The sequence below is a fragment of the Pseudorasbora parva genome, chromosome 11, assembly GCF_024679245.1.
Source record: "Pseudorasbora parva isolate DD20220531a chromosome 11, ASM2467924v1, whole genome shotgun sequence".
NCBI classification, from domain to species: domain Eukaryota; kingdom Metazoa; phylum Chordata; class Actinopteri; order Cypriniformes; family Gobionidae; genus Pseudorasbora; species Pseudorasbora parva.
In genome coordinates, this window is record NC_090182.1 from 10,343,848 (window position 1) to 10,415,936 (window position 72,089).

The 72,089-nt window shown below is 38.0% G+C and overlaps 1 protein-coding gene across 1 annotated transcript; it reads left to right on the plus strand.

Annotated features, from left to right (window-relative positions):
• Positions 1-11,946: 11,946 nt before the first annotated feature.
• Positions 11,947-52,190, plus strand: LOC137092073 (uncharacterized). The gene is made up of 9 exons (XM_067456345.1): positions 11,947-12,055; positions 24,090-24,251; positions 27,438-27,523; positions 28,908-29,186; positions 46,492-46,515; positions 46,733-46,807; positions 46,942-47,052; positions 51,798-51,904; positions 52,168-52,190. Exons 1-8 carry the CDS (start codon positions 11,947-11,949, stop codon positions 51,828-51,830), a joined length of 879 nt encoding a protein of 292 aa, XP_067312446.1. The 3' UTR covers positions 51,831-51,904; positions 52,168-52,190.
• The last annotated feature ends 19,899 nt before the right edge of the window (positions 52,191-72,089 follow it).

Below are 72,089 nucleotides of genomic sequence, written 5' to 3' on the forward strand. Positions count from 1 at the left end.
AGAGGACAGAGGGCGTCTCTCCTGTCAACAGGCCCAGCCGCATCCCCCCCCCCCCCCCCCTCATCTCATTCAGAGACACACACAGCTGAGACACTTCATTAAAAATGGATAAATACAAAGTGCAATAGGGATTTTTTATTACTGCAGACAGTTGCAGAGAAGCCCGGTGGGTATCTCAAACACTCACACACACACACAAATGTCTGGATAACAGCTTTTATTCCCCTGTTACTGCAGCCCATTTTCAATGCAGCAGGAGGATTTTCATAATTAAGTTAGTTCCACCATTTATACTGAGAGTCTCGTATGATTTTAGCCAGAACAATGGAGAAGGAAAGATGGTTTTTATTACAACCGAGCCTTGAACTCGCTCCCCTCTGATTTCTCTTCTAGACATTTATGGATTAATGGATGGTTTTGCACTCATGTAATGTGTTTAATCTGTTCTGTGTGTGTTTTTTCGAGACTTAAGACCACATACTGATCATCTAGTGGCATTTGAACAGTGTTTAAATTATTAGAGAGTTTCATTCTTTCTATATTTCTTTTAACTCAATCGGCAAGGTTTGGTCCTTCTTTACACTCTCAGCTTCTCGAGACATACAGTGGCCCCCAAAATCATGTGGACACCTTTACTGTGACATATGCTTAAAAAGTATATATTTCAAGGCATTAAAGAACAATATATCAATTTGTAATTTAGAAGCACAGTACAAGCAACAGTCCCCCTGTAGTACATTTTAAAATACATAATTAAACGTTTTTTTGTTCGTTTTTTTCTGTGAATAAATGTATATTCATGCCTTAAAATAGAGTGTGACTCTTGCCTAATTTAGTGTATGCGGAGCCATGAATATGCAAATTAGCGTTTGAGGTCAACTTATGAGGTTTGCATGGTTTTTACATTATAAAAATAAATAATGAATAAGTAATAGGCTATTTTCTACCCTGGTTTTGAGCCTGCAGCTACTGGAACACTGGGTTTTTATGGGTGTGCCGCATTGAAGTAAACACCCACTTCTATGATTGGATAACAGGTTTCCATATTATAATGAGCCTTTCATTTCACTATTAAAGCTACACTGTGTGATATTTTCCCCCATCTAGTGATGAAAAGGTATATGACCATCAGTGAATATTAGTTTCTATTCCTCTCAATTCTGATTTCGTTTTAACTCCTACAGTGGCCGATTTAGTCCAAGATTAACATGGCAACCCCCCTCTTCACATTCGACACAGCTAACGAGTGTTAAAACGTGAAAGGCGAAGCTTGAAATTACGGGTATGTCCCTCTTTGGCTAATGTACTTTCAAGATGGAGGGGGCAACATGTCGACCGGCATTCAAACCCCTCATCCGTATGTGTTTTCAATGGCATATTATAAACTCACGAGAATACTTTATTACTTGAAAGAAGTAAATATACATTAATGAGCACATATATTTTTAAAAGAACTAAGTGTTTTTAGCTAAGAATGAACTAAAAAAATGTACACAGTGTAGCTTTAAAGATAGCCTGTCGGGTAGGCCGGTGAGACATTTTGGTAGCCTGACTGGAAAACACATTAGCCCCAGGACGTTGGGCTAGCGATTTTGCAAGCCCTGGCCCATGCATGTTCAACCCAGAGTCTAATTCCGGATTGCAGGACAAAGAACCAACAACACCTCAAATACAAAGGATACTCCAGCATGTGACATCGTGGTAAGTTATTGTTGATTATGTTTAGTTAGACACGTACACATACTTAGAAATGATCTGTAACAATGCAATACTATCACATTTAAAAAACAAAAAAATTTACTCACATAAGTGTGCTGCACCATTCCTGTTGGATGCAAACAAGGCACAGCCTCGTTTTTTAATCTCATTCTCTCTGCAAATCCAGTCTCTTGTTTTCAAAAGAATCCACAGTGAAATGAAGCAAACAAACGTGCATGTGAGCTGAAACTTAGTTAAAAATAAAATTCAACCTCATTCCTAAATTGGAACGGAAGGAAGCTTATGCAGAGACTGTGCTCTTCCACAACCAGGCACTGCACAATATTTTGTCATCTTCAACAGCATGTTTACTGCTTGAGCGCTCGATCCAGTTTAGCTCCACGAAAGCCTATGTCATTTACCTATTACATATCATGTGCGCATCGGCATTGGTCTTCTTCTGTCACAAGGAAGAAAATTCGCAGATCTGTCGTTTGATGAGCCAGCTGCCAATAAAAGCTTTTCTTTGACTAACAAGGACGTTTTCAGCTCCAGAACTTACAGGATGTTCTTTTCACGAGTTCACACTTACATATAATGTATAGCCAGTAAATTTAAATGTGTATTTGGCGCGGTGTCCAAGCTGAGATTTGAGCTCGGAATTTGGCCCGAACCCAGAGTGTATGTAAGCGGTTAGAACTAAAAGTGTGGAGAAGGGGTGGTGGAGGGATGCTGATAAACTGTCAACATATGGAGGTTAGACTGCTGTGTATATTTACCTCTCATTGTTGATTCGCTGAGTGCTGTCCACTTGTGTCGATCATCTGAATGTGCTCCTCCCGAACCTTGTTAATAAAACATCATATTGCGATGATTACTTTTATTTATCAAAAGCTCAAGGAAAAGTTGATTTCTCAATTCGCGACCACTTTAATGATATACTAATAAATGGTAAATGGACTGCAGTGCTTTCAACAGAACCTATGGCCATCCAAAGCTCTTTACATTTTGCCTCACATTCCCCCATCCGTACACCGATGGTGGTGTCAGCCATGTAAGGCCCCATCCAGCTCGGCTTGAGTAGCTGGGGTTAGGTGTCTTGCTCATGAACACCTCGACACTTGGTCATTGGAACCAAGGATTGAACCGCCCAACCCGATCACATGTAAATGCGTATAAATAGTAAGAGTCTGAAAACTCGTGGAATGTATACGCCAAAACTCATTTTGCCGTGCATATCCTACGCACTTTATGGTGTATTATACGTACGAACCCTCACCCTCCCCCCAATCCTACCCAAGAGCGTGTCATATACTCGCTCATTTTCATGAGATCCGGCTGGAACCACCAAACAACCTTTTGGTTTATAGACAACATACATGAACCACTGAGCCACTGCCGCCCACAGCCATCAACACGTTGACGTGATTGGTTGCAAGGTATTTTGTGTTGTCAGAAATACAGGCAATTTCAAACTTTGGTTCACTGCAGTTTTAAGGAGAATATACTCAGCAATGGTATTAACTTATGAATATGCACATGGTTTGTCTAAAAGAATATTAAAACACCACATAGACATAAAACAACATTAAAAACTTGATTTTCACCACAGAGGGTCTTTATAAGAATTTGAGGATTTGGATTTATTTTATTAATTGGTTGTTGATTAGATGAAGATGGATCTGAATAGAAACTTCCAGTCGATAGAATGAAATGGGTTTAAACGGACTAAATGATTGGAGAAGTCTGTCATTTCACTGGAAGCTATTTTGATAAAAAATATGAGGTACACAAATAATAATTAAAAATTAAAGATGCATGGATGAATCATTCACAATAAGATGAATAACATATTTAGAAAATAGATTTCATACCAACTTTCAAAAAAAAACTTAAAAAAAATAACAGATATACTTTTCAAAAACTAAATAAAACAAGTTGTTTCATACACAGACACACACACACACACACACACACACATTGTGGGGATCGCTGGCTGGTCCCCACAATGTAGGTGATCTCAGGTTTATTTTACATTGTGGGGACATGTAATATGTAATATGGTCATGGGGACATGTAATACATTGGTCCCCACAATGTAATATAAACAAGTACACACACACACACACACACACAAATCACATTGACACCAGTTGGTTGCAGTAATAGCAAAAATGGCTAAAATTAAATTTGTTCTGAGAATGCTCTAGAATCATGTTGCTTTTGGAGCCTTTGTAACTAGCAAAATAGCCAAACAGATAAGACGATATCTATCACAGCAGGGTGAAGACAGGACCCTCAACCCATAGTAGAGTAAAAAGGAAGTGAGGTGACTCTATTCACAAGGAACACTTTGGAAAACATGAGGTGTATTTCATTCAAAACCCGCCTTGATGGGACCTCCTAACCTGGTGAAAGTGCAAACGGTTGTACATGGTAATCAGGGGTGCGACCTCCGTGCTAACCGGGTCTGTCTGCATGGTATCCGGCCCTGCTTAAGCGTTCCAGGCTCTCTTAGACTTGGCTGCGTGCCAGCCAGATGCACTCTGCCCCCGTACTGCACTGCTCTCTCCTGTGAAACGGAAACTTCCAGGGCTTTTTAACAGAATGGAAACATATGTCGGGATCACATGATCGCGCATGCTTCTGAGGCCTACAGTGGCTGCGTATATGTAGACGAATGTTTTGGATCAGGTTCGAGATCTCGCTCAAAGAATTTGTTGGGTGGGTGAGCTTGGTTTTAAAGCTCAGTCCGAGCCAGTTTCTAGGGCACAAGGGTTAACTAGACTTCCTCTGCATTTGTCTGAGATGAAAGAGCATAGCTGTCATAACCTATTCCATCAGCCACTGAGCTGACATGTTTTGCTATATACGGTATAACACAATAACAGGAATTCTTCTTCAGGAGGAAAGGTCTCTGCGGTCTTTAAGTCAGAATGCTTTAACTCGAGCGCTTAAGTAACTAAAATGAGTTTTCCTCTCAATGGCCACCAAATGATTTCCCATGAGTCTAAGTTTCACTCTGCGGTCGAAAAATACACAACAAATGAGCTGACCCATGATCCGTGGAGCCAAAGCAGAGTATTTATTCTTTCAAAATCGTTCTATGTTGTGTTGAAGTTTTCCTAAAAAAGTTTTCATGAAAGGCCAAAACACATAAAAAGTTCTCGCTGAAAACGGTGAGGTGTAAACAGCCCCTTAATATGTAGTGATTTCCATTCACTGTGTCTTGTGTTGCACGCTCATCCTCTCGCAGAGATCCGGAGATCACGTGACCTCATCAACAGTCAGTCTTGGGGCCTGCTGGCTGATGGGGCGAAGAAGAAAACACACCACTCTTGATTTAATATGGAGGATCTGAGTTAAAGTACATGCAAAAATGTATGGATGCCTGTTTTCAACCATAAAAAAGTAACTACATAATTGTAGTTTATTCGGTTTTTTAGAAATGAGTAAAAAAAGGTTTAACCCTCATCATTCCCTCTCACTTTGTAACAAAAATGACCTGAAGCAAAAATTATACTTTTTGTTTTTGTTTTTGTCCAGAAAGCTTTTCTTTTTTATGCTTTTTTAAAGCAGCACTAGGTAACTTTTCAACCTTCATAATATATTTTTTAAGACTCTTGTGATGATAAATCGACTTACAATAGGTTGAATGACACGTCTGCCATAGCCTGATGGGGTCTGTATCGTTTTTAATCGTACTTTTAAACTTCGGGTTTCGGGTAGTAACCCGAGAACAAAAAGAACTACAAAATTCGACTGCTTTACGGCATATACGTCACTTCCACCAACACACACACTTCCTTAAATTCGGACGTGCGAGCCCAACTTTGTTCGTCGGATAATATAGTCATGTCCGAAGCAGCACAGACACATAAGAAAGAAAAGGTTTTGTTGGAGGAAAGCAATAAGAGGAAACGAAAAAGTGATGGGATTAAAGGCAGGATGAGGATCAACATGTGACCAGCGTTTGCTCGTCGGCGTGAGCTGAAGGAGGCGTGCCCGACCGATGCTGTCCTGCTTGTTACGGTGAGCTACCACTCAAACATTGAACTGAAGTATCATATAGATTCTGCAAAACGGTAACCAATAGACTACTATAATGACGCTGGCTTGTAAACGTGAGCATCGTGATTATTTGGCGTTTGAAAAAAATAAAACCCATGAAATTATATTCATATGACATGCTGAAACATGCCACTGACTGTAACGTTACCTGGGATGAAGACATTTCACACGCAACGCCAGAAGAACTCTGAACTCCTCTTGCAGTGTTCAACGACCCGCGGCGCCACTTTTATGAAATTATTTGGCCCGCACCGCACCACTGTATATATTTTTACAACCCGCCGTGCACCCGCGACCATTAAATAGACATACGGGGTCTGCGGGTTATGAGACGACCCGCGCATCACTAGTTCAGGGCTATCAGGGTTGTCATGTCAACAAATGCACGCGCGATGGCATCCCCTGTTGTAGGATGACAGCTCTTACGACAGTAGTTGAGGACATTATTTTTTCCAAACTGTAGGGGGACCCCGAGAGCAAAAGTAGCCAAGTGCGGCTTTAAAAAGCTTTTTTTATTACTAGATTTTTTCAATAAATAGAAAATTATTTACTGCACCGAGTACTCTCAGAAATGCTATTCCGCCATACATTATAGTTCTCCTTTTTCGTTCTCCTTACTTGAGTTTTCGTTCTCCTTCCTTGATCGATCAACTATTCGTGTAACTGTATTTAAATAGGGTAAATATGGAGGTAAACGTCTGGTCGCTTCTAACTTGATCTCTGTTTGGTAACATGAATGAATGAACTGAGCTTAGTGGGCTAAGGCAAATCCTATCAGATCGTCACCGCGCGTCAGAGCGATTAAGTGCGCGCACTGAGACGACAGAGGTATGTATCAACTCGTTTTAGTTAAAGGGGCGGTGAAACACTCAGTTTCAGTCAATCTCATGTCAATCTTGAGTACCTATAGAGTAGTATTGCATCCTTCATATCTCCGAAAAGTCTTTAGTTTTATTATATTTATAAAAGAAATATAGGCTGTACCGAGTCTTTCCGGAAAAAACCGAGCACCTGGGGGCGTATCGTGTGGGCGGAGCTAAAGAATGACGAGTGCAGACAAAGCGGTGACGTCCTCAAGCGTGGAGAAGAAAACGCTACCCAGATTCAACTAATACATATATGATCCAGAATCAGATCCGGAGGCTGAAATAAATTGAACAGGAGAAACAGCAACAGCAGGACGTCCGTCTCTGTGGCATGTACTGTATTTAGTGGCCTGTCAACATTTGTGTGTCTTTACTCGCAGTTTATGAGGACATGATTCGGTTTATGGACTATTGTATGTGATTAAACCTTAGCAGTAGCAAGCAAAACGGTTTTGCACGTCAGACTAGTGTAACGTTATACAGAGAACAACAATGGAGTAACCGTTAGCGCATTTGAATGACGAAACACGCTTTGTAAGAATGCTAGGTTTATGTTTGGGTGGTTTTACAATAAACAAACTGACACCTATAGTGGTCAGCTAAACAAATGTATTTAAACACACACCATAGATCGCATGCTCCATTGATAAATTAACTAACGTTATACACGATCGTGTCATTTACTGATGTTTACTCACGCGACGATAGCCGACAGCACAGACATTTGAAGCAGTTTTACTCTCCGCCTGTTTCCAAAGCAGGACCGAACCTTTATCGCTGGGACCGCTCCGTCAAAAACACACTTCTTTGGTATGATTTGGTGAAGTCCTGTGACAGCAGTGACCGTGGAGATCCGCGATGTTGTGAAGCTTCCCGTCATTTCTGCGTTCAAATCGGTTCAAATGCAGCGCTGCCTCCCGGAATGCTGTGCTGAAGCGTTGAAGTCGCTTAATGGCACCCATAGGAATAAAATGGAGTGCGGCGCGGACTATAACAACATAAGTGTTCACGGACGACTGGATCTAGACCTTGAGAGCAGTGTTATGGGCGTGCATTTCCTCTCTCTCGCTCTAGTCACGCGCGCGCGCGCGCACCCTACCGGGAGAAGGCCCATACAAGGACCTTCCGCTCTATTAACGTCAAGTCGACCCATACTCGAAAAAAACTCGAAACTTGTGAGAAACCGGAAGGAGTATTTTTGACACAGAAATACTCCATCAAACGTCCAACATTAGTTTTTGAAACTTTGTCTATGTTTAGGATGGGAATCCAAGTCTTTAACAGTGTAAAAAGCTCAGTATGCACGAAACAGCATTTCACCCCCACTTTAAGGGAATAACATAGCTTAATATGAAAAAGCGGTGAAGTATCCCTTTAAGACGATTATTCATATTTTTTTCAAATTAAATTCAATATAACTTACAATTTCATTCATTACTATTTGTATTCAGCTCAAAATATATTACATTGTGTGTGTTTGCCGATCTCTTGTGGAAAAAAGAATAATATAGCATGATATTCCCTCTAGATGGCATATCTCTATTTGGAGCAAATGAGCTCTTCTGCTGGGTCCTAAAGTAAGTTCTTCATATGCATTCAGATGTAGATTCTAGTAAAGTTTTAGCATTTTTTTATGTGTATTGAAGCATTCCTCGCATTCCGTTCACTGCTCATTTGTTCATTCAAGAGATCGCATTGAGCCCGCGATTTTGTTAAAACATTTTTATTTCATTTTCAACCACAAAACTCCTCAAATCCAGTACACTTTTCGTGTGTATTTGTGGTTAACTGAAACAAAATCCCCAGGGTCTTGGAGCACTCCGATGAACACTCATGATTAACTGTTTTTTATTTTTTATTAATTTATTAATTTATAAATAAAAATTTTTTTTATGAATTTCGGGTCATTTTGACCCGAGAGAAGGATGAGGAAAGCGTAGACTCGTTTCGAGATATGAAGTCACAATTGTAGGAATATAGACCGCTTAGCAGACAGGAATATGAAGACTTCAGATGCAAAAAGTCCATCCGACATTTTATCAGGCTCCAATGTTTAGGTTCAATCATTTCACTTTAATGGCAATGAAAATGTCACTAGCTAGTTATTGAAATGCCTTATTTTCAAAAAATGCTCTAAGTAAAATTAAAAACATAAAACATTAATCTCAGATAGACTTTTTTTTTTTTTTTTTGTGCATCTGAAGTCTTCATATACATGAACATTTATGACATGTTCAAACATAATTTAACATTCAGGATCCAAAACATTTTTGACATAAAAGTCTCACTTACAAATATTAATGCAATTGCAATAAAAAATGATTTGAACAAGCCAAATGGTATCAGCACAAGTCTTTTAAAGATTTGCGAGAAAATGATCTTTCATGTCAGTACAAACATTGTTTATTAAGATATTTGTTCTGGGATTTAATTGCTCAGTTCATAAATGATTCACACCAGCTTGCAAAGTTACTAAAACAGACAAAACAAACCCGCGTTTCTTTTCAGATTTCTATTGCTCCTGTAGTTCAAACATCATGAGCTAGAAATGAATGCATGAATTGACAGAGCTTAGTTTGAATAAAAATGTCGGCAAAATGTATATTAAAGGGATAGTTCACTTTAAAATGAAAATTATGTCATCCTTTACTCACCCTCAAGTTGTTTCAAACAGAAGAACACAAGGGAAGATATTTTAAAGAAGGTCAGTAACCAAACAGTTAACTGGAGCCATTGACTTCCATAGTATTTTTTTTCCTACTATAGAAGTCAATGGCTCCAGTTAACTGTTTAGTTACTGACCTTCTTTAAAATATCTTCCCTTGTGTTCAGCTGAAGAAAGAAATTCATACAGGTTTGAAACAACTTGAGGGTGAGTAAATGATGACAGAATTTGTATTTTAAAGTGAACTACCGGTATACCTTTAACATTTGCAGTAAGACTGTGAGCTGTCATACTGTGCTAGTCCTGCAGAGGGCGACCTGTAGCTCTTTGAACATATAGCATGTTCGCAAGAATTGTTGGTAAAAGGACAGATATGTAGTTGATTTATAATTTCAGTTTTAGACAGTCAACGAGGGGAAACAAGGGAATAGATGGGATGAATTTGGAGATCAGAAGCTTGTTCCTGTGTGCATGTGCCTTAGTAAACTCTTCCCTTCATTAGCTTTGCTTTTGATTCCAATCAGCTGTGGCCTGCCATCGCCATGAGATCAGAGGAATCAGTGGTAAATACATATTTCTTCTTTGATGTTTGGCTACAAACAGGCCTGACTCGAACACGTTGTTTAAGATGCTTTCTATCAAACAGAAAGCCTAAATATCACACTACCGCCCATCAGATGCACTTGGCAGAGCGGGAATGACTGTCTCAATGATTGTTTGGTTTCTATACACTGTGTGGTTTCTTTCTGAAAATACTAGATTTATCATCCAGCAGGCAAAAATCATAAGTCTAACCAGAAAAAGTAATAACACAATATTTCTCAAAAAGCCACAGGATTTGAGTTCATGTCAACAAGTTATGATCACTCACAGTTAGCGCACGCACAACAGTATAGTGCTAGACTTTAGAAAGCATCACTGTTTTAAATATATAACTGAATTAAGGTCTGAGGTCTCTATCAAGTCTTATAACTTGTGATAATGCAACTCAACTCAATGGTTTGGTTCTCACTCACTGTGCTGCAAAATATTAAAAGTAATATCCCAGGTTCAGTATCTACTTAAAGGACAACTCTGGTGAAAAATGAACCTAGGGGTAATAAACAGATGGTTACCGGGTACCGGGTAGATCGTTCTCTGGGATCCATTTTTATGAAAATTGAATGTAAAGAGTTTTATCTCTAAAAACTGAGCTTATAACGCTTGTCTATGGGGCACAGAGGAAATAAAATTAAATCGCTAGTTAATACCACTAACAAGGCTCAAAATAGCCTCACACTAACACGGTAGCATAATGAGGGTCCCTACATGCAAACCAAAGCATTGAGAACTTTGTACAGTGTACAAACAGTTTAATAAGAAGATACTTTATAAAGACAGCACATTACGTGTATACAGACAGCAGCCATCTTGGAAAACAGTCTCGACAAGTCGAGCCACGAACGTCGAGCCAGTTCACCCAAAAAAAAAAAAAATAGGTCGATCCATAGAGGAGTAATTATCTCCAACAGAAGATAATTACTCCTCTAATTATGCAATTATGCACTTTTTTTTGTTCTGATTGGTTATTGGTCTGCCCAATTGAAGTCTTTTCTGGTTCAGTTGAAACACGCCCCATAATCACAGCCCAATGGAGCAGTATCAGACTCATATTCTGACTAGAATTGAGTATGACCACATCAGGCTATCGTTATTTAGCTTTTTGCACACAAAAACTATTCTTGTTGCTTCATAAAATGATTGTAGAGCCACTGTAGTGAGATGGGCTTTGTAACGACGTCTTTAGTGCCTTTATGGGTCTTGAGAGAGGAAATGACATTGGTGTCAATGGAGGCCTTTCTGAGCCATCGGATTTCAACAAAAATATCTTCATCTGTGTCTGAAGATGAACGGAGGTCTCACGGGGGTAAGTAATTAATGACAGAATTTTCATTTTTGGGTGAGCTAACCCTTTAAAGAGATAGTTCACCCAAAAATGAAAATTAGCCCATGATTTACTCACCCTCTTTAAAGAGGAGCACTTACACGAATGGACGGGGTCAATCCATAAACGTTAAAACACTCACTGCTTCAACAGAACAGCCACAAGACCCCTTCCCACAGCCACAAGTTCCCATTTTTGTAAGTCGCTTTGGATAAAAGGGTTTGCTAAATGATTCAATGTACGACATATGTACGATGTAAAACATCTGTTTTAATGTGAAAAAACAAACAAAACACTTTTTACCTTTTCTGTGTAAAATTACATCCAATTAGTGCCATGACAATAAAAGATGAAAAAAAAGACAAAAAAAAAACTATAATTACCACAAAAAAATTCAATATACATATTTTACCAGTGGAATTGTTGTTATTGCTTTGATTTAAAAAAAAGCCTTAACATTTCTGCTTTTGGGCCCAAATTGAATCCTGCAGCAAAGGATTCTTTGCTTCTTTTTTCTTCTTTTTTTTCATTTTTTTTTTTAAGAAAACATTTTTTTTTTTTTTTTGTGTGGTAATCAAATTGTATCGAACCTCAAAACTTGTACTTATAATTTGTACTGAATCCAAGATATTCCTTTTAATAGATGTTAAGGTCCTTTGCTTGACTATATTTTATTTTGGGTCGTTGGGTTCTGGAATGTTCCCACTGAGCGAACGAGAGCTATGATCCCATGTGGTTGTGGTTTGGGCTCGGGCTCTGGGTTGATCGCTGAGCGCTGGAGCTGCAGGATGGAGGAAATTACCGCAGCTTCCTGCAATATGGTGCCACCAGGTACACTGAACACACAAGCACACACACGGTAATAAATATAGTTCATGTGTGAGTTAAATGAAGTCTTAAAGTACAGCCCACAAACCAAACACACACACAGCATAACTGTACAGAACTGCCACGAAGTACACACATTTCACAGTGCGGAAACACACACTTCCCACATAATTGTACCCTGTGCAGGCTGCGAGCACAACATGCCCTAATACTAACACACACACACACACACACACACACACACACACACACACACACACACACACACACACACACACACACACACACACACACACACACACACACAAAAATATATATTTCTTACAGTGCCTTCAGTAAAACAGACTTTTCTAAAGGTATAGGGTAATTACAGTAGTTGCATGTTGTTCTACTTTGCTACTGTACTTTGTGAGATAAATAATTTGCATCCATAAATTTGCATTAATGTTCTTAGCAGACACTTTCTTAAAGCAGCTTACAATAAAACACACAAATCATATTAACTACCTATAGTACCCCAACAGAAAGCTGAGAATAAACAAAGCTTAAAGGGATAGCTCACCCCAAAATGAAAATTCTGTCATTGTTTACTCATTTACTCTGCCTCATGTTGTTCCATGCAAAACACAAAAGAAGATATTTTGAAGAATGTTGGTAACCCAGCCTGATCACATGAAATGCGTATCTTTAGCGCAGATTTTATTTATTGTGTGATTTATACAGAATATTTTTTTATAGATGCATACGCAGTTTTGGCGTGCATATGATACGCACGTGACCCACACAACTAAACCTAGAATGGGGTGACAATATCATATGCACGCAAGTACAATTTTGGTAATAAATCACACAATAAATACAATTTGTGCTATATATATATATATATATATATATATATATATATATATATATATATATATATATATATATATATATATATATATATATATATATATATATATATATATATATATTAGTACGTATAATTTGTACGCATTTCATGAGAACGGGTAACCATAATATCTTTTTTTCTTCCTACTATGGAAGTCAGCGGTTGATGTGAACTGTTTGGTTACCGACATTATTCAATATATCTTCTTTTTAGTTCAACAGAAGTAAAAAAAAAAAATAAATAACTCATACAGGTTTGGAACAATCAAAGGGTGAGTAAATGACAGATTTTTCAATTTTGGGGTGAATTACCCCTTTAATAAGACAAGTCTTAAATTACAACGACAAGGCTATCTCAAATTCCTAACGTTAAACTATTCTCCATTAAGTTTCTCACCAAATAAATATGCAGCCAGGAATGCATTGTTTATTATTACAATTCCTTACATAAAATTTTTTGAAACTATGGCTCCATTTATTAAAAATACACTTTGTTTACTATTGTAGAGCTGCTTTGAAACGATCGGTCTTGTATCAAATGCTGTATAGAAGGTGATTTGACATGCATGCCAATTTAGTATATATTTACAAAATAAAGAGAAATCCAAGGGCACTTATGTATTTAAACCACGCAAGGGGGTAAAAATGTATTATTTCCTTTTCAAAACAAGTGAACAAAGTGTATGTGTTTGTTAGGTAATTGGTTATTGGTTTGTTAGGTAGCAGGTAATTGTTAAATAAGTGTGCCTTTAAATGACAATGTTTTCTAAATGAAACTCGAGCTGTTAGTTTTGAGTGTCTTATGTAAAGAACTGCGTTTAGCACTTTGTACGTTTGGTTTACAGTTGCAAACTGAGTGTAATGCAGATCATGTGCTTGCTGCGTGAATGGTTTCACTGAGTAGGTCACAAGTAACACTTATAAGCTTTTTTTTTTTTTTTTTTTTAAGAAACTGTAGAACTGCATCTATTAATTTACTGGATTTAAAGATAGAACTCTCCTGCCCTCTAGTGTTACTTATGAGGTACATATATCTAATCTGAAATCTCTTGTCTCATTTAAAATTCCATATATTAAAAAAAGTGATTTGTCAATTGAAATATATATTTCTATATTTTAGTAGCAGTAACAATGCTATTGATCTTGTTGTTAATTTCTTTGAGTTGCATTGTAAAATTTTTATTCACATAAACAAATGTATTGTATTTTTTGTTGTCTTGCTAAAAAAATATATATTTTTGTAAAATCTCAAACTCGTTTATAACAATAAGAATAACAAGTTTAGTGAGACGTATGATCATATTTGTCTTACTGATTGAGGCTCTGTTGTTGTTTTCTCCCTTTTTCCTTTTATGTCATTGTCTTTCAGTTGTATGTTATTGTCTTTCGCGGTTTCTTTTCTTGCAACAAAAAAAAAATCCCATATAAACATTGAAAGTAAAAAAATAAAAAATAAAATAACCTTCGGGATTTCTGGAAATACAAAAAAAGTCATGTGAAATTCAGCATTGATCATATCTGTTCACTGCAGTAAAGATTGACTGTGCGGCAACACAAGTAACAATAGATGTCGCTGTTGCGCAAGTCATAGCTACTTAACAGACTCCCAAATCTCATACAGAAAAAAAAAAAAAAAAAAAAAATCTCAGTCGAATTAACAGTCTTACATTAATCGATTTGGGGGGACATAAATCCGTTGAGATCCTGCAACGAAAAACATACCGGAACGCGCCCTCAGCGTCATGCACGAGACACGCAGGTAGCCTATAGGCCTAAACCTCGTCGGAATATATTCATTCTAGAGGTGTGATGGTCTAACCGAGGTGAAAAAACAAATCATGAAATCATAGGTAAACCAATAGTACTTAAACATTTAGGACATTCTTGTGGTTTTAATGTAGGCCTATTTACAGCTGTGTTGTCAAAGCTATGAATTGACGTTTCATTCTTCTCGCGATAACCTTCTGCCTCAGAAACCTGACCAGCTAACTTTATAACGTTGAGTTAATTTAACTACAGATGAGACTAAAATATCGAGTAGGCTATATTCTCAAGTTATAGAGTCGATCGTAAAAACTGTGTTAACTAGGTGAAAGAGAGAAATCCTGAGGCGATCAGCAGTGACCTAAAGGTAAACAAATCATCAGTCTTATTTATTACTGAAATGTGTCTATATTCACGGATAGGGGAGAGTGGGGTAAGATGAGCCAGTGGGTAAGTTGATCCACCCCTTTATCTTGGCAACTGTACAATTGTATTGTCATGTGACCATATATTTTGAAACCACTCATTTCTGCCTGAGGAGAAGCACATGAGAGGAGTGGAAGGCACCCATTTACTATACAAACTGTTGAATTAAAGCAAATTTGTCCAGGTCTTAAATATTTATGATCCAAATTGGTGATTTAGCAACGTATAAATTATGCAAATCATTTAGCTAAATATTAGCCTGAATTCATAAGCCTGCGAGTTTAATCCAAAATGGCAGCTATGGGTCAAAGTGTGCCAAATGCTTTGGGGTAAAATGAGCCAGCGTTTTACCTTACCCTACCATAACTACCCTAGTTAAATTAAATCTCAGTAGTGAAACAGGTATAATTTCAATGTTACACAACTGGTTTAGTTTATCATTTTCTTTTCTTTTTTTCTTTTAAAAAAAACAACAACACTTTTTTTAGTTTGAGTTTATTTTATAAGAACAATGTCCAAGTACAGCAAATCCTTATCTGATAAGAACCAGACTATGCTTAATCGTGTAAAGCTTTTCACATGTAGTACCCAATGTAGAAAAACTACCATGCCAAGAACCTTTTGACTAAAATGTTTATTAGTTTCAATGACATTTATTCATTAATTTTAAATCTTTCTTTTTTCTTTTCTTTTTTTCTTTTTACTCAACAAACTCTGCTTAGGCTGTTTTTGGGAAGATTACAACTTTGGTGTTCAACATTGTTTCAGAAATGCAAACAATTAAAGATGGTGAAGTGTCAACTTCATACTATTTTTATTTTATTTTTAAGTTCGTTTTAAGAAACGGAATATATTATTATTTGTAAAAAAAATAAAAAAAAAATAATTGAAGTTGGTTTTAAAAGGTAAAAGGAGGTAAATTATATTTACAATTTCACATAGGTTTGATTTTGATGGTCCGTTAACACCATGGTTTCAACTCACCCCTAGCCTGGGGTAAATTGAGCCACATGAACACTTTTTTTATAAGAATCCATAACTTTATCATTGATGTATTCTGATCATTTAAAATGATAGCAAACATCCTGAAATTACTTTAGATCCTTTCCTTGTATTTGTGCCTTATTTGTATATATATATATATATATACACAGTGCCTTGCGAAAGTATTCGGCCCCCTTGAACTTTGCGACCTTTTGCCACATTTCAGGCTTCAAACATTAAGATATAAAACTGTAATTTTTTGTGAAGAATCAACAATAAGTGGGAAACAATCATGAAGTGGAACAAAATTTATTTGTTATTTCAAACTTTTTTAACAAATCAAAAACTGAAAAATTGGGCGTGCAAAATTACTCGGCCCCCTTAAGTTAATACTTTGTAGCGCCACCTTTTGCTGTGATTACAGCTGTAAGTCGCTTGGGGTATGTCTCTATCAGTTTTGCACATCGAGAGACTGAAATATTTGCCCATTCCTCCTTGCAGAAAAGCTCGAGCTCAGTGAGGTTGGATGGAGAGCGTTTGTGAACAGCAGTTTTCAGTTCTTTCCACAGACTCTCGATTGGATTCAGGTCTGGACTTTGACTTGGCCATTCTAACACCTGGATATGTTTATTTTTGAACCATTCCATTGTAGATTTTGCTTTATGTTTTGGATCATTGTCTTGTTGGAAGACAAATCTCCGTCCCAATCGCAGGTCTTTTGCAGACTCCGTCAGGTTTTCTTCTAGAATGGTCCTGTATATGGCTCCATCCATCTTCCCATCAATTTTAACCATCTTCCCTATCTCTGCTGAAGAAAAGCAGGCCCAAACTATGATGCTGCCACCACCATGTTTGACAGTCGGGATGGTGTGTTCAGGGTGATGAGCTGTGTTGCTTTTACGCCAAACATAACGTTTTGCATTGTTTGCCAAAAAGTTCCATTCTGGTTTCATCTGACCAGAGCACCTTCTTCCACGTTTGGTGTGTCTCCAAGGTGGCTTGTGGCAAACTTTAAACAGCACTTTTTTCTTCTTGCCACTCTTCCAGAAAGGCCAGATTTGTGCAGTATACAACTGATTGTTGTCCTATGGACAGAGTCTCCCACCTCAGCTGTAGATCTCTGCAGTTCATCCAGAGTGATCATGGGCCTCTTGGCTACATCTCTGATCAGTCTTCTCCTTGTATGAGCTGAAGGTTTAGAGGGACGGCCAGGTCTTGGTAGATTTGCAGTGGTCTGATACTCCTTCCATTTCGATATTATTGCTTGCACAGTGCTCCTTGGGATGTTTAAAGCGTGGGAAATCTTTTTGTATCCAAATCTGGCTTTAAACTTCTCCACAACAGTATCTCGGACCTGCCTGGTGTGTTCCTTGTTCTTCATGATGCTCTCTGCGCTTTAAACGGACATCTGAGACTATCACAGTGCAGGTGCATTTATACAGAGACTTGATTACACACAGGTGGATTCTATTTATCATCATTAGTCATTTAGGTCAACATTGGATCATTCAGAGATCCTCACTGAACTTCTGGAGAGAGTTTGCTGCACTGAAAGTAAAGGGGCCGAATAATTTTGCATGCCCAATTTTTCAGTTTTTGATTTGCAATAAATTACATTCCACTTCATGATTGTGTCCCACTTGTTGTTGATTCTTCACAAAAAATTACAGTTTTATATCTTTATGTTTGAAGCCTGAAATGTGGCAAAAGTTTGCAAAGTTCAAGGGGGCCGAATACTTTTGCAAGGCACTGTGTGTGTATATATATATATATATATATATATATATATATATATATATATATATATATATATATATATATATATATATATATATATATAAGGACCGGGACTTTAACGCATTAATTAAGATTAATTAATTACGGGACTTTAACGCGTTAAGATTAATTATGCAAAAAAAAAAACAACAACATAATTTTAACCACACTTATTTTTGCACCGCGGAACGTTTTTCAATGAATGAGTTTTGACGGACCGATTATACTGGAACACCAACTAGCGTAGAGTTCACGAGTCACGACAACCATAGACATCATATATCTATATGATAGGGGTGTAACGATTCGGTTTACCAATGATTCGATTCGGTTGAAATAAAACTTTCACACTGATTTACATTTTTGGCTAAAAAGTTACTGAATTGATTTCAAGTCACTGAATCATTTCGGATCATATCGTTCTTAAATTAACCAATATCGTCCTTAAATCATATCAACAACCTCAAATCGTGATACGAATCGAATCGTTGTTAAACGAATCGTTACACCCCTACTATATGATGTCTATGATGACAACAATGAACATGAACGAAGAAGCTGATGAGACCGCTTTGCTTTGGATGGGAAATTTTGTTTTAAAAATGGAAGCGTTGACAAGAGCATGGTTGTGTGCAAGCTCTACAACAAGGAATTTGCATATCACCGGAGCACATCGAGCCTCAAATATCACAAATATGCTTTTGCTAAACTTAATGGCAAACATTGCACTGGTCTGCTGGACTGAAATAAATAAACAATATTTTGTTGATTAAGCTTATGTATTCAGTCATTATTCAATGGTATACTAAAAATCCATGTGAAAAATTACTTCTCATTGTTCTCAGGTCAAAAATGTATATGCAATTAAAATGCGATTAATTTCGATTAATTGATTACAAAGCCTCTAATTAATTAGATTTTTTTTTTTTTTTTATCGAGTCCCGGCCCTAATATATATATATATATATATATAACCATCCATTTCCAGATTCCAAGTATGGCTCACTAGCTCTGTCTGATAGCAACTTCCTTAATTTAAGTAACTGTACTGTAAAACATAATAGTTATCATTTAATACATGAAAAATGTGAAGTTCACTCCAGTATTACTGAAAGTACCTTGCGCAGTTGAATTAAAATGAGCTAATGCACAATTCTTAAAAATGTTGGCATGTTAATTTTACTGTGTGCATGTGATATTTTCTTTGCTCTCCTACAGTCATTATGTTTTTTGTGTTATCACATAAGAAAAGCAATTTATTTGTGTTTGTGTGTCTTAATTTTATAAGGTTTTAACTAATTCTGTTTCAGTTACACAACATTTAAGTAGATGTTTGTTATGAATATTGTTTTTGTTTGGTTATTTATTGTAAATGGTGCTGGTAAAAGGCAATCAGTCTTCTCAAATTATGTGAGTTAGCTTGTTAGGTTTTTATAGTGTTTTATTAGTGGAACTAGACCATTTTATGATGTTTAGCAGCCACAAATAAGTGCAAATGTTTACAAAAACACCTGACCTTAATGATATTTTTTCAGGTGTGAAGAGTAATTACGTTTACGTTTCAGTCAGTCAGTGCTCTACGCAATGAAACCTTTTTCTCCTGGAATTCTTCCCTTCACATTTCACGGAGGAATCCCATAAGAGCAGCCGCGCTTTTGTAGAGGGACCCCCATGAATGTAAACGCAATATGGTCACAGCCTGGCGCGAGGTGGGGTGGGTTTGTTTTCACATGCTTAATTCAGTTTGTCACCTTCATTCAAGGGGCTTGGAGTGCCCTAATTTGTGTTAATTAGGGGTAATAAAGTCATAGTCCCTTATATTAGTGCCAGGGGGGCAGGAGAGAGAGAGAAAGGCTGGCTGACTGCTCTCCTTTCTCTTTTTCTCCCCACCTATCCATTGCTCCTTCCTTCCGTCAAAGCCTTGATCCGCTGTTCCGTCGTCCCGTGCGGCTCGCCTCCATTGTTCCTCTAATTAGATCTCTTTTGTTGGGTTAGTGCCGACGCCATCTGCTCTGCCGTCAGGAGCTCGGTGGGTCTGGGGCAGGGGCATTGTGAGGTGCAGCCCATCTCCCCACTCCCCACAACGAGCTACAAAAGAGCTGCCGTGTCCCCGGCGCACTCGCATAAGGGCCCTTTCACACTTGATGGAATTAGGAAGAGATTGATGTCCCTGTGCTCAGGGAAGACCATAAGATATTTGTAGAGTTGCAAGAGGGATAAGCAACGCACGTCGCCCGAATGCTCTACTACACTGGGGAGAGAGAGAAAGAGAGTGTGTGTGTGTGAGGGGTTAAGGAAAGTTATTGTAAGCACTTAGCTGGCAATGTTAAAGAAAACAAGAGTTAGACCTTACATAGCACGTGTCAGCTGTTGCACTGGATAAACTCTCGTCAGGAAGTCTTTTGAGCTGCCTAAACATTGTTGTCAGAGCTGTCAAAACTCGCCTGTGTAAACGTGAGGTCAGAAATCTTGTTTGAACATGTGGAATGTGTAGATGAGCACTGCGTGGAAGACCCAGAGCTGCATTCACCCCTTCTTGAATGGCATTCAAATATGATGAAGATTATATGTTTATAAAGCTGTAAATAAAAATCTTTCATCTGAACGTGTGGGCATAGTTTAGGTCGCACACTCTGAGAGTGCCAATGGGATGTTTTCCTCTGGGTCTGTAGGTGGCAGTGTGGTTTCGCCCACGTCCGAGCATACAGCTCGTGCAACAGGACTTGACCACAGGTACTGAAGGACAGTGCAATCCAAACATCCATCCATCTGATGCATGAGAGGTGTGCCTGAGAATTCAGCAGAGAGAGAGAAACAGAAAACCAGAGAGATGAGGTAAACCGCTGTGAACCTGCAGTGGAGATGATATAGCCACGTCAGGTTTGATGTGTTTGCTAATGCACAAGGGCATTGCAGCTTCTCTGTATTTCTAGTCTGAGATACATGAAATCTTATTGAGAATATATTATCATGAACCAACTACTGTATGTGAAGCAGTTTTTATTTTAAAACATGCAGAAGAAAAGGTTCTATCGGCGCGACATACTTGGAACCCTTAAAAGGTTATTTATAGAAGTATAGTTGAGTATACTCCAAAGACCCTTTTATGCTAAACGGGTTCTATAATGACAAGAAAGAACCCTTTTGCCACTTAAAAGGGTTCTATATAGAACACTGCAAAAAATGCATTTCTTAGCAGAACCTCTCTTAATTTTGAGTTATTTTCCCCCAAAATAAGACAGTTATTTTTGCTTGTCTAGTAAATACTTCTTGTTTTAAGAATGTTTAGATGTTTGAACTAGAAACAAGACAAAAATAGTAAGTAAGAAAAACGTTTTTTGCAGTGAACCTTTTAGGGGTTCCAACTACAGCGCTGATAGAACCTTTTCTTCTAAGAGTGTGTGTTTGTCTTTAGTTTTACAATAGACACCAAGGGGTTCCAATATAGTAACACAATTCTACATTAGTAAATAAATTAATAAAAATGGACATTTATTAATGAGCCCAACAATATGCACAATATAAATAATGCAGACCTAATAGAAATACTGTTAACAATTTTGCAGCCAATAATCCTGATTGAACCAGTATTTAGTGTATTATACAATATATATATATATATATATATATATAATATATATATATATATATACTGTATTTTAAATGCATTGCGAATGCATGTATTGTATTCTATTTCTGTGTCTGTCTATTTTATAAATGATTTACTGCCCATCTGAAGATAAATTACTTAAAGATGATGCACAGTATCATGATGTATCATTCTGTTTTGTTTTTTCTTCTGTCATTAATTCAGCTTGAACATATGACCCCGGAGCACAACAAGTCCAAAATATGGCAGTAGCCAACAATACATTGTATGGGTCAAAATTATTAATGTTTATTTTATGCCAAAAGATCATGTTCCATGAAGATATTTTGTACATGTTCTACCAAAATTATATTAAGCATGTATTATTAGTAGTAATATGACTTGCTAAAGACTTCTTTTGGACAACTTTAAAGGCGATTTTCTAAAAAAAAAAAAAAAAAAAAATAAAAAAAAAAGTTGCACCCTCAGATTCCATATTTTCAAATATTTGTATCTCGGCCCATAACAAACCACATCAATGGAACACTTATTTATTCAGCTTTTAGATGATGTATACATCTCAATTTTAAAAATGTTTACCTTATGACTTTATGAAATTACAAATAACTTTATGTAAAGCATTTATGTGTTTAGAAAAGCTATGTTTAGTTTTTCCAAACCAAAAATTATATATTTCTAAATAACTTTGAGATTAAAGTTTAAAAATGTCCCTTTGACTTACAAGAACGTTCTCAATTTGAAATCTAACCAACAGCAATGTTGTCATTGTTATGCTTGCTGATTGTTATGGATTCTGATTGGTCTTGCTGTAATGACTTTTCTTTGCACCAATTTGACCATCTATAGGTGTCGTTACACTGTAAAACAGTGTTGTGTCATGTGTTGGTTCTCACGTTTTTGACAGAAAGCAAGACCAGTCCTGCTCTAATGGCATGACAAGTTGCTCAGATAGTGCTAAATCTGTACTTCTTTAAAACTTTCCTTGCATGCGCGTTTCCTTTAGGAAATGCAAGCTTAGTTTATTGACAATACTCGTCAGACATTTAGGTGACAAGTGGCTTGACAAAATTCACAATGAGGCTCTGATCTCTCTTTTTTACTTTCCCTAACATTCTCTATTGTCAATCATTGTAAGTTATTTATTCTCATTCTTCCATCTCTTTGCACAGGCGTTCAACACACCCCACGTCTGCATTCATTCCAGCCCGTTCTCCCTCCTCCATTTTTACCACCCCCAAAAAATCCACAGAATGCTCCTCCAGCCCTGTCTTTACTTACTTTACTTTAGCTGCAAACATTTGGCCTGGCATTAGTGATGGAGCTCCAGGCTCATGTTGAAGTTCTTATTGCCGGGTGGTCAAACTTGATTAGGTCGAGGCTCTGATCCGGGGCCTCAGACACCAGTCCGCACTTTTGCACGTTCATATTTTATATCACAGAAACAATTGTGAAAATTTCAGAATATGAGCACTAAGGTGAGAAAAACCACTCAATAATCAGATCGTTCGATGAAAACTATTCAGTTTTGTTAAGTGATGTACAGTATTATTCAACTAGCGATATTATTGCCTCTTTATAATTTATATATACAATCATTTCATTGAGTTGTGACTGAAATATCAATTATTCTGTTTTTTTTCTCTTGTTTCCAATTCTAAAAATTCTTAAATCGAGATACATTTACTAGATGCGTATAACAATATGATATTACGTCTTGTTTTTGGTTTTTTTAAAAAGAAAAAAAAAAGTGAGTTTTTGCATAGCACAACTGAAATTCAAATAAAAACAAGATTTTTATGTCTATTTTTCTTCAGAAAGCAAGATGTAATATTATGTGCCATTTTACTTATCTATCCACCTTGATGTAAAATATTTTAGATATTTGAACTGGAAACAAGACAAAAAATACTTAGTAAGAAAGCTTTTTTTTATTTTTTTTTATTTTAATATTTTGCAGTGTATACTAGTTATTTTCAAGATTTTATTGTTAGACAATAAGCTAAACATTTTTGGGTTTCCATTGAAGACTTCTAGACTGACCCAATGATTACATTTTAGATTTTTAAAAAGACAGACACTGAATAGATTTTGAAACAGCCATTGGTTTGAAGATTGGACGGTGCATTCACGCTCACACTCACAAACATACCATACTACACAAAAGGCAGGCTTGCTTAACTCTATCCGTTCTGTACTGTGTTCAGAAAGGAAAGAGGAAAAAAAAAGCTCTCATCCCTGCAAACACACGGAATCTTTTACAGATTTCACCCTCGGTTGACCATCACTCTCTTTTTCTCTTTCTCTCTAACCCCTCCTCCTCCTTTCAGACCTTGGCGGTCCGCTGCTCGCAGGGTTAAAATAAACGCTAGCAGTGAACCATATTGCGTTCCCTCCTCTAATCTCTCCTTATTCACAGGCGCGTAATTGGTAGTCAATTTGCACTCCCCCTTCACCCATTGTGCTGTATTTCCCTCTGACAGAGTGCGGAAGATAAATGACCGAACCGTGCCAGAGGGACCGCAGCTCGCCGAACACAGGCACCCTAAATTCATTACACCAATTTCCTCTTGTCCTGCTCTCCAAAAGAGAATGAGAGTGAGAATAAAGGAGTGAAGATGAAGAAAAACAGTCAGATGGTCTTTGCAAATGAAGGGGAAAAGGGGAAAAGAAAGAACAGACGCGAGAAGGAGCATTTGGACTTGAGCGCATTCAAAAAAGAAAAGCGTTTTAACCATTTAGCTGGGATGGGTACAGCTAAATGGTTTAACCATTGCTATTGTTGATATGTTTATCATATGTGCTGCAATAAGAAGAAAGTAGCATTTCATTTTCTATTTACCCTATTTTGGTTCATTTCTGTAAAAAAAAAAAAAAACAATCACAAAAAAGTGAAAACGGTGTTAAAGACGACATAAAAGCAAAATCGATCCTGTATGCGTGGTCTCTACTTTAAACATTATTAATCAATGCTGATGATTCTAAAGAACAACAAAAATCAAAACATAATCATTTTCTCCACCTCTGAAATTGTGAATAACATAGTTTAAGATTTATGATCCAATCAAATTCCACTTTACAGTATTTCCCTCGAATATGTTTGCCTTCTTTGGAAATGTGTCTCTAGCATCAGCCCTTAGCACTAACTTCTGAACTCATAACACAGGCAGGATATTAGGTTAGAATAACTTCATATTTTTGGTGTAAGTCTGCTGCCTCGGTGTTCACACTGGTCCTTTTGTTTCGGTTCGGACCCACTCGGCTTCTTCCATTGACTTTTTCCCGCGTCCTGCCTTCCCCAGAGATCTGTATTGTTCTCTCCATCTATCATTCTCTAATATCAAACTATATCAAGCTATAGTTAGCTCATGCAACTATAGCACATTTACATTTAATCATTTAGGAGGCACCTCTATCCAAATTGACTCACAAATGAAAAATGCAAGCAATTAATCTGTATGATATTGCTTGTTCACTAAAGCCCCGTTTCCACCAAAATTACCCGGAACAATTTGTACCAGGAACTTTTTTACAGGAACTTTTCTCCCCCCCAGACCTGCAGCTGTCTGCGTTTCGACCGCGATAAAGTTCCGAGAAGATCAGGCAAATTAGTTCGGTGATGTAGGACTGCGCGCGACTGCTCCTCCAAATCAGTGAAGGACATGTAATCATTTGTGTGTGTAACGTTACCGATTGAAAGATTTAGTGAACTGTTTACATGAGACGTTATCTAAACCGATCTGGTGTTTACATGTGATGACTTTCAATCGCAATCATTTTGTCACATGCAGTTTGTCTGCCGCACCAAAAATGTCAACGCTGTTTTCTCCAGCAGCTGGAGTGTGTTAACTGTAGCCATAGCAACTCTTAACGGCCACCAGGACTAATACAGTATTATTTATAGCTATTTGTTGTAAAGTGTAATAATCATCTCAGAAAAAAAAAATCTTCTGTCAGGCGCAGTTAAAGTAAAAACTGCCTGGGGCAATGTACGCTGTGTCATTACTCCAACATTATATTCATAACTTATGAAATAAAAAGTTTACCCCTCAGAAAAATGTACTTTCCTCTCTTGTCAACATGAGCGCGGCGCGCGCCGTCACGTCATGTAAGGACACACACTTAAAAGTAATCGGTCAGGTCGTTTACATGGTGAAAAAAAATTAATAACGAGTATGGAAGAGATTCAAGCTGTGCTGCTTTTGCTGGTTATGTATAGGTTTACTAAAGAGGTAATTAACAACGACAGAAAAGAGCACTAATATGCAGATTCAGCAGCATGCAGCTGCAGCATATTCAGAAAGCTTGTAAAGCTAGATTTAAAATGACAATGTATATTATTATCAGCTATTACGGACATTGCACGTGAGATGGCTGAGACGACCGCGCGCCACCAGACAGAGAGCAAAGACTGATATTTACTGAACGTAGACCGAACCTCGCAAAAGACTTTTAAAAATGCCGGTTGAACTGCGTGAGCTCAACCAATCAGCATGTTCAGCGCCCAAGTCCCGCCCTCGAAAGTTCCTGAACTTTGAAAAAGTACTACCTCGCGAGCAGGGCCGTTTGGAGGGGGAAATATTTACCCGGAACTTCAATTTTACCCTGGTTCCTGCGGTCTAAACACACGAAGTACCACCCAAAGTTCCTAGTTCCTGTGGTGGAAACGGGGCTTTATTCTTTCATTCTGACCATCCTCTGTTGTGTCAATTGTTTTGTTCTGCCTGTTCTGTAAAATAAACGTTTGTTCTTTTTTACATACATTCTAAGTATCGTTCATTCTCTCTTGTTTTGTAGAGCGACAATTATTCATTCTATTGTTTATTCAAAAGCTTTCATTGGTTCTATCAGTTGTTCTTTCTGTCTGCTGTTCATTTTAGAGTATTGTTTTCTGAACAGGAGAGTATTGTCATGTTCATTCAGTTTTTGGTATTCTATACTGTAGCTATTGATCATTTATTGTGTCTTCCATTTGTTCTATTGTTCATTCATTCTATTATTTTCTCTGTTGTTTGCTCATTCTGTCATTCTATATGTTGATTGTTTGATCTGAAGATGATCTAATGAAGAATTAGTTCTATCATATAATTTATTTATTTTTTGACTGTCACTATTTATCATTTGTTATATATATATATATATATATATATATATATATATATATATATATATATATATATATATATATATATATTTTTTTTTTATATAAAACATTTTTTTATATATTTTCTATCAATCTGCAGTGCTCTCCAAATTGGAAACACCCAGGGTTTTCAAACTGAAGTTTTGAAGAAAAGCATAATTGTTTCTTGGCCTAAATGCATTACAGTTACTTGCAATGATGTTTTTCTTCTTGATGAGATTAACTCTAGAGAGGAGCATTTTGCTAAATGTATTCATCATTTTAAATATGCATTAAAATGTTTAATGTCCTTCAATATTTAATGCATGTATGAATAAATCTGTCAAGTTTTTTTTTTGACAGCCACCATGTATAAACAATTGGAGTAAAAAAAAAATGTAATGGTAAAGTTTATATTACAAAATGTCCCACAAAGATGGCAATATCCGAAATCCTTGTCCTTCTGGGGACATTTTTTGGTCCCCATGAGGAAAATATCTTATAAATCATACAGAAGGTTTTTTTTAGAAAGTAAAAAATGCAGATTGTTTCCTGTGATGGGTAGGTTTAGGGGCAGGGGCAGTGTAAGGGGATAGAAAATATGGTTTGTACAGTATAAAATCCATTATCCCTATGGAAAGTCCCCATAAAACATAAAAAAAACACTACAGGTGTGTGTGTGTGTGTGTGTGTGTGTGTGTGTGTGTGTGTGTGTGTGTGTGTGTGTGTGTGTGTGTGTGAGTGTGAGTGTGTGTGTGTGTGTTATGCAGCACTTAGTTGTGTATGCATGTTTTTTTCCCCCTCTGTCTTCACAGGCTGTGCTGTTCATAACTCTTGTTTCAGCCTTCAAAGCCTTTGGCAGATTAACAGAGCCACAGAAGAGTGTGATTTAGCCGCTGTGGTAATTTATGTATCTTCCCTGGCTCTGCGATTCAGCTTCACACCTGTTGAGCTCCCACAATCAGCTCTGACTCCCTGCCAGGGCTGCCGCGGGTCAAACGGCCTCTGTATAAAAGGCAATGGCCGCTGATGCTTTTTGTATCGTGTATGAAGAGGGCCGGGATGAATGCCGTTCCTGAGCGGAACAATGAAACTTGCAGATCAGTGTGAGATAGATAATCGTTGGTCTTGGCTGCTAATGCAGGGGAACTGACACGCACCTTCTTCGGCAAGCTACTTAGACGCAGATGGCACGATTCGGAAGACGCCGCAAATGTTTTGCATTAAAGCCTCGCGATGAGAGCAAGACAACAGAATTATGACAGAGGTGCAGGGATGAATGCTTTGAGCGTTAATAAAGATGTCATGTGAAAACATCAAGAGACACAAAGTCTCATTTTCAGCCAAGGTGCTGCCCTCCAGATGTGCGCGAGTCAAAGAAGAGATCGGGCCGTAACCGGGGCTGTCTGCCACGCCACTTCCAGCTAACAGGCACAACCTTAGTGCACGTTTGAAGTGAGGGCCAAGAAGTGTCCCGGCCCTTAACAACCAGCAATTTATTACAACACCGTCCTGCTGAGAGCAAAAGGTCAGAGGTCACCTGGTGAACCCCATAAAACCCCACTCTCTTGTTCTTTTTTCTTTTCTCTTACCCCAACCAGTTTTCCTTCAAGCCAGCCTGTCTTCCTCGTGCCTTTAGCACCTGTTTAGCACTTTGGTTCCTTTATGGGGTTTGTCAGGTTGCTCTTAAGTGTTTCATGGTTGCGGTTCAGGGGGGAAAATAAGTGTTGGATACGGTGCCAAAGGTAAGACGTGTTGTTTGGTACGTTCCAATCCATCAGAACTGTCAATGATCCTGGCATCTCATTGGCTTATATCCCTAATACAACAACCATCGTTCCACCTTTCAACTAGGATGCTTGTTGGAAGCTCCTGTGTGATATTTTACTTTCAGAACATGACAAATTTAGGATTTCCCCTGTGAATAGACTGTCTCTCTCTAAAGCGTTCATTTGCGATGTCCAGTGATTACAATGTGGCAAGTTTTCAGAAATGTGAGATGGTAAAAATGTTTTTTTTCAGGGGCTGAGATGATTTTGCTGCATCCTCTGACACAGCTGGCTCTGGCTTCAGCATGTGGTAATGTGAGAGATTCTGGTTAAAGGCCAGCGAATAATTTCAGCACAGCATGGACGGTAAAATTTGGCCCACACAGACTACAAAATGAAATGGGGGGGAGTCCCTTCCGCCTAGTACTACAAATGTTACTGGCATCGCCTTAGACCGAGGTAAAACTGTGCCCAAAATCCTCCGCTTTGTCGTGAAAATGTTCATGTGCCGTACAGGTTCATTCAGCATGGAAACGAGAGAGGGGAGGGCAGAGAAATCAAAGAACGTGTCCGCCAGCAAGATTTACTACATGGCTGAAAAACAATGTTTTCGCTTGTCTTATAACCAGAAGCTGGGAGAGAGAGAGGGAAACTAGAGAGAAAGATCGTGTAGAAGGAGCGAGAGAGCGAGTTCAAAGACTGGCTGTTCTTGTTATCTGGCTGAAGTGCAGCAATAAAATTCCAACTTCATATTTCTCAAGATTTCCTGGTGCCGGCACCTCCGTAGATGGACCTGTGAGTTTGGACAGTCAAACTGCATGTTTGGCCTTTTTATGCTTCCATTTATCAAATCCAGTTCATATTTTCCTTGCATAAATAGACAAAGTGGGCACTCCAAGATCATTGTGTCTCAAGGTATAGAAATTGTCGTCTCTTAGTCAGAATCAAGAGTTGAAGTATTGGTTAGTTAGCATGACCTTGACAGCCCCGTCCGCTAGATGTTGCTACACCATCTGGTTCTAAACAACATATTTCTCCATAGAATACCATAAATGCTATTTTTTTTATTATATCATAAAAGGGTGGGCTTTATTGATGTTTCCCTTGAGGAATTTATTGCTGTGGCATTCGATACTCTAGAGAAAGCATTAATATAAAAATAGAGCAAGAACAAAAGCAATAATTGACAACAACGGACAATGAGATATAGAAGAATATGCCATTCAGATCAAAGGGAGAGTCATTATTACAATGCAAACTATTCAAATGCCACATCGAGTCTGTCAGAGGTCTATATTTGTCCAGAGAAGCTGGCTCTTCCTCTCAGGAAATGCCAGTGAAATTCACCTGTTGCCTTTTACAAACTGGCTTCATAACGATTGTGTTTGTAGACTTTAGACATAATTTGACATGTCAGATAGTAGTGATAATGTTATGTAAAATTTGACCCTACTATGTGGTCTTATGTATTTTTTAGACTGGTTATTTTAATGTTTTAATGTATTTAATGTTAAACAACATCCTGGGTTGTACTCTCTTTTGACTAAAGCTGATATGGACTAATGTACACCACAACCTGTCAACAGATACACAAACACAGCATTGCTGTCCACCTGCTGCATCCACGTCACTGAAGTGCTTGTAATATTGGCGAGCGGATGGATGTGTAATGAGAGTGGGGTGGATGTCAACCCCTGAGTGGTAATAACCATCATTTTCTCAGAAGGAGAGTGAATCTGACCGTGACCTCTGATCCTTAGAGAGTGATTACTCTCATGTTACCGATTATGCCGAGATGTTGATTAATGGCCTTTTTTTTTTCAATTATGGGTGTGATTTCTATGGAAGATTGTTTCCGAAATTAAAAAAGTAATTGCAACTTTTCAAAAGTGTGTGATATCAAGTCACAATTGTGAGTTATAAAGCCAGAATTGTGTGATATAAAGTCAGAATAGTGAGATGTAAAGTCAGAATTGTGAAACTTACCATTTTGACTTTCTAACACACAACTGTCCCCCTCAGATTTGGACTTAATGACTCACAATTCGGAGAAAAAAAAGACACAATTATCTTTTTAAATATTTAGTTCTGCGGTGGAAACAAGCTTCCATAGAGTTTATCAACTTAAGTTCAAATTATGGTAGATGTCACTATACAAATAGTTCCATAATTTGAAATTGGATTGGCCAAGTTTTAAGCTGTTGACCTGTGACACCTGTGATCAGTTGGAGGTAACACGTTACATGCAGTTGCTGTAGTAATAACTATAAATTATGCATAATTGCATGCAACTAACACTAAACCAAACCATATTCCATATTCATAATTCTAACCCTATAGTAAATACATGTAGTTAATTATTATTACTCAGTACTTACACTGTAACACAAACACCATAAAATAAAGCGTTTAATATGAATTGTAATACTTGGAGGGAAAATGTTTGCATCCTTATTAATAAATTAGCATTGTATTTTATTCATATATGCTATATGTTATTGTTAAAACAATATAGTTTATAAATAATATAAATTTAAAATAATAATTTTTAAATTGCTTATATTTGTCATATTCATTCAAAATCTTTCCAGGAAGTTTGTTTCCGCAACAGAATAAAAAATAAAAAGGTAATTGGTTTATCTCACAATTCTGATTTTATAGCATGCAATTGCGATTTTATATCTCACAATGCAGAGTAAAAAAGTCAGGATTGCGAGATATAAACTCGCAATTGTGAGAGAAAAAAAGTCAGAATTGCAAGATAATAAGTCGCAATTATCTTTTAAATTGTTGTTGTGTGTGTGTGATATATATATATATATATATATATATATATATATATATATATTAGTAAAAGATTCTTGTGGTCTACTGTTTAGCATTGAGTTTTACTGTACATTCATGCTGGCAGTATTTCTAGAGTTGTTGTGGCTTTGCAAAGAGTTTCTCTAGCAGACAGCGGAGACAGAAGCAGGAACCTCCGTCACACCGCATCAGAACTCTAGCCCAGACAACGCTGTCAGCATCTTACTCGGTGTCTCCTCCGCTGGGTCGCCATGAATCACGGAAATTGATTATGCTGTCACGTCCCAAATCCTGCTGCCCAGGGCTTGACCGCACTTGTGTGTGACTATCCACGGTCAAGCCTGCTTAGGAGCTCCGCAGCCAGTGACCGTGGCGAGGGGCCAGCCCTTGAGGATGAACCTCCAGGGTCAGCAGGCCCGAGAGCGTGGAGAATGGAAGAAGATCTTTCACGTCGACTGCAGGGAATGAAGACGTGCTGCTTCGCATACCAGAGCCAAACGCTTCTCTTGTTTCCCCTCTCTCTCTATCTCCACTTGGCCTCTCCGTTTCCTCGCCGCTCGGCGACATCCATCTTAATCAGATGCTGACGACATCATCTTTGAGAACGGATTCCGAGACTCCATGGAGACCAGACCATCATTTTTTTTCTCAGCAGCATTTTTTTTGGTCAGTTGATGACCACATATTTCAGTTATTCTGAAATATCTGCAAAAGATAGAAAAAGAAAATGAGGTAATGTTTGTTTTAAGTTATTTACAACTGTTTACTTTCTGTCCACGTTTCACAAGAGATTTAATGAACGCTAGTTATTAGTGATATTAGTGAAAACAAGCAGACTTCTTCTCTCTGCTAGCTTAGCACTCTTCCCCTGCTCCCTCTCTAATGGCTTCTGCAGATTGTTGTTCTTTTTTATTGTAAATATAAATCTCCTGTAACAAGCTGAAAACACCCGTAAATCTTGAGCCGGTTTCACATCGCAGGAGTTTTTTAAGGGTCAGCGTTTCCATGGAGACGTGTCTATCAGCCCTTCCCTCAACCCAAGCGGGCCGCTTAAAGACGATTGTTGTGGCACCAGAACAAAAGCAACTTTGTTTTTCCTTTAAGACACCAGCGATAATCAATTGGACTTTATGTAAGATTCTAAATCGTGCAAAGCATCTGCTTTTTATACCAAGATTGAGTTTCCACAGTGTTTCAATGTTAACCCAATAAAGAGCCGAGAGAGCGTAAAGGGTCTTGTTAAAAGCACCTGGTCCTCTCTGTCTTCCGTGTCCAACGCTAGCGACAAACTGTGAAGGAACCAGATGCGAACGACTCGCGCGCACAAGGGGAAACGAGATCTGTGGCCTACGTTGAAAAATGGTTAACAGAAATGGAAGAATAGCTCGAAGTCTAATTAGTCTCAAAAATGAGCGCAGCACATCTGTCAAAGCATTCCTCGTCGAATGTGTTGGCAGTTTGTTTTTCGAGTTCATTTCCAGAGCTGATAAAATCTTATCTTTTAGGTTTTTTTTTTTTTTGTGCGCGTGAGAAATGATAAAGTCTTATTATGCACGTCAAGAACTTCTGGGAGTTCTGGCATTGTTGTTGGCTGTGGCGGAAACATTTTTTCTTTTCTTTTTTTTCTTTCTTTTTTTCTTTCGTAATTTCTCTTCTCTGAAATTAAACCGGTACTCTTGGTTGTAGCAGTGGGTCCTATAGATGTCAGGCCGTCGAGTGCAGACTCGTACTTTACTTTGGCCTGTGGTGGTCACTCTCCATAAGACTGTCATTAAAATGTCTTTGGTGATTAAAGGGACACTTTAGTCCAGGCTTTTTTGTCGTTAAGTCGTCTTACTTGGGTTACCTCAGCACAAAGAAAGCAAGATAATGTCCACTAAGAGAGCGCGCCATGTGCCTGTAATTTGACCTGTGAACTTTTCAGGTTATGATATCAAGTGTTTTCTGAAGTCCTTTTCTGTACTATATGAAAGTACATACTTGTTTTTGTATTTACTGTAACAGTGCAGTGTGTTGTTTTTTCTCTCTCTCTTAAAGGAACAGTCTATCCAAAAAAGACGATCATTTAATTTATTTATAGTTTATACTACATTTGTAAAATCTATTTATTATTACTTAGTTTTAATTTATACATTTGGTTATTCATTCTATCCATATTAATCTGATCTTCCTCATCTTACATTTTTTTTACTGTTTATGTACAGTACTTACTGCTTGTAACCTTTGTAAGAGGCATTTCTTGGTTGGAAAGTACTATACAAATAAAGTTTATTAGTATTATCATATTAACGTATCTTTCTTTCATCATTCTTACTTCTTCAAACAACATTGGACCTGATCTGATCCAATGCTTGAATCATTATCACGCACGGGGTTATCAGTTAGATGTGACGGGTCCAAATCTAAAGTTGTATGTTAAAAGTAACATAAAAGTACTTGTATTCACGTTTTCAAAAACAATTTATTCCAATAAATGATTTACACTTTTGTGTTTAATTTTTACAGGATTATTGCTTTAAGATTTTTATTATCCTGTAGTGTTTGTTTTTATTTTTAGACTATTCACATTTTCTTTTGTCGTTTGATTATGATTAATATATTTTGATTTTCGGACTATTCTTATGCACTGTAAAACAATCCCTAAAACAATCATTTCTATGCCTTGCAGGAAAATGGAAGTTTGACACATCGTCTGCGTTCTCTTCTGTAAACCAATAAGTAAGTAAATCACTTTTAAGTTAAGAAATTCTAAGTTTAAGTAAGTGCTGGCACAAATTTATTTTGTACTTTTTTTAACTTAAAATTATTGACTTTCTTTGTATGCACAAATAAAGACTTGGAAAGTCATACAACTCATGTTTTGAAAGACATGAGGGTGAGCAAATGATGACAGAATTTTCATTTTTATGTGAACTATCCTTTTAAGATTTAGCATGGAAGTATAATGCCTAAAAATATGTTTTATTACAGGAAATGAACCTGCAATGAATTAGCTTGACCCCAATGTGAGGACACTTCGTTTTATTCATAAAATCTCAGGCTTTCAAAATGTTATTCATACCTCAGCCTGTGAGGTTTTTTTTTTTTTTTTACAACTTTACAGCATTATATATTTTGGCCCAGTCTCAATTTTACCAGCCGTCAAAAATGTTCCTCAGCATACACTCACAGACACACACACACAGTCCAATCGCCACTAGAGAGTAATGTTGTATAAAAGGAAAGAAAGAGTGGGTGAAGGGGGGAAAATCTCAACACTTGTATAAATTTGTCAGTCAAAGTTTTTGGGGCGGATCCAACTGACAGTTTGGACTGGAGTGTGTTCTTGATAAAGGCAGCGGTGCCTGATGGGAACCATATGCCGACTCTCTGAATCAATGAACCGTAAAGTTTAATGGAGAACCTCCAGGGTGACCCTGGCCATATTCAGGTGAAGTTCTCTGTATAATGATGTATAGGGAGGGTCCGGGAGTGTGTCTCCTTTTCTAAGTGATCCATCTCTCCCACTGCCATTAGCGAAAGGAGCTTAAAGTGGCCCGTTGGAATGGAAAATAGATGCTGTCCGTTGTTTGATGTGTGGAAGTGTCACTTAAAAATGTTGGTCTGTTATCTCTGAAATTTTGTAATGTTGATTCAGAGGTCATGCCATGTTCAAGTGCTCTGATGCATTGATGCATATTTGATGAGGTACTTTTGGCGTTTATCGCTGAAATGGATCTGGCGTTGTTCATGAAAACGTATTTGACGGTGTAAAAACGGATCCATCTACTGGCTCTGCCCTAAAAAACTGCTGTTTGTGCCATCTTGGTAGATTTCTTCACAAGTAAGTGATAAATGTCGAAACGTTAACTTGTACGCTGCAGATGAATGTTGCTCCACAAACACTCTGAAGAGCAATCAGAACGATTGAGCAATGATACAGCTCTCGGAGACGGCCAACTTTCGGCCTATTTGGGATGCGATTGATCCGAAGCCAAAAGCGAAGTGCGTGATTGTGCAGCTCTGGATGTACGGGGGAACAACTGGCAGTGATTAGCATGCGTTTGAGGATCTCCTCGCAGGACGTGCAGACGATCACCGGCATTGGACTCGGGGTGCCCGGATCTGGAGTCGTCCCTCTTTCAGCACCTGATCTGTTTCGCTGCAGGGGCGCCTTGTTGGGAGTGCAGGATATGTGGATGCTGTTTTCTAGCCCTCTATAGGCTTGAGAAACACTAAACAGAATCAGGACCGGGGTTCAATGAGCTCTTTGATCTCCTCGTCTTTCTTCACTGAGAGGGATGCTGGGGTTTAGTTATTATAAAAGGAAATTTGACACTTCGTGGAGTCGTCGTTGTCCGCCCACGTGATGCACGCGAACAAATGGTCTTGTGGTTTGAAGGACTGTGGGATACAAACATTCCAACACATTTAATTTTCAAGGGCAATGCTTTTCCCCACACTATTTTTGTCTTGAGATGCACTCAGCCATTGCCTGAATCGGTATCCGCACTGGGTTATCAGTTAGATGTGGCTGGTCCAAATTTAAATGTTGTATGTTACTGGAAAAGTACCGTAAAAGTACTTATGTTCACTTTTTTAATTTTATTGTATTACAATAAATGGTTTACACTTCTATTTGTACATTTTACAGGATTGTTGACTGAAGATTTTCACTGCAGTTAGTGAAAATGCTGCTACTATACATTTATACAGTAGCTTTTCAAATGTCTCTTTATTTTTTAGACTACTTTTTTAATATTATTATGATTATTTTGATCAGACTATTCTTGTGCACTGAAACATAGTCACTGAGATATTTTTCTATGCCTTGCAGGAAAATGGGACATTGGTAGAAGGCCTCTGCTTTCTATTCTGCAAACCTGAATAAGTTGGCAAAACTCAAAATAATTGAGGTAATCAGTTGCGTCATTTATTTAATGTTATTAAATTCAATTTTTAAGTAAGCATAATTGAGAGAGTTATATTTTGTACTCATACATTTTAATCACTCTTAAAATATTTGAGGAAGCAAATTCTGTCATTTTTAGGGCTAAATTCTCACTATTAACTAGTTGATTATTAGCATCCTTATTACTTGGATATTGGCTGTTTATTAGTACTTATAAATCACATATTAATGTTGTATTCTACATCCTTTAATCCTATCCAATACCTAAATACTACAAAAACTATTAATAAGCAGTAAATTAGGAGTTTAATTAGACAAAATTCATTTGTCTACAGTAATGTGTTACCACAAATTAATACATTTAACTTAAAATTGTCATGTAATCTCAACTTAAATATGTTTAGTAGTGGAAACTTGGCTAGCTTTAACTAGCTAATTCAATAAATGATAACTTGATAGTTGGTATGCATTGATAACCATAATTGCTGGATGAGTGTAACAATATTGAATATATATTTTATATCTGTATTTCATATATCAATTCTCAAACCAAGCTCACGGTTCATTTGTCATCATGATGGTAATCTACATCAGAACCTCTTCTAAATTAGCAAAACATTAAACACTACTAAATCTCCCACTTAACATTAATTAAAAAAACAAAACAAAAACTTATATAACACTTAAATGGTTACTTTGGGGCGGCAGTGGCTCAGTGGTTCATGTAGGTTGTCTACAAACCAGAAGGTTGGTGGTTCAATCCCCGGTTCCACCTGACCAAGTGTCGAAGTGTCCATGAGCAAGACACCTAACCCCAGCTGCTCCCGACGAGCTGGATGGCGCCTTACATGGCTGATATCGCCGTCGGTGTATGAATGGGTGAATGTGAGGCAAAAATGTAAAGCGCTTTGGATAAAAGCGCTATATAAATGCAGTCCATTTACCATTTTTTTTTTTTTTACTTCAGCGATTTAAAATTAAGCTTTGTATCAGTAGAAACCCGGTATATTCGAATTATCGTTAATAGACTGAACAAACGCTGTGAATGAATTACCTCAGGTCTCGTGATGAATGTAATCTGACTCCTGCTGTGTTTGTGCCGTGACTTTTGTTCGGCTCACTCACACTTTATTGAACGGACACGTTCAGTTTTTAATTGTAGTGTCTATTCTCTAACTGAACAAAATGATTGAATTACTATGAGTGATAACCAGTAGCGGTGGCTTTGGGAGTGGCCTCGTTGGGCAGCGAAGCAAGAGCATTCTGGGAATTGTTGTCTTTCATCCCCATGAGACAAAAATACATGTTCTATCTTTTCTAGAGTCTAGAAGGCACCAAATTCAAAAAATAATTTCACATTTTTACTACATTAATGACCCAGTTTAAATACACATTCATCTTCCCAGCGCTGAAGTACCCCTTTAATTTTAGCATTTACTCTCCCTTTTGAGTTTCATGGCAAAGCAAGCTGGGAAATAGAAATCCCAGCCCAGTTTCACTTTCAGTTAAATTTAAGTTTGTCTAAATGAAAAGAAACAGGCTCGTTAAACTAAAAACAATGAAACAATTGACCCTTCGCTAAGCCCCGCCCCCCGTAGTTACTGTTGCTACGCCTGTCAAGCTTTCGCGCCTGGCACGTCTATTACAGTATGTATGCGCCGGTGTCAGACATTTCCGAGGAGATAATTAGTCATTTCTGGCAAACAGGGGAAATATCTGAGAGAGTAAGAAAAAAGGGACTGCAGTATGTATTTGCGGCATATATCCGTGACATATTATGCAACCGATTACAGAATAATTTCAATAAAATTGAAGCTAAAGCCTATGGTCTCAGTGCAATCAGCAGCTGCCTCATATGTATGTTCATGCACAACAGGGTAAGTAAAATGAGAAAATAATCGAATAATTATAAATCAAACAACTTATCAATAAATCTTGTGGAATAAACACAAGACATTAGCCTGAAAACTTTGCAATGATTCTCCGGCTTAACGTTATATTTAGCGCGCCGGGCTACTGCTCACATGTCGTGTGTCTATAATCTACTCCTTGGACCTGGCACTAGCCTGAGATTCTGACCTGAGCCATTCATCAAAAACCACACATTTACTGAAACCTTATAACAGAAAGCCAGTCTCTCAAACATGATGGGTTTTATTAATATTATAAACACAGCCACTGCAACAATCCTTATGATGAAGGTCTTAATTTGCACACATTTTGTCTAAACAAAACTACAATACAAAACTAATAAATAAAGCTAAGACAGTTCTTTTTATAGTCTATATACTGCATCATATGTAATAACTTGCATCAGTGAAAAACCTCATGTATTTTCAGTTTGTTGAAGCAAAGGTAGGTGTTTTTGTTAATCCTGACGACATTTAACGTTGTGAATGGGGTCTCACACACACTGCTTGATTCAAGGCTGATATTTCTTACCTTCAGTTTTACGTTACGAAGGAAAAAAAAATACACCATCTGTCCAAACTTTTAGGATAGGCATCAGATTTGCACAATCCATACGCACAGATTTGCTTTGGCATGTTTCCCTCGCTCGAAAGCTTGACAGACCTTCCGTGCCTAGTTACGGTTGCTAAGCCATGATTGGCCTGTGGTGGTATTCGGGCGTGGCTTAGCGAAGGGTCAATTCAGATTACTTAAAATGTGTCAGTTGTGAATTTAAAGGAAAAAGAAAGCTCTAATTACTTCAGTTATTATTTTGAGCATAAGGGTTTACATAAATTAAGCCCTTATTTAAAAAAAAAAAGTTCTTCGTTGTCTGAGTCATGGAATTAATTTGTTTTTCTTGTGCTTTCTTCATCCTGAGGGCCAGTGTGGCTACAGTTCCTGCCTGAGACCCGCTAAATATCAGTCTTAAGTGCTCTACAAATCCTGTTTCAGCATCTCAAGGCTGCTGACAGCCACACCAAACATACATACATTTCTTTGGAGGAGGAGGGAAGGAAAAAGAGCTGTGGTTTTCAGGCTTTTGACCAAGAGCATCTGCTGCTGATCTGCTTTTATTTTCCTCATTAAACTTGCTGCTTGTGCTCAGAAATGGCTGCCGCTGTGCATTAGCTATTCCTGCCCGAGAGGCAGTGCCCACAAATCAGTCCGTGAGAGGATTCCGAGCCAGAGCCGGTTATCACCTCCATTAAACTTTCAGCAGCCATTTAAGAGCTTTTGGAAAAACTGTAGATCAGAAAATGAAGGGAAAAAAATGACACACGCTGGTGATGATCGTCTTGCCCTCAGGCTTTGGTGCGACTGTTTTTCACACGCTCCGATTTTCCATGCAAATTGTGGATAAATCGCCTAGCCATTGTGTGTGAAGAGCATTCTGGGGAAAAGAAGTACATACTCAATAGCACTCTTCCTCCACGCACAGGGCCTTCCAAGCACCCAGCTGAGCTGAAGTCTTTAAGATTCTGCCCGAGTCTCACACTTCTTAATACATCTGTCAGGTCTTGTCAGGCTGTCTATGACAAGGTGGATCTTTCAGGCAGTAAAGTGCAATAATGTTCTGTAATTTCCCACATCCTCCTCTAATCTTAGCTAATGAAATTGTCATCCGACACCGTGTTTGAAGAGGACTCGGGAAAGCGGCTCTCTGTAATTGACTGGATGCAGCAGTCATCCCCAGACTCACATCTATCATCTAATCTAGTTATTGCACTCACAGAAAAAAGACAATGTTGCGCTGTTTCATTGCTTTTTTTCTTCTGAAAGCATTTCAGTAAATAAATTAGCCAAGCCAATATCAAAGCATTTATCTGTTCTGTGTGACGGATTTATGTGCATTACGGAATAATGTTTTTACTGCCGATAAGAGCGACGCAGAATTCTGCTGAAAGCTACAGTGTTGTGCTTTCTGTGATACGTAAACAGAACTTTCTTAATATCGTATCGTGAGATAATAGTATTTTCCAAATCTTAAATAAACGATACAGAGCAGAAGCCTGTCTTGCGTCAAGCCATAACACAATTTATTAATATGAAAGAAATGTCCAAGTTTAAGTCACTTTTCAACTCATGAGATAAAATGAAATGTTAATGGATGTGATTGATTACGTTTAACGTTGTTGTTGTTGTTTTTTCTCAAATTGCCAAAGATAATAGTTATACAAGATTATTTCATTTAAATTTAGATTTCTTTCCATAAAAACAAATCTAATGTGTTAGTATGCAATTCAAATATTTTAATTGTCCGCCCCGTAGAAATGCATTACAGACTCATAGCCTTATCAAACCGACCCGAGGCTTTGTTTTGACTGACTGCGGGTTAAAAGGTCAGTCAATGTAAAGTTATTACTCAACCTTTTGGAGGAGTGGTTGAGATCGCTCTTTATTGAGAAAGTATGTTCTCGGCGGACAGACTCCGAGAAAGACAGCGATTTATGCTATAAAGAGAGAGAAAGCACAGACGTGCAGCAGCTCTACACATGTGCGCTGCGCCGCCTGCTCATAGCCGTTGTTAAGGCATTTTGAACTGATTTTTGGGGATATCGTAAAGCAAACGATAAATTTGTACTCCTGTCAGGAGGAGCTCTGCTCTGACTGCCGCCTCGTGGGATCGAGCAGGAATGCTATATATCCAGAGCCGTTTGCAGCGAGAGCACTGTACGCCACAAGCCCCATGACATTATTAGGGTGCCACAGGAAATCACTCTTCTGTACGCTCACCTGTTCCCCTGACGTCCTGCCGCACTATTTAGAGTCAGAAAGATCTATGTGGAGTGAAGGAAATTGAGCATGCGACTTTTCAATGTACAACATGCTTTTAAATTTGTTAGTATTCATGCGGCTCACTTATCTCTGTGCTTGGGGTTTGAACAGGCTCCAGAAAGATCTTGGCATGCGCGTATAGCAGAACTGCCACGCCGTATTGCTGGCCTACGATGGATGCCTCCAACACATGGGTTTCATGCATATCTCTGCACGTCATGTTCGATTCAGATACGTATTTATTATTGAACTCTTTTAGCGTTGGAACAGGTCAGCGCAAAAGGAAAATAACGCCGGACGCCGTTCGCATCCGCGTGTGCCGCAGAAGTGTGAAGCATGTGTTCCCACTGTAAATAGATCAATAAAGCGCATTCCTCCGGGGGTGCAAATGTTGAGAAGGGCCGGATTCTATTGTGCTTTGAGAGATTAGCCAAAGCGAGCCTTGCCATGAAATTTCATGGCGTGAGAACGGGCTCTTTTGAGCGTCGGGAGGTTGAAGGTGGTTTCTGTGTGGCGTGGGGTCCTCTTGTTTGGCCCCAGGCAATAAAACTGAGATTTCTACTGTACCTGCCAGCTGAGCTTCTTATGATATCCGAGGCGCACACAGAGCGTTGCATTCCAGAGGAAGGGCTATCAAAGGCTCGGGCCCTCTGTAATGACATCAGAGCCCTCTGTTGTGAACAGGCGTGACGGCTCTCTGGACGCAAGTGCGGTTTCACAGACCGTAAGTAAATCGTGCACAATTACAGTACCAACAGCTAGTCGGGCGGCCTGCGAGTGATCGCTCACAATGCCTGCTACTGCGGCCTTCCCCTTGAAACCTAACAGTTTGTACTCGCTCACACACACACACACACACACACACACATACACACACACACATGCTCTGTCCTGGTGATATTAGGAGCTGTAACTCTTACAGCAGAGATGGTTGTAAATGTTGTGTGGCATGTGGTATCAAATATTTATGGCTGAAAATGAGAGTGGGCTGTAAATGGTAGGCATTAGGTGGCTGATGTTATAGGATCTGGAAATATTTGATTAAAATGTTTCTTAGTTTATTAAATGGTCTGAAATATGATGCCACAGGACTGTTTAGATCTAAGACTTTGTTGTACTAAATTGTTTCCAGCTTTATTATGAATCATCTGTTTGCCTTTTAAGACATGCACGTATGGCAAAACATATTTGAATGGTGATAATCAGTCTTTTTAAAAGAAGATGACAAGTTCGAATCAATTGATAGCATCTGTTGCATGCTTTTGACTTACTAAAAAACATATTTTGTTAGTAAACAGATCAAGCTTGAATTTTTATTCAAGCATTTAAATGAAAATTATGTCATTAGGGGATTTCACGCTGGAGGAAACTTTACATAGTTCCTAGAACTATTGACCAAAGTACCCAGATTTTGGCGTGTTTGCACCACAGGAACTAGGAATGATTTTAGTTCTATTATTTTGGGGGGAACTAATCAGAGTAGACTTCATAGTATGCATTTGTCTAACCTAGTACAATAGTGGGGGGTATGCATTGACGTCACTTTCCCGCTAGAAAACGCCACCTCAGTTCGGACTGAGTGGCAAAAGAGCTGCTGTATGAATGGGTTTAATAGGGGATACTGCTAAAACGTAAGTAAAACAAATGATTTTAAGTTTAAATAAAAGGCTGGACTCAATATAAGTGTTCCTAAAAACTTATTAAAGATCCAGTGATCCATGGATATTGACATGCAGCCAGGAATTGTGCTGGGCAGTGAGCACAGGGCCCACTAGAGGATGCCAGGCCCTCAAGCCACCTTCATGAAGTTCAGTTTCTGATTGTTTGGTCAAAGACATTTCACACCAGTGGCCTGCTGGAGATTTTGTAGGGCTCTGGCAGTTATCATCCTGTTCCCCCTTGCACAAAGGAGCAGATAACGGTCCTGCTGATGGGTTAAGGACCTTCTATGGCCCTGTCCAGCTCTCCTAGAGTAAACCAGCAAACCTTCGGGCAATAGCACATATTGATGTGCCATCCTGGAGGAGTTGGACTGCCTGTGCAACCTCTGTAGGGTCCAGATATCGTATCACCAGTAGTGCCACTGACCTAGTAACCTAGAGTAAAAACTAGTAAAAAACAGTCAGAAAAGATGAGTAGGGAAAAAATGTCAATGGCCTCCACCTGTAAAACCATTCAGATTTGCCCATCTAGCAAAGATGTTGTTAATTTAATTAACACCAAATTAGCTACCCTCCTCTGCTACTTAAAGGGTTTGTTCACCCAAAAAAGGAAAATTATATCATGAATTACTCACCCTCATGCCATTTGACACCCAAATTGGTGTGTCAAATTTGCCATTTCAAGCCAGACAAACCAGACCCACATCAAGATGTTTGGTCTGGAAACTCACTATTAACAGGTTTCAATCCGAGGGCCGTGAGAAACGATTGTCTTTCAAACTCCATCTGCAAGCAATTGAACAGCACTACAACCAACCAGAACAACGAAGGTGAAGCGGAGCTAGTTTACAGATTAAACTTTCGCCGTATCCGGTCGGCAAAACTCTGAACACATCTTCCCTTCTTAAGAATAATTTCAGTGCTGTTTTTTTCTTAGAAAAAAGCTTAACTCCAAGTCTTCCAGAGTCGCGGCCAAAGCTGATTCGAAAGACCGCCGTTCTTCAGCTTCTTTATTTTCAAGTAGCACGCAACTCTGCCGTCATTATGTTAAGCCCACCCAACGACTCTATGCGCAATGTGATTGGCCTGACCAGAGTTTGGTTTTTACAGCTCAAAATTGTATTGAGAGTTGCTAGACTACACTCGGGGCAGATTAGATTTGCTGCCGCTTTGTTACGACTTCTTTAGTGCCTTTATGGGTCTTGAGAGAGGAAATGACATTGGTGTCAATGAAGGCCTTTCTGAGCCATCGGATTTCAACAAAAATATCTTCATCTGTGTCTGAAGATGAGCGGAGGTCTTACGGGTGTCGAACAACATTAGGGTAAGTAATTAATGACAGAATTTTCATTTTTGAGTGATCATAACTGACCAGATCAATATACCAGGAGTTTAACTAACTTGATGCTATTTTCTGAGTAAAAAGTGTTTTTTACATTTTTTTGAGCGGTGTATATCATCATACCGTCCAGCCATAAAACTTCTATAGTTTTTTGTCAGTGTTTAATAAAAACATAAAATTAGCCAGAATATACAATAATACATATTTATTGATGAGTTGTCAGTACAATATATAAAAATGCAATATGTAGGCTCTGATTTTATTCCAAAATTCAACATATTGAGACAAAACTATAAATTTAAATCCACTTTTTACTGCCTGGAGTCAGGTTTTTTCTTTGAATTGCAGCAATCCATTGACTTCTCTTTCTGAAGCTTTCGGTAGTAAAATATAGACTACCTCAGATTTCTTGAATCTCAAAAGCTCAACTCTCTTTCTGTTTTAGATGTATTTTGTGTGTTTTCTGCAGCATTCACGCTGAAAACCCTTTCTGTCGCTCAGTCTTTTTGCCACTCAGTGCAGTGGGCTTAACCGCAGTGACTCCAGGCGATGGTGACATCACACACATATCCAGCACGTAAAACACAAGCATCCCCCATTTTTTTAAAAAAAGCCGTCTCCACACAGATTATAGCCTTAATATTTACTCTACAAACTAACTCTAGTGAGGAAATCCAACGCAACTTTGAGTGGACCGAGCGAAACATGATTACTTCTGCTCAGCTACCGACATTGGACATTAAACACTAATACTTTTTCATATACTGTCCATTTTCTTTGACATTAGTTCCATTCTATTAGTTCTATCCAATCTATGTAGTCACAGGACTGTCAAAGGAACACTCCACTTTTTTTGAAAATAGGCTCATTTTCCAAGTCCCTTAGAGTTAAACTGTTGAGTTTGACCCTTTTTGAATCGATTCAGCCGATCTCTGTATCTGGCGGTAGCACTTTTAGCATAGCTTAGCATACATAATTGAATCGGATTAGACCATTAGCATCGCGGTCAAAAATGACCAAAGACTTCATTTTTTCAAAGATAATATTTTTCCAATTTAAAACTTTACTATTCTGTAGTTACATCGTGTACTAAGACCAACGGAAAATGAAAAGTTTAGATTTTTAGACCGATTGTAGATAGGAACTAATCTCTCATTCCTGCGTAATAATCAGGGAACTTTGCTGCCGTACCATGGGTTAGGCAGCACATTGATATTACACAGAAAATTGTTCCTTGCTATATTGGTCTTAAAAAAATTGCAACTTTTCATTTTCCGTTGGTCTTAGTACACAATGTAACTACAGAAGAGTCAAGTTTTAAATAGGAAAATATAGTGAAGTCTTTGGTCATTTTTGAGCGTGATGCTAATGGTCTAATCCAATTCAATGATGTATGCTAAGCTATGCTAAAAGTGCTACCGCCAGATAAAGAGATCGGCTGAATGAATTCAAAAACGGTAAAACTCAACAGTTTAACTCTAAGGGACTTGGAAAATGAGCCTATTTTCAAAAAAAGTGGAGTGTTCCTTTAAACAGATCGTACAATTAATGAAGACGGGAGAATGTGAGCGATCTGTGCTCAGGCTCTTCCATTCCCAGCCCCATCAAAATAAAGGTCTACCACGCAGTCAAAATAAAAGTCACAATAACACGAGCGGCTTACGTCATGGTACGTCAACTAACCCTGGTGGTTAGTTCCTAGAGCTACTCGGTGCAAAAGCCCCTAATAATTAATCACCCTCATGACATTTCAAACATGTAAGACCTTCGTTCATCTTTGGAACCGAAATAAAGATATTTTTAATGAAATCCGAGAGCTTTCTGACCCCACATAGACTGCAACCTTACCACCTTCAATGCCCAGAAAACCCATCACTGTTACCGCTTTGCATTTGTGGCACGCATAACTCCATCTGAACCATGAAGTTGCTTTTGGACAGTATTACATATCAACATATCAAATTTCATAATATTTGTCTTTATTTTGTACCGTCAATTGCTTTCACGTCCAATTGATTTTGGAAGGCACTGTCTCTCTTGCACCTGCAACCTGCAGAGATCATAAATTTATCAATATCTAAATCTTTGTAATCATCTTCCTCCACAGAGATGGATATCACCCCAGCAGCCTGAGCAATCCTCTTCCAGGGTTTTCAGTATGAAACCGAACCCTGGGAGCGTTTCGACCTGCGCTTCAGAGAGCAGAGAGACTGATGTGCTTTTGAAGATGATGACAGATATACAGGGCCTTGATTTCACTTGATTAAATGAAGCAAGAAACTCTGTGATGCATCATAGAAAGGGACCATCGTTCTCTCCTGAAATCTCTCAGACTTGAGGTCATTTCGTTAATCACACACTTAGACCTTCTGAAGTCACGGGTTAAAACATCACAGCAAATACTTTTTTCCATTTTTGGGTTCGGTGCTGGAAAAAGCAGCTTTCTTTGAAAATTCATAATAAATGATACATTTTTTGTAGCGTTATCAAAGGAAACATTGTTCCTAATGAACACAGTCTGTTGTCTTTTGGTGACTTTTCCTTCCTTGTGAGAACAAGAGACTTTTACTCTCCTGGCTTTTGTATTCAGTATGACATGCCAAATGTTTACAAAAGTGTTTTTGTTTTGTTTTTTTGTTTTTTTACATATTAAACCTGTACTTTGTTTTACAGAAACAAGAGACAGGAATATTAAAGGTGAGAGTACAAATTGTAAATTTTTCATATGCCATTTTAACTGGGTTACCCTAATGTGTATTTCCCATTTAGAGGACCATTCTGAGTAAGATCAGACCAGGCCAGGCCAGGCCTGTTTTATAGTCTGTTCCTTGCATGCAAAACTCAGTTATTTCTGAAGGAAAAACATCTTGAAATATGTCTTTTCGGAATATAAATTCTTATTAAATATTCCCAGATCAATGGAAATAAACGTCTCTGCTGGGGAAAGTTTCGGGGGAGAGGAACTGAAATGGAACACCACCTTTTTGCAGTATGTGTTTCTTGACAAATGGAGTTGTGTATTAGTCTGTTCTATCAAAGCTGATTGAAAACTGCATTTCTGCTGTTTGCTCACATTAATTGTGGCCATATGTTAATGTTCTGCTTTCTTTGCTTCTTTTTAAGGAAGTATTGATCCAGGTTAGGAAAAGGCCTCTCTGTTTAATCAATCAACAAATTCTTCAAAGTAGCCAGCTTTTGCTGCTCACTCTGGACATTCTCTCAAATAAGCTAGAGGTAAGGTATAGGCAAATATTTTCATAAAAACTTTTTTTAGCAATCAATTATAGAAGTGGTCTAAATATTTAAAACATGTACATATATATGTCTTGGGACCCAAAACATGTTTGTCCAATCATTGCATTTGGTCCAAATGCATTGATAGGATATACCTGTCATTGTTTGTTATATAGTATGATATATTACCATACCTCCTTTTTTATTAACATTTTGAAAATAGTGCAAAAGTGTTAAGCGCCACAAACAGTAGCCGTTCCTCCTGAACCAAAACGGTGAGCTAACTAGTGTTGTAGTACTCTTGGTCTTGAGACCGGTCTTAAGACCTTTTTTGAAGGTCTTGGTCTTGTCTCTGTCTCGACCGCATTTGTACTCAGTCTTGTCTTGGTCTCGGACTTAGAGGACTCGGATTTTATCTCAAGACCACAACTGTGAGGATATCACTAAATTGCTGGTGCATTGTCTGATTTAACATCATTACTGTGATTGGATGTAAAATGTTCTGCTTAAAATGCAATCAATAACTCCTTTGTAATGTGAATTATTTTGTTTCTGTGCTGCCACGTTCAAAAGTAATGCAGCATCATCTCAAAATTGCCCAATATTTATATAAATAGCCAAATGGAGTTTTTTTATATTTATAACAGAATATAATTAAGCAATATCACAAGAGAGAGAGAGCTGTTTTCATGAATATAAGCGTGATTGCAAAGGATATTGATTTATACAAATGTTCAATAAACAAGAAGTTAATACTAAATTACATTTTAAACTGTGGCTTTGCTAATTCGGCAACGTTTCATTATTAAATGAATCAGCTGCTTTGACCGAAATTGGTTTAATAAATGATTCTGTGAATGTTAATGTTTTAATGTTAAATTAATCTGAACATTATTTATGAAGGTGTAATTGTACCAATTTTGATGCAACTTATGTGCCATGAATTTTATATTCAGTGATTTGACTGGAAAAAGCCTTATAGTGTCTTGCTATTCTAATTACATTTATTCATTAAATAAAAGTAATTTCTCAGATAGTAGATATAGATCTTTTAGATTAATTTAAGGAGTACTGCTCTGGTCTTGCTCTCGGCCACGCTGGTCTTGGTCTTGTCTTGGTCTCAGCACACGCTGGTCTTGTCTTGGTCTCGGCCCACACTGGTCTTGGTCTTGTTTTGGTCTTGGCACACACTGGTCTTGGTCTTGTCTTGGTCTCGGCCCACACTGGTCTTGGTCTTGTTTTTGTCTTGGCACACACTGGTCTTGGTCTTGTCTTGGTCTCGGCCCACACTGGTCTTGGTCTTGTTTTGGTCTTGGCACACACTGGTCTTGGTCTTGTCTTGGTCTCGGCACACACTGGTCTTGGTCTCGTCTTGGTCTCGGCACACGCTGGTCTTGTCTTGGTCTCGGCACACGCTAGTCTTGTCTTGGTCTCGGCACACACTGGTCTTGTCTTGGTCTCGGCACACTCTGGTCTTGGTCTCGGCACATGCTGGTCTTGGTCTCGGCACGCTTGTCTTGGTCTCGTCTTGGTCTCGGCACACTCTGGTCTTGGTCTTGGTCTCGGCACACGCTGGTCTTGTCTTGGTCTCGGCACACGCTGGTCTTGTCTTGGTCTCGGCACACACTGGTCTTGTCTTGGTCTCGGCACACACTGGTCTTGGTCTTTGCACACGCTGGTCTTGTCTTGTCTCGGCACACGCTAGTCTTGTCTTGGTCTCGGCACACACTGGTCTTGTTTTGGTCTCGGCACACGCTGGTCTTGTCTTGGTCTCGGCACACGCTGGTCTTGTCTTGGTCTCGGCACACACTGGTCTTGTCTTGGTCTCGGCACACGCTGGTCTTGGTCATGTCTTGGTCTCGGCACACTCTGGTCTTGGTCTCAGCACACGCTGGTCTTGGTCTTGTCTTGGTCTTGGCACATGCTGGTCTTGGTCTCGTCTTGGTCTCAGCACACGCTGGTCTTGGTCTTGTCTTGGTCTTGGCACATGCTGGTCTTGGTCTCGTCTTGGTCTCCGCACACGCTGGTCTTGGTCTTGTCTTGGTCTTGGCACACACTGGTCTTGTCTTGGTCTCAGCACACGCTGGTCTTGGTCTTGTCTTGATCTCGGCACACATATGTCTTGTCTTGGTCTCAGTACACACTGGTCTTGTTCTCAACTTGGTCTCATTTTAGGTGGTCTTGACTACAACACCAGAGCTTATGCTGCATTCATGCCATATCATAACTGTAATGGCAACCTGTGAGGAGCTGTTCACGTCTTCAGACTCAGTTTTAGGCTTTTCTCTATCAACACTATCAACGCTAAAATGAATCTGTGGCAGTCAGGTACAAATCCGAGCTCTAACTCTGTTCTGACTGTGTGCGTTCATGTATCTGCTACTGCTAGCCACTCCGAAATTGCCTACCCTACCTTTTAAGTCAAGAGTGTCCAAACACTCATTTGTAGTATCTAGAGAACCATAAATTCAGTGTGAACTACACTAAAGAGTGTAGATCATTCTAGAACATCTTGCCTTCTTGCTGTCTAACTCAGAAGAAGTTGTGCTTTTGGCCAATAAGCTTATTGGCAAAGGTATTCCGATACAGAGCCGATGTACTCAGGGCTGCACATCCTGTATGGGTCCAAGTGAGTGGGAGTTGAAATTCCTGCTGATGGATGGCTGGTATGGGGCCAGCGTTCCGGATGGGAATGGCTGCCCAGTGCTGGGATGCTCTCCCAAATCCCCCACTCCCCCACCCCCCCCCGTGAAACTGTCGCAGCTGCCACGTCCGTCACCTGAGCATTCCCGCTTTTTCATCGAACAAACTGCAATCAGGCCCTCAGCGGCTGACCTGACAAATTGATTTGGAATCCCTTCTGACGATCCGTCCCTGCCTCGGATTCCCTCTGCGGTCAGCATCGAGCCGAGTGGGGCGGAGATGAAAAAATAACTGCCTTCGCTATCGTTCCTGCTCACTGGGGAAAACGATCAAAGGATGAGTTGGAAAATAAATGATTGGACCTAGATGGAGGACAAAAAATATCACTTGCAGATCTTTTTTTAAATGTATTTTTTATGCATTATTGAAAGTGTAGTAGAAATGCTGGTGACATGGGAACTAATTATGGTTAGTGGGGAAAATAAGATCTGTTTTAAATAATAGTGTAATGATACTAAATCAGGCCTGCCATGATCATAACATTTTGATGAGGAGTACTGGTTATTTTATCATGTAAGAGTGTAAGCTAAACACACACACTTTAAATATGTTTATTTTTTACTTGCATATATAAATTAAAAAAAATTTTTTTATAGAAATATTTAATAAGGTTAGAATGACATAATACTATTTTTAAAACCTCAAAAAAAATATATATATATATTATTATTTTATATATATATATATATATATATATATATATATATATATATATATATAAATGTATGTATGTATGTATGTATGTATGTATATATATATATATATATATATATATATATATATATATATATATATATATATATATATATATATATATATATATATATATATATATATATAATAATATATATATAATTTTTTTGAGGTTTTAAAAATAGTATTATGTCATTCTGCATGTGTGTGTGTGTGTGTGTGTAAAAAAAATTGGAACTGAGTGAACCTGAATATTATTATAAGAGCAATAATATATAAATAATATAAACAAACCTGAAATTATAGTTTTTACAACTGCATATAATTCTAATATTTATTACGACATCAATATAAATAATACTAATAATAATTAGTATTATTATTTTCTTTAATTGCTTCCATTATTTGGATGGCAATATTGGACAGTAATTGCATAATAATTACAATATTGCTCTTTTTTTGTAACCGAGTAAACCTGAATATTATGTTACTAAAATATGAATACAATTTACTGTTGCATATTTTTCTATTTTTTATTTCAACAACAGCAATGAACAAACTAAATAATAACAGTAATAATAATAATAATATATTAATGATATAAATAAAAAATTAGACAATATTCAGATTATAGTTTGTCATGATTATTTATCTAAATGTTATGTTTCTGTCACATGCTGCCATCCATATAATGGAAGCAAAAATAGAAAATAATAATAATAATTTGTATTAATTATTAATGATGTTGCAATGGTAAATATTAATATTAATTGAAATTATTTTAATGTGATATTAATAATATTTACCATTGCATATTGTTCAAACATGTATTAAATAATTAAACATGAATAATAATAATAATAATTATGTTTTTTTTCTATATTTGCTTCCATTATTTGGATGGCAGTATGTGACAGGAATGTGGCAAAGTATAATCTGAATCTTGTCTAATTTGTTTTATGTTTGTGCAATGAGAAGAAAAACCCACCCAGAATAAGATTTTCCTTTAAATGGCTCACTTGTAATGCCCACCTTTACAGCTTAAAGCCCACCTTGACAGAAAGAGAAGAGAGAAAAGATGGACAGAAAAAGAGAGCGTTAAAGAAACCGCTCAATAACGTAATTCAGCGAGAATACAGCGCGTCTCGGCACTCATTCTGGAGACATTGTGCTGTCAGCGAGACACACCATCTCTGACCAACTGCAGCTGATGAGCACATATCAAATTCAGCTTCTGTGTCTTCCCTCTTTCTTTCTCTCTTGCTCTACCACCTCCCTCTTCTCTCTTGAGGAATCGTTTCGATGTCTTCTCTGACTTGCTAAATGATGATGTTTAAATCTCCACACAGCTGCCATGCCAGATCCACGGCAGGACCCGGTAATGATTGAAAAAAGTGAGAAACTCTGTCAGTCGTCCAGATACACTACTGCTTTCCCACGAGACACCAGTCAGGGGGTGAGTGAGACTGAGAAAGAGAAATCCGAAGAGCTAAACTCATTTTAATACTCATCTTTCTTTTTCGCCAAACTAAAGCCAATAAATACCTAAGATACATACTTCAGCATTTACTTACATACATGCGCGCGCACACACACACACACACACACACAGACACACACACACACATACACACACACACACACATTTGTACTAAAGCTTAATTTGGTTTATTGGCTTGGTAGGTGGCTCATCTCCAAGCATAACATGTTTCTCCTCAGGTTGGAGAGCTGGGAAATCCGAGAGGCAGTTCCAATATAAAAAGTGAGAACTGGTCTGGCCTCCACACCCCGACGTACCACAAAGCTCCTGTGTCCTTTACAGTGGAAAAAACGTGGGGGTTGCCAGCCATGATATTTAATTTCTTCTGACCCTTAACTTGCCTTTTTGGTAGCTCTGTGCTTGAAAGTTAAACCAGGAATAAAACGACAAGCTTTCCGCTCATGCCTACACCATTACTGGCCTGTGGTCATATTAATGTCTTAAAGGGGGGACCAAATGTTATGCCAGGTAAGCCCTATCACTCAAAATAATTAAGTGATTTGAGTAGAGCCAACTCAAGTTAAACAAATTAGTTCAATTAAATGAACTTTATTGAGTATTAAGAACTTTTTTTCTTTGAGGTCACAAAACTGACACATTTTAAGCAATCTGAATTGTTTCATTGTTTGGAGTTTTATGAACTTGTTTCTTTTAATTTAGACAAAATTAAATTGAACTCGAACTGGGCTGACGATTTTTACTTCCCAGAATATTGTGTGTGTGTGTGTGTGTGTGTGTGTGTGTGTGTGTGTGTGTGTGTGTGTGTGTGTGTGTGTGTGTGTGTGTGTGTGTGTGTGTGTGTGTGTGTGTGTGTGTGTGTGTGTGTGTGTGTGTGTGTGTGTGTGTGTGTGTGTGTGTGAGAGAGAGAGTGCATGTAAAATGAATGTTAAGTGGGAGATTTAGTAGTTTTTAATGTTTAGCAGAAGAGGTTCTGCTGTGTGTGTTTTTTTTTGTTTTGTTTTTTTGTTTTTGTTTCGGGGATTACCATCATGGTGACATTTACTGCATTAGCTATTGCTAACCTAGTTCTCCCTTCTAAAAATGTTAAAATTGAGATGACATGATCATTTTAAGTCAAATGTCTGAGTTGGCTTACTCCAATATTTCAAGTTAAGAAAAAATGTAATTGTACAAAATAAGACATTTTTTTTAGGTATCAGTTCTGCTTACGTAAACTTTGAATTACTTACTAAAATGTAGATTTTGTCAACATATTTATTGTGCTGTTATTATATTAGAAAATAACCACACAACTGCACTGAACCCACAGCATGATGTGAGCAAGGGGAGCACGATTAGTATCATATTGGGTGTCAGATATTACTCCATTTTTATAATTTAATTATTATATCTGTCCACATTTAATGTGTTGACTAGTATTTAATTGTATATGCTTATTGCCACCCATTTTTTGCAACTACATTTTGCAGATTACCTTCTAAATTTACACACACACACACACACACACACACACACACACACACACACACACACACAAACACAAACACAAACACACACACACACACACACACACACACACACACACACACACACACACACACACACACACACACACACACACACACACACACACACACACACACAAACTGAATGTTAAACAAAAATTTATTTTGCAATATAAATATAAATATCCATTATATAGTTTGGTAATATCCCATTTAGGGACCTAATTAAACTATTTAAGTGTTTGGTCTTAAGCGCACGGCGCAGGTACACTTAAGCCGTGTCAGAATACACTTTCGCTAGTTTAAGAAAGGAATCAATGGTCGGCGTGCCCAGCGTATGGTTGCACTGAGTCTCTTAATGAGTCATGGATGTGTTTTAGGCGTAACACGCAGTAAACCAGTCAGAGTCTCATCTCCCATTCCCTTTCAAAGTCAGCTGCGCTCACACCATGCCGGATTCGCTATTTACCTGGCGGAATTTGCAATCGGAAAGACTGAACGTTTTTTTCAGAGAGGAATACTCTAATTTTTAATATTTAAAAATGTTTGCACACAAACGTCCCTGTTGTACACCCGCCTATAGGGGCATATTACTATTGCGCCCTTTAAATAACACAAAAAATACTGTTAGACAAGGTTTTTGTTGGTCAATGTCCTTTTCAGTTGCCTCAAAATAACAACGGGCCAACAATACACCTGAACACACCTCGCTTTCAGACCAGCACAACCACGGGTGAACAGATGGACACGAGTCCATTTGCTATTTAAACAATGTGGTGCTGGACGTGAAGATTATTACTGCGCCGGGCTGAAACTAGCAGAAAACACTTGCATTGCATTGCTCCGGGTGAATGATAGGGCCATTATGGCCTATTATTATTATTATTTAGCTTTTAATTTGCATAATATTGAGATTTTCTCCAAAATGTTATGCTCTCACTGCTTGCTTAGCTACCTTTTCCACAATCCTTCACGTTTGTCTGTTGAGGATGAATTGAAAATGTCCACTCATCTCCGCTCACTCAGCGCCAGTGCCCTCGTGCATACGGCAGCTTGTCATAAGCTGTTTGAATGTTAGAATTATAAGCTCTTTGTCCTTGTGTCTTTTCTTGGCACCTTATTAACGCTGTAGCATCTCTCAAAAGTGCATTCAGTCACGACTGCCACGTGTGGTACTGCTGGCCCATAGCCATGCACTTTACCAAAACCTATGTATAACCCGTCCTGGTTCAATTCGATCTCGGTGTTAAAAACCCGAGCTCTGTCGTGGGTGGAGGTCACAGCAGATGGACATAGCAAGCTCCTTCAGCTTTCTGTTCCTCATCCGCACTGACATCAGCTGCTCCTGCAAAGCAGGGTGGAGTCGTCTTCTTTTTGTATTTTTTTCCATCTCTGATAATATGGCTGCTTATGTGACCCCTGCAGTTTATGAGGTGCGTTGTTTACTGGCATAGCAGATAACTGTTTAGATGTAATGATGTAAAGAGTGTTCTTTAACTCATTAATGCCTGACTTATTCTCAGAGATTTCTGTCTTATGCAATTTCTATATACCCAAAAGATCAATTATGATGTGTGTTGCTTGTTGCTTATTTTCTTTTTTAAACATTGCCATCAATAAGAAGTCACAACCTCAACCCTTCGGTGAAACAATTTATGCACATTTAAGTTATTTATTGGGTTATGTCTTTCCATAGTAGTTTATGTTTTCTTATTGATTTAAAACTTTATCCATCTCAAGAGAGTATTTTGGACATTTTTATTTGTATCTTGGTTTCCATTCAGAAATTGTATGCAATGCCCAAAAATTTACATTAAAATATGTGGATGTAAATCCAGTTATTGTACGCCACATCATAAATATGAAAAGACTAGCCAAACCCATTAATCAGAAATGGGTGCCACATACTGGACAATAAACATTCATTATATTACAGAAGTTTTCTGTTTTAAATAAACACTATATTTTTGAACTTCTGTTCATTAAAGAATACTGGAAATATTAGGCCACACAACTGCTTTTAACATTTGTTAATAACAAATATTGGTAACACTTTCTATGAAGCCCATGCATAATGGATTATAGCCCCATTTATACTTATTTATAAGTATTGCTATTCTATAAATATATTTATAAAGGCTCAATGAGACCTACTGCATTATTAGAACTGTTCTAGTTATATTACTTTTATACCTGAGTAATGCATTTGCTTTTTCAGTACGCAAGCTCATAGTCCATTATACACTTATTTATAAGTATTAATTAGTTATATCATTCCCTGAATGGTCATTTTGATTTATTAAAGTCAATATTTCCTCAGACATATATGAAATGATACTTTTTTTTAAAATTCCATGTCAGTGTTTTGTTACTACAAACCCAATTCCAAAAATGTTGGGCCACTGTACACATTGGGAATAAAAAAGGAATGCAATAATTTACAAATCTCATTAACGTATATTTTATTCACAATAGAATATAGATAACATATAAAATATCAAAGTGAGACATTTTGAAATGTCATGCCAAATATTGGCTCATTTTGGATTTCATGAGAGCTACACATTCCAAAAAAAGCTGGGACCAGTAGCAATAAGAGGCCGTAAAAGTTAAATGTAAATATAAGGAACAGCTGGAGGACCATTTTGCTACTTATTAGGTGAATTGGTAACATGATTGGGTGTTAAAAGAGCCTCTCAGAGTGGCAGTGTCGCTCAGAAGTCAAGATGCGCAGAGGATCACCAATTCCCCCAATGCTGCGGCGAATAGTGGAGCAATATCAGAAAGGAGTGTCTAAGAGAAAAATTGCAAAGAGTTTGATGTTATCATCATCTACACTGCATAATATCATCCAAAGATTTTGAGAATCTGGAAAAATCTCTGTGCATAAGGGTCAAGGCTGGAAAACCATACTGGATGCCCATGATCTTCAGGCCCTTAGACGGCACTGCATCACATACAGGAATGCCACTTTAATAGAAATAATAACATGGGCTCAGGAATACTTCCAGAAAACATTGTCGGTGAACACAATCCACCGTGGTATTCGCCATTGCCGGCTAAAACGCTATAGGTCAAAAAGAAGCCATATCTAAACACGATCCCGAAGCGCAGCCGTTTTCTCTGGGCCAAGGCTCATTTAAAATGGACTGTGGCAAAGTGGAAATCTGGTCTGTGGTCAGACGAATCAAAATTTGAGGTTATTTTTGGAAAACTGGGATGCCACGTCATCCGGACTAAAGAGGACAAAGAAAACTCAAGTTGTTATCAGTGCTCAGTTCAGAAGCCTGTATCTCTGATGGTATGGGGTTGCATGAGTTCATGTGGCATTGGTAGCTTACACATCTGGAAATCTACCATCAATGCTGAAAGGTATATCCAAGTTCTAGAACAACATATGCTCCCATCCAGACGTTGTCTCTTTCAGGGAAGCCTGCATTTTCCAGCATGACAATGCTAGACAACATACTGCATCAATTACAACATCATGGCTGCGTAGAAGAAGGATCCGGGTACTGAAATGATCAGCCTGCAGTCCAGATCTTTCACCTTTAGAAAACATTTGGTGCATCATAAAGAGGAAGATGCGACAAAGAAGACCTAAGACAGTTGAGCAACTAGAAGCCTGTATTAGACAAGAATGGGACAACATTCCTATTCCTAAACTTAAGCAACTTGTCTCCTCAGTCCCTAGACGTTTGCAAACTGTTACTTTTGAAAAGTTGAGTAGCTTATGCTACTATTTTTTTAAAAACATAGTCCCTCAAAAATATTTACAGAAGGAAAAATAGTTATACTAGACAATAAATGTTAGTTGTACTTCCTGTCTTATTATGAAAAATGTCCTGTATTTCTTCTTCCCTAATTTGTCTTTACTGGGTGATCATATAAAAGCGAGTAGCAGTCTTCTGCCACACAAGTAGCCAATCTCGCCATGGTATATTTTGGAGACCAAAATTCCCATCCAATCACAATCTGTTATCCATTAACTTGCATTTTGTAGAGGAAGAGATAGGAAGCAAAGATGTCAAAAAAGCATGTGTACATTTAAGGATATTTTAGAGTTTATCAAGTTATTATGTGCAGTAAGTTGTGAAAAAAATAACTCAATGTGGTATTGACTGAATGACACTCATCAGAAGCGCTCCCTCAGGTAGCGCCAAGATACTGAATTCAGTTCTCTTTTTGCCTGAATGGTCAAATATAGACCAAGTTGTCAAAATGTTCATCAAGTTAAATATCTCACATAAATACATTCAGTTATGGCTTAAGTGAACGTAAACAGCTCAGTGAAAACCGAATGTGTGTCAGTAAATTCGATCCAATAATTCGGTCTTAAAGTGACAGCAGCCTAAATACCTGTCACTGTCTTATTTGTCCTATAGATTGTACTTTGATTATTTGTTCTCTTTTATAAAACGGGAGCTGTCCCATCCCGTATTCCACAATGAGAAATCTGGTCACCCATCTGCTTAAATAATAATAATTGCATAGAGTAGTGCATGAATGTTAGTGGTGTTTATTTAAAGTTTCTGTGGGTAATGGAACCAAACTTAATTGCAAAAGTAACGTAGGTTTCGCCAAACTCTCCCCTTTGCCATTGTTCTTGTTCAAGAGAGACAGTTTAACAAGAATATTTATAGCTAACTGCCTCAACACATCCGGTTTATTGACACAGGCATCTGAAGGAAACTCTATCATCCCCTAGAGTACTGAGGTTTGTTCCCAACAAATACTTTAATTATGTATGCATGTTTCTGACCTTGTAGTTGTCTCTGCATATAAATCTTGGATAGAAGGATGCATTTTAACAAAGAAAAATGTACTCACATCACCGTTAAAGAATGGATGCATCCCTCTCATACTCAACCAAAACCAAACAACGGCAAGTGATCAAGCACATTAATGCCGCCAGGACCAAATCCTAGCAACTAAATACACACATCCTATACCAGATTAAACCCTAGCAACTAAACACATACACACGCACACTGCTGTGTTCAAGCCTCTCCTATTACTGTTTTAATAGGGAATTTGAGAGTGTGTGGAGGCCCAGGGGCTGAGGCTGTCTCTGCACATGATCGCCCGCAACTAATACATCCCACAACTGCACATGAGTGTGATGGAGCCCCTGCCCATATCACTGTGGAAACAGGTGCTCTCTGCAGCCCAGCAGATGTCCCATAATGCCGCTGTGAAAACGGCCTCTCAATATCCATGCACTGAAACAATGCACGATGCCCTGCCAAGGTGGTCCGACTTCTGTTTAGTTGACGGTATGTGTATATACTGATATAATCAGACTTGTGTTTGTGGGTGGACTGTCCTGATTGGTAAATTCAGTAAGATCTGCGACCTGTTGCCAGTTTGTCACTTGTACACTTTATTTTACAGTGTCCTGTATTCCAAATTTTCTGAAGAGAGCTTTATATGATGAACAGATTTAATTTAGGCTTTTATTCACATACACGTATTTATTCACAACTTTCATAAACTCGTGATGGCTCTACTCAACATCATTTGTTGTAAACAGAAGATCAAGCATGTTTGCTTGACGTGCGAGAACCAATGTGAGATTTAAACGTTTGTTCTTCCTCAAGAACCAATGAGGTTAATTCTCATGTTACGCAGCACGTTTGAGCTTCAACAAGAACCAATGAGGTTCATTGTCATTTTACGCAGCACGTTTGAGCTTCTGTAAGAACCAATGAGGTTAATTCTCATGTTACGCAGCACATTTGAGCTTCAACAAGAACCAATGAGGTCCATCCTTGTGTTAGGCAGCACGTTTGAACTTTAGCAAGAACCAATGAGGTTCATTCTTGTGTTACTCAGCACGTTTGAGCTTCAACAAGAACCAATAAGGGCCCATCCTTGTGTTACGCAGCACGTTTGAGCTTCCTCAAGAACCAATGAGGTCCATCCTTGTGTTACTCAGCACGTTTGAGCTTCCTCAAGAACCAATGAGGTTCATCCTTGTGTTACTCAGCACGTTTGAGCTTCAACAAGAACCAATGAGGTCCATCCTTGTGTTACACTTCACATTTGAGCTTTAGCAAGAACCAATGAGGTCCATTCTTGTGTTAGGCATCACATTTGAGCTTTAGCAAGAACCAATGAGGTTCATCCTTGTGTTACGCAGCACGTTTGATCTTCAACAAGAACCAATGAGGTCCATCCTTGTGTTAGGCAGCACGTTTGAGCTTTAGCAAGAACCAATGAGGTCCATCCTTGTGTTACTCAGCACGTTTGAACTTTAGCAAGAACCAATGAGGTCCATCCTTGTGTTAGGCAGCACGTTTGAGCTTTAGCAAGAACCAATGAGGTCCATCCTTGTGTTACGCAGCACGTTTGATCTTCAACAAGAACCAATGAGGTCCATCCTTGTGTTACGCAGCACGTTTGATCTTCAACAAGAACCAATGAGGTCCATCCTTGTGTTACTCAGCACGTTTGAGCTTCCTCAAGAACCAATGAGGTCCATCCTTGTGTTACTCAGCACGTTTGAGCTTCCTCAAGAACCAATGAGGTCCATCCTTGTGTTACTCAGCACGTTTGAGCTTCCTCAAGAACCAATGAGGTCCATCCTTGTGTTACTCAGCACGTTTGAGCTTCCTCAAGAACCAATGAGGTCCATCCTTGTGTTACTCAGCACGTTTGAGCTTCCTCAAGAACCAATGAGGTCCATCCTTGTGTTACACAGCACGTTTGAGCTTCCTCAAGAACCAATGAGGTCCATCCTTGTGTTACTCAGCACGTTTGAGCTTCAACAAGAACCAATGAGGTCCATCCTTGTGTTACTCAGCACGTTTGAGCTTCAACAAGAACCAATGAGGTCCATCCTTGTGTTACTCAGCACGTTTGAGCTTCAACAAGAACCAATGAGGTTCATTCTTGCACATCAAACTGGTTCGGGTGAGCTTTTGTTTACATTCACTGATCAATGTTTATATGTGAATAAAAGCCTAAATTAAGCCTGTTCATCATATAAAGCGATCAAGTCTTTTTTGGAGTAAACAACTCAATTCATATGGATTTAGTTTGACAATCTCCTTATGAAGGAATTTTTAATTGTCAAATTGGTATTTCAGTCGAGGGACAGAAATGTCTCTGATTTAAATTGATTGAAAATATCTTCATTTATGTTCTGAAGGTGAACAAAAGTCTCACATGTGTGGAATGACATGAGAGTGAGTAAATAATAATAGAGTTAAAATTTGAGTGAACATTTTTGTTCCCACACTTTTCTTTTTGACTCCTTCACAGTCTTTTAAAAGTTCACTGTGTTTTCTGTTTACAGAAATAGCCTCTGTCAGTGTTTTTTTTCTCCTTAGTAGTTGAAACATCCTAAACAGCCTGCATCCCGTGCCAGACAATAAACGGGACCTGTTCCTGACTAAAAATCTGGCCCCGCTAATACCGCCGTGTGAAGTCTGCGCTCAACCATTTGCTCTGTCTGTAGAAATAGAAGCAAGCATTACCGGCCTGATGGAAGTAAGGTTATGGCTCTGTGCCAGCCTCCGGAGAGTGCCAGAGCCAGATGGCATTAGACCAGGGCCCGACACACATGCACACACACCTTAATAACCAGCTGTACGGGCACCCTTTTGTTCACTGATGCTTAACAAACGCTGTGCATGTTTCATGTTGTAACATGTGTCTCTGTGCATGTGTGTGTCTTTGAAGTCTGATGTATTCTGAGGCCGGACAGATAATTGTGACAACCCTAAAAACCCTAAATAGCATTACGTGACTACTGGAAAACATTAGTAAAAAAAGCTTTTAAATAAAACTGAAATACACCGATTAATCTGAATTGTTCAATATAAATTATTCTTCTTGACAAAATAATTATCCATACCTCTAAAATCAAGTTTCAACCACATGCTTAGCGAGATTCTCATGTGACACTAATATGTTCAGTGTTTGGCAGGTGGGGCAGTGTTTAGCGAAGAGTCACGTCCGTTGAGTTTCTGTGAAGTGTTGGGTCACGTTTCCATGTCCACTGTAGATCTGCATGTCCAGGGAGCATGAGGAACTCATCGGTAAGGATTGCACTTAGTGTTTGATATCATAATCCTGTTATGATTTTGACTGATCCCCCAAAATGTGTCCCAGATGGTGAAACAGTGGCAGAAATCACATAGTGTGCTCTGGGATTTAGGAGAGAATCGGATCTGATGGATGACTTCAGGTTAAAGCAAGTGAATTACATGATACAATATTTTTTTTTTTTTTTTTTTGCAAGTATAATGTTACAAAGATTTAGACTTTTTTTAATGAATGCTGTTCTTTTAAACTTTCTAAATAGCACTATTTCATAAAAAATATTAAGCAGCACAACTATTTTCAACATTTATAATAAATAACCTTTTCTTGAGCAGCAAATCAGCATATTAGAATGATTTCTGAAGGATCATGTGACACTGAAGACTGGAGTAATGATGATGAAAATTCAGCTTTGATCACATTCTGAACACATTTCAAAATATATAAAACAGTTGCTTTAAATTGTAATAATATTTCATGTATTACTACTGAATTTTTGATCAAGCAAATGTATGAAGCTTTGGTTATAATAAGATACTTCTTTCAAAAACATCTTATAAACCCTAAACTAAATAATGGTGTAAATCTAATAATCAAACCATAAATTTATCTTAGAAAGAAAAGTGTTCAAAATAGTTTTTTTAAAAATAGTTCCTTCTAATAAAATATTTTCTTTTCTAAATAAGGTAAACTGGCTGCCATCAATATCCATCAAAGCAGTGTTTAAGTAAATCTGAGAGACATTTTAAGATATAGACAATCACTGGGGCACCTGAGACGTCGATACTTATATTTTTTTTCAACTTGTTGGTCACTTTTTTATATATATACTCACACACACACACAATATAAAAATCGATATCCAATTAATTATGAACAAGCTGAACTGTAATCCGTAGTTACTCAAGCAGTTCGTTCTTATGGTTCAGCAATATGTCTTCAACTAAAATCAATATTTCTCAACACTGTTGCATTTGGCTTTAATTATGAAATGTGCATCGCTGAACCAGGAGTGAGGCACATTATAGTATCTAATGTTCACAGTGAAGTGTTTCATTTTTTCCTCATTTAATTGACACAGAATTTGTCATCTGTCTGTTTTTGTCTGTATTTCTATCCATCACTCCATCAATCACTCCATCTATCAGTTGTTCTATCGTTCTGTCCGTCCATCTGTCCATCCATCTATCTCTGTCTGTCTGTCTGTCTTTCAATTATCTATCTGTCTTTCTGTCTGTCTATGTATCTGTCTGTCTATGTATCTGTCTGTCTGTCTATCTGTCTGTCTGTCTATGTATCTGTCTGTCGGTCTGTTTATCCGTCTGTCTGTCTGTCTGTCTGTCTGTCTGTCTGTCTATGTATCTGTCTGTCGGTCTGTTTATCTGTCTGTCTATCTGTCTGTCTATGTATCTGTCTGTCTGTCTGTTTGTCTGTCTGTCTGTTTATCTATCTGTCTGTCTGTCTATGTATCTGTCTGTCTATCTGTCTGTCTGTCTATGTATCTGTCTGTTGGTCTGTTTATCTGTCTTTTTATCCGTCTGTCTGTCTGTCTGTCTGTGTCTGTCTGTCTTTCTGCCTGTCTATCTGTCTGTCTATGTATCTGTCTGTCTCTCTGTCTGTCTGTTTATCTGTCTGTCTGTCTATTTATCTAGCTGTCTGTCTGTCTGTCTGCCTGTTTATCTGTCTATTTGTCCTTCTTTCCTTTTGTCTGTCTGCCTTTCTGTCTGTCTGTTTATCTGTCTGTCTGTCTATTTATCTATCTGTCTGTCTGTCTGTCTGTCTGTTTATCTGTCTATTTGTCTGTCTGTTTATCTGTCTGTCTATTTGTCTGTCTGTTTATCTGTCTGTCTTTCTGTTTATCTGTCTGTTTATCTGTCTATTTGTCTCTCTGTCTGTCTGTTTATCTGTCTGTTTATCCGTCTATTTGTCTCTCTGTCTGTCTGTTTATCTGTCTGTTTATCTGTCTATTTGTCTGTCTGTCTGTATGTTTATCTGTCTATTTGTCTGTTTATCTGTCTGTCTATTTGTCTATTTGTCTGTTTATCTGTCTGTCTATTTGTCTATTTGTCTGTCTGTTTATCTGTCTGTCTGTCTGTCTGTCTGTCTGTCTGTCTGTCTGTCTGTCTGTCTGTCTGTCTGTCTGTCTGTCTGTCTGTCTGTCTGTCTGTCTGTCTGTCTGTCTGTCTGTCTGTCTGTCTGTCTGTCTGTCTGTCTATCTATCTATCTATCTATCTATCTATCTATCTATCTATCTATCTATCTATCTATCTATCTATCTATCTATCTATCTATCTATCTATCTATCTATCTATCTATCTATCTATCTATCTATCTATCTATCTATCTATCTAATATAGTATAGTGTAAGTTCAGAATACCTGAATTACATTTGGCAGTGTGTAGCTATAGTGCACATCAGAGGTGTACCGCAAGGAATACTGTCTGTGATTTATTTTTACATCTTTTCTTTATCATCTTATTTTCTCATTTGTTCAAACTGCCAAAAAGTTTTTTTTTTTTTTTTTTTTTTTTTTTTTTATGGATAATTAATGCAAAATGTCTTTATCTAAAATGATAACTATGCCACTTACTGAATTTAAGATGAACAATGTGCCATGTGACAGCAATGTAGCATAGCTTACTAACACTGTTTGGAAATGTTGCTTAAAATGTAGCATTCAGTATTTGCTCATATCCAGTGTCTCAATCCCAGAAGGAAGGAAAGAGGAGTGCTGCGGTTCAGGACAGACAGGGGCAGCACTGCCTCACTTCATTCATTAGTCATCCTCTCTCAATGACACGATCCATCGCTAAAGCAAAGAATCTCTGACACTCAGCAGGGCTTTGGACAATATCGCTCCCTCGGCCGTCTTGTCTCACGATCTGTCTCTTTCTCAATCTCTCTTTTGAAGGAATTTGCCTAATGACCCAGAGGTGTTAGACCGAGCTTCCTGTCTGACCATCAGTGCCAAACGAGATGAGCTGACTGTACAGGAAATGAACACACACCGTGACGAGGGTAATTACACATTATCTTCACAGCACTCCATGATTTTCCACCATCAGACTCGTGGCATTTTTTTTTTCTTTTTTTTTTTTTACAAAATTGATTGTTGTAATAAGAATAATACAACAACCAATTGTAGCATATAATATTACACAATTCATAAGGGCTTTTTTATTGATGTTTATGCATGATATTAAAGCTGAATAAATAAGCTTTCCATTGATGTATGGTTTGTTGGGATAGGTCAATGTTTACTAATAATACATTTTTAATATATATGTACAGTAGGAAATTAACAAAATATTTACTTAATATCCTAATGATTTTTGGCATAAAAGAAAAAAATTATAATTTTGACCCATACAATGTATTGTTGGCTATTGCCACAAATATAAATGTGTGACTTTATGACTGCTTTGGTGGTCCAGGGTCACATTTTAGTAATCACAACAGAGTCGATGCACGTATTTGATTGAGAACAATCTAAAAATTAAAAAAATATTAATAATAATTCCAGACAACGTGAAATCCTCAGGAAACCATGTGTTTTATTTTTCATTTAGTACAGTATTTTATTTAATTTTTACATAAATACATAATCAGTATGAACAACATTCGATATGGAGTCTTCCTTTTTCATTTATATGGTAACAATCTTTTTCATTTTAACTGACAAAGAAATAAAGATGCTAAAACCCATAATGTTATAATACACAATGAAAAATTTTATTCGATTTAACAACACATAATTTTACAGTAAAATGTAAATTAACTGTAAGTAAAAGATCACACACTATCACATGTCCTTGCGTGACATCACATTTGATTTATATTTTATTTAAATATACTGTATTTTCATGTTTCTTAGACTTGGCCCATTGAAGTCATTGGTCTTTTAATTAGCCGCCTGTGTTAGTGTGGTGAATTATATATATATATATATATATATATATATATATATATATATATATATATATATATATATATATATATATATATATATATATATATATATATATATATATATATATATATATATATATATATATAAAGATAAAGGCAGATTTAAGCATTTCATAGGTTTTTTGTAAATGTTTACCTGTATATGGTCTTTTTTCACGTATAGGGGTTTCTTTAGTGTAGGTATTTACTATGAGTTTTTGGGAAGCTGTGGGAGTATTATCTTTAGTCACTGAGGGTTATCTGTGTGTTGACAGGCTAAATCAAATGGCCTCTCTAATCAGATAGCGCTTGGTTTGAAGCACTGGTCCAATAGCCTAAAGATCACATAAACACCCTCGAGCTGTTCCTTTTCTCACCATGCCTCATACAAACACTCAGAAATTCAAAGCAAAAGCTGCCGTATATCTTAGTAACAACCTGTTTTATGGCTTCAACGTGTCGACAAATAAACAGTGTCTTCACACCGGCCTCAAATCCATCTTTACGTTCGACTGAAAGGATTCTAGTGAACTGCAAGAGGCCTGTTTGTAAAAAATGTGCATCAAAGAAAACATTTCAAGCACTCGCTCGCTCACACTGTCACTGTAATGCTCTCTAATTTCAGCAGATACACACCTAGTTTAGTGGTCAACTTTGGTGCACCCCTGCTGAGAGGGACTTGGACTTTCCCACGCTGAAGTGCTGCCTCACATTTGGAGCATACCACATGTTTCGCTTTAGAGGATTTTCACCCGCATAGCCATGTGCCTGCTGGTTAAAAAAGCCGTTGGTTGCTTTGTCAGTAAACTGTTTTAACAAGATCACGATGACATGGCTGGCATTCTCCCATTAATTTGAAGGGCTTTATGGAAATCCTCTGAAAACAACCGTAAACCAGAGTCTAGTCTTTTATAGACCTGTTGTTGAGTCCCACTCACATGTCACAAAGTTATACAAATATCTCAAAAATGATGCTGGTATTGGAAAAATGTAAATGTGTTGCCTGTTTGTGCACAATGGCGAATTGAATTAGGAATGCGTTTAAAATTCCAATTCGGTTTCTGAATTTAAATTGAGGTAGCAAACATGATGAAGAATCGCAATTCAAATTTGATTGGAATAAATTCATACATTTTTAATTTAAGAAAGCCTGCCTTGACAAAGCCTTGTTGGAAAGTTTAGAAAAGGTTTAAAAGGCCTTTATGGCAAGACACTACTAGCAAAACCATTTATTTATGATGTATTTATTTATTTATTATGCACTGGTCAAATTTGAGATTTTGCTTTCATTACATTTTCTCTCAGGCTGGAAGAAAACGAATTGTTAAGTAGCTCAACACAGACTTAATGTGAAACCTGGTCATAATTGACCATGAGTATTATGCTTAATAACGATCTAGCTTACTGCAGTGTCATCAAGCTACGCCTTTGTTTTGAATTAGTGACCTCTAGCGGTGAAAATTACACATTGTGCCTTTAATTAGATATGGTCTCATTTGCATATTTATTGTAAACACCATTTCCAAAAACGTACAAAAGAGTTGTCTTAATGTACTGTGTAATTAACTGAGGAAGTATGGTGATATCTCTTATTTTTTTCCCACTATTGGTGTCTTGTCTTAACTTAGACAGACAGACAGACAGACAGACAGACAGACAGACAGACAGACAGACAGACAGACAGACAGACAGACAGACAGACAGACAGACAGATAGATAGATAGATAGATAGATAGATAGATAGATAGATAGATAGATAGATAGATAGATAGATAGATAGATAGATAGATAGATAGATAGATAGATAGATAGATAGATAGATAGATAGATAGATAGATAGATAGATAGATAGATAGATAGATAGATAGATAGATAGATAGATAGATAGATAGATAGATAGATAGATAGATGTGTTGTAAAAGTCAGTGAAGATATTGACAGGGCTACTGACTTCTTTTGGGAGCTCTAATTCTGTACGTCAAACAATACACGGGCGCTCGCTGGGATAGATTTCACATTCATAGCGGAACACACACTATGCCTATTTTTAGTGTCTAGAGTTAATGCTAGCCCAGGTTGGGGTCCAGAAATACTAAAGTAATAGCTAACACTAATTCTGCTTTATACTAGTCAAACAAACAGCTGTGGACTCTGATCAAATGAGCCGCCATCAGATTCGGATCTCCATCCATCAAGACAGAGACAATGCTTTGGCCCAGCACCTTGAGGGTCTTTTTGATGTGTTTGTATGACGTATCTGAACTGTCCCACTTATCTGAGACAGCCATAGCTAACCTTTTATAGTCACCGAACCTCCTCTTCCCAGCATTTATCCTCTGGCACAATTAGACGCCTCCGGAATGACCTCCACATAAACTCGAGGTGAAATGGGTGAGAATCAGTTCACTGAATATACTGGTAACTGATAAAACGACAGGTCGATTTTTCAAAGATTGCTGAAAAGAGTTTGTAGAGGGAGGCTTGGGCTCATTGCAGGACCTCTTAGGTAAAGGACACACTCAGCTGCTAGATTAACTCATCAACGCCGCATTGCTCGGTGTCAACAGAAATGTTTCACGCACAAGACCGGCAAGGAATGAGCAGCATTTGGAGGTCAGCAGTGGCCTCCCCCCCTCCGAACGTTAGCGTCTGCCTTTCAAAAAAGCCGGGGTGTCACCCTGCCACCTCCTCCAGGAACTGCAACGCAGCTGAACACCAGTGGTTTAGGTTTGCAAGCTACTAATGGTTACACAGGGATCCATTACTGATAATTGATCAGTTGAAATGTTCTGTCAATAATTTCATTTGCGTTTTCTCAGCTAGAACATGCTTCGCGTGTGTTTTATGGTTCGGTGTCGTCGACAGATGTCTTGCATGGTCTGGATCAAATATCAGAATTACACTGTGAGTGCACAAGCTAGATTTTTTACATTTTATGTTGAGGATGGTTGCCAGGGTGTTGCCATATGCCATTTGCAAGGTGATATGAGGTTCCCACAAAAATATTAAGCAGCATTTTTCAACATTGATAGTAAGCCATGTTAATATGCAAATCAGCATATTAGAATGATTTCTGGAGGATCGTGTGACGCTGAAGACTGGAGTAATGATGCTGAAAATTCAGCTTTGATCACAGGAGTGAAGCGGACCTGATGGATGAGGTCAGGTTAAAGCAAGTGAATCACATCATACTTTTTTTTTTTTTTTTTGCAAGTATAATGTTACAAAGATTTAGATTTTTTGTTGTTGTTGTTGTTGTTGTTGTTGTTGTTGTTGTTTTTAAATGAATGCTGTTCTTTTAAACTTTCTAAATATGACTGTTCCCTCAAAAATATTAAGCAGCACAACTGTTTTCAACATTGATAATAAATAAGATCTTTTTTCTTGAGCAGCAAATCAGCATTTTAGAATGATTTCTGAAGGATCATGTGACACTAAATACTGGAGTAATGATGATGAAAATTCAGCTTTGATCACAGGAATAAATTATATTTAAAAATATATTCATATATATATATATATATATATATATATATATATATATATATATATATATATATATATATATATATATATATATATATATATATATATATATAAAATATATATAAAATATATATATATATAGAGAGAGAGAGAGAGAGAGAGAGAGAGAGAGAGAGAGAGAGAGAGAGAGAGAGAGAGAGAGACAGACAGACAGACAGACAGACAGACAGACAAAGATGCAATATCCAAAATCCTTGTCCTTGTGGGGACATTTTTTGGTCCCAAAAAAATCTTATAAATCATACTTGATGTTTTTTGAAAAGGTAAAAATGCAGAATGTTTCCTGTGACGGGTAGATTGAGGGGGTAGGGGGAATAGAATATACAGTTTATACAGTATAAAAACCATTACGCCCATGGAAATCCCCTTTAAAACATGGAAAGACGATGTGTGTGTGTGGGGGGGGGGGGGGATAAGATATAATGTATTAAATGTAATGTATTATGTATATCGCACAAAGATATAAGACCAGCTTAATTATTATGTCCTAATTATTATTTGTGTTTGACAAGTGTATTTCATGAAATTGTGAAGATTTTGGTTTCAGCCTAGTAAAATTAACCTAGTATGCGTCTACAACAGATAAATAGTACATTTGTCAGTCTTTCCAAAAGATAGAGCTCTAGATTAACCACAATCTTTGAGCCAGAACTATGAATGATTCAACTCTTTCACTCGCATGTCTCGTAAAGCCACAGTAAAGTGGCATGCATTTCATAACACTCTTGTGTATTTTGATATCGAGGAAGGTCTGGTGTTCGGGTGCAGAAGAGCCATGAGACTGATGTACGGTATGCATCCAAATTACACCTGGATTGGTGTAGGAGAAGACATTCTCTAGAGGCGCCACGGACAGGTTCTCTGGCGTAAACGTACACGCATTTCTTATGTCAGTTGCTGCAAAGGTCCATCTCTTGACCTGCCCTGACAGTGTTCTTAGTGTAGCGTTTTGTTCGGCTCCCAGGAGGTAAGAGGTTGTGGGAGGGGGCAAGGGGGCAAATAACCACACTGGCCATGTCAGCTCTTGCTCTGCAGCTCCCTAGGGCTGGCGCCAGAAGCGCTTCAGCAGCCGGTGGGCAAAAATAGACGTGACACCTCCACCCCGCAGTTGCTCAGGCTGGGCGGAGGAGCACGAAGTGCAACGGCATCAAGTTTCCGCGGCTGTCATCGTAGCTCGGTCATTACTTCTGGCTAATTATCTCGGCCAATGTGTAAACAAACATGCTGCCAGTGCACAGCTCACAATGTATTTGCAGCTCCAATCTACTTTGCATTTTCTGCAAGATTAGCTACTGCTAGGCTAGACTGAACAAGCTATTCCAAGCAATGTCTGTGGGTTAACGCGTATACAGCAGCATGCCGAACATGATCTGTATTATATAATCTGATTTTGATTTTATACTTGCTGATGAATTTAAGTCAAGGTAGACACCGTATTTGATTTGTCTGCGAATAAAATCAAGGCTTTGAAAAGCAGACAACTGTCCCTGTGGACCCCTATTTTATTCGGTATCCCTACATTTTGAACCGAATTAAGTAACGGCAACTGATTGTCCATTGATTTGGATTCTTCTCTGTGAATTTTAAAGGGTTACTAGCCTAGAAAACTAGACGCACCCCTTAGCGGCAGAAAATCACATCTGCCGTGTGCGTCGTCTAGCAACTCTCAATACACGTCTGAGCTGTAAAAGCCAAACTCTGGTCGGGCCAATCACATCGTGTACAGAGTCAGTGTCGGGGCTTAACATAATGACGGCCAAGTTGCGCTTGCGTGCTTCTAGTAAACACAGAAACTGGTGAACGGCAATCTTTCGAATCAGCTTTGACCACGACTCTGGGAGACTTGGAGTTAAGCTTTTCTCTGAGAAAAGAACGGCACTGAAATCATTCTTAAGAAGGGAAGATGTGTTCTGAGTTTTGCCGACGGCGAAAGTTTAATCATTAACTAGCTCCGTTTCACCTTCGTTGCTCTGGTTGGTGGTAGCGCTATCCTATCGCGTGCAGAGGGAGTTTGAAAGACAACCGTTTATCCCGCCCCTCGGATTGAGCCCTGTCTATGGTGAATTTCCAGACCAAACATCTTGATTTGGGTCTGGCTTGTCAGGTTAAAGGGTTACTTCAGAGCTTTAGCGCATGGCTTTGTATCAGTAGATACCCGGGAGTATATTCAAATGATCGTGAATACCCCCCCCCCCCCCCCCCCCCCCCCACACACACACACACACACACACACACCAAATGTCTTTTCTCAGTCTAGAAGTCACCAAATTCAAAAATATTTTCACATTTCTACTACAGTAATGACCCCGTTTAAATACAAAGCGTAATGCTAAATCACTGAAGTAACCCTTTAAAAAGCACATTTTGTCAAATAATGTTCAATACATTTTCACATCTCAAAGCTAAAATGATAAAATGTTAATCCACATATAACATACAAGTAAAAACTGCAGTGCTTGTTAGCTGTCCAAATTAGCATCATATTGAATTTGATATGAGGCTTAAGTTCATAACTGAATGTGACTGCTCTAACTTCATATTAGAGATGTTCAAATAAACTTATTTTCACAGTACTCTGGATATGGTTACATAATTACGTAAGATTATTACATAATAATCTGGATATGGTTTTGTTGTGGTTAAACTTATATTTACTTAAACTTAAACAGGAATATAAAATAACTTATTTTAATATAAAACTTATTATAATTATTATTATTATTATTATTATTATTATTATTATTATTATTATTATTATTATTATTATTATGCTAAATATTTGCAGAGTCAATGAAAATCCAGTGCGAATCATAATTATTAAGTAAAAAGTTCAAATCCATAAAATCATTGCACACTTTCTATCACACCAAAGTCTTCATGATCTTTTTGGATCTCTCTCTCTCTTCCGATCATAAGATGGCCGTACCTGCTGAAGAAGGCTCAACCACAGAGACATCTTTCCATCTTCCCATGTGAGTTTGTTTTGTCAGGATGGAGAGAAAGTCTAAGACAAATGCTTGACATGTTGCCAAACTCCAAGTCGTCACATGGATGATTCAATGGTTATTAGATGACAATGAATCATAAATCA

What these genes read in the sequence shown, in the direction of transcription:
- LOC137092073 (XM_067456345.1), top strand. Translation starts at nt 11,947, where the DNA reads ATGATCCCATGTGGTTGTGGTTTGGGCTCGGGCTCTGGGTTGATCGCT. An exon ending in CTGCAATATGGTGCCACCAG is followed by an intron (nt 12,056 to 24,089) that starts GTACACTGAACA and finishes GCTCTCCAAAAG; the next exon opens with AGAATGAGAGTGAGAATAAA. An exon ending in GCACCTCCGTAGATGGACCT is followed by an intron (nt 29,187 to 46,491) that starts GTGAGTTTGGAC and finishes TTTGTTTTACAG; the next exon opens with AAACAAGAGACAGGAATATT.